Genomic DNA, 72,089 nt, shown 5'->3' on the forward strand with positions numbered 1-72,089 from the left:
TTGTAAGGTTTATGAGGCACAACATCAGACTGGCAAACAATATTTACAATGCCCATGTTGTTAAGAGGAGCAGACCCCAATCAAGGGAACATACATTATTTGAAAAGATATGATTGAGAATGATCTGAAAGCATATGACGCATCTTTAAGACACAATGCCCGAATATAGAAATAGCCTGTCACAATGGGTGCGCATACTTTAATTGTGAATTGATCAACCTACTTAAATGGGCACAGTACGATGAAGACACGTGTAAAATAAACACTGTTTATTTCCAGTGATACGTCAACATATCATGGACTCTGTTGTTTCAAAATACAATAGTCCACAAAAGCTTTGATTTTCGTTTCGTTTAATAAGTAACACTGGGCACCTTCGTTATTTCCCTCCCAATTTAATTTAGAAATAATAAAACAAAAGACGTATTAGCTGCATACCTTCTTCGACCTTTGTATGCTCTGTGTGCAATAGCACAATTAAATTAGCACATGAAAAAAAATCCAAAACTTGCAGTTTCTTGTTACATCCCCTCTCATGTCAAGTAGATTAATGGGATACAGCTTGGAGCGTTCGCGCCGAAGCATTAAGTTGTCCAGATGCAAAATCTGCATACTTTCTTCATTCTGTGAAAGCATATTGTATTTCTCAATTCGACGACTACAAAATAACCTAGTAGACAAAATGACTGCCAATAAGCAGCTGAAGATTTTCTCTATTCGCACGAGTAATTTGCACTCCCACATGTGAATCTTTTGATAACCTTCACACTCAAAAAAACTTTTTATCTTGGGTGCAGTGCCAAAATAATTTAAAGCAGCTAACGATTGCAGAATAAATTGCATGTTATTCCTCAAAGATATGGGTGATGATTATCTATCCAATTTTAGTGAGTAGAATATACTGGCAGGCTCTTTCGAGTGAAGGCCATGTGTTGATTTAAAACGATAGATTTTAGCATGGTGAATGTGGAATTGCGACAAGAGAGTGCAGGTGTTTTGAGAGTATTACTGTTCAGAGATTAACACCGGGGGACTTGAATTCCAGGGCTTCAAAGGATGTACAATGATATTTAACAACGCAACACAATGTGTGCCAAGCATGTTCAACATCATTTCTATTTTTACCTGTTGCAACAGGGATACAAGGCCCCCACAGCAGCACCGGTTCATTGTTAAATCGGTTTCCTCTCTTGGATCTGTGTACTTCCTTGTATTCTATTGACCCTCAAAATGATCAACAACTTGATTTTCTATTTCACGCTAATTGAAGGATTTCTTGGAATTCTTCTGTATTCAAACAGTGTATGGCCCTGTCTGTCATGGATGCTCAAGAATGCTGAAAGTTTTGCTTTTATGTCTTTACCTGTCTTCAATGTATCTACTAATTGTGTATTACATTTTCGGAAAAAATCTAGTCATGCCAAGAAATCGCATTATTTCCCTTCCTGTTTTCGAAACGCCCTAATAAATTTTGTTTTCACATTCCGTGGGACCATTCGACCCTGTCCAATTGTATGGCCAATGTAATTACCTAGTGCTTTTCCAAATTCACTTTTGGCTGGGGTTACCATCAATCCTGCCTCCTGAAGTCGATCGAATAAGTCCATCAGATGCTTCAAACGTTCTTTCTATGTCTGACTAGAAATCACCAGATCGTTGATGTATATCGCATATTTGGATAATCCTCAAACAACTTTGTTAGTTACTCGTTGACACGTGTCGGGGGCATTTTTCATGACAAATGGCATAACGTTGAACTGGTTTATGCCATCTGGAGTCACAAAAGCTGAAATCTCCTTCGCCCTTTCGGATAAAGGGGCCTGCCAGTAAACTTTGAGTAAACCAAGTTTGGAAATACAAGCTGTTTCTCTAATTTTCTCAATGCGATCCTCCATTGGATTGGATGACATTCGGTTATTTTAACTGCATTAACCTTTCCGTAGTCCACACTCAATCGGTGGGAACCGTCCTGTTTCGATACCATGATCATTGGTGAGTTCCATTGGCTGCAACCCACTTCAATTATGCCATTTTTAAGCCTACTTTCTACTTCTTTGTTAACCTCTGCCAAATTTAAAGGGTTAGGTCTATATGGATGTTGTTTTATTGGAACCGCATTTCCCACATCTACGTCGTGTATAGCCATTTGAGTGCATCCCAACTTATCTCCACAAACTTGCCAATGAGATATTAAAAACTCGTTCAGGTCAGTTCGTTTTTGCTCTGGAAGTAAATTCAACAATGTTTCCCGTTTTTTAAAGAACATCCTCGTTATCCAATTGAATTTGGGAATGTCAAATTCAGAGTAATCTGGATTCGGTTCTTCACTTTGAGTTAAAATCACTAAAATCTCCCCGTGTTGCTCTCCTTCCCTTTCAAAGAACCTTTTAAGCATATTCATATGATACACTCGTTGAGATTTCATTCGCTCTGTTATAATTCACCGAACTTAATTTCCTTTCAGTCTGTTAAATTCCACAAAGCAAATGTTTTTAAAAGTTCACTTACCACTTGAAACAATACATTATCTCCACTGGCAAAACTACGAACTTTTGCATTCTTGTCCGCTACCCGTTTCATCTCATGTTGTGCAACTTTTAAATGTAGGAAAGCCAATTCAACTGCGCCATGTAATTGTTCTCTAAAATTCGACAGGTAATCCAATAATGCAATTTCAGACTGCTCACTCACGAATTTCTCCTTAATTAATTTAAGTAGTCCTCTTAACTCATAACAAAAATTAGTTCAATAGGACTGAATTTTGCTGACTCATTAAGTGCTTCACTAATTGCAAACAGTCCAAATGGAATTCCTTTATCCCAATCCTCTGCATAATCTTGACAATAAGCCCTCAACATTGTCTTTACCGCCTGATGCCACATTTCTAACGCTCGCTGCAATTGTGGATGGTTCGAATTTGATTTAAGCTTGTTTACTCCTAAGCTATCCATAAATTCATTGAGTAGCCTTGAGGCAAAATTAATCCTTGATCCCATTGTATTTCTGAGGGTAGTCCATATCGAGTAAAGAATTCAAGTAACTCCTCCACAATCATTTTAGCTGTAATATTGCGTATTGGAATGGCCTCTGGAAACCTGGTAGACACATCCATTGCAGTCAAAAGATATTGAACCCCACTTTTCGTTTAAGGAAGTGGACCTACGCAATCAATTAAGACCCTTGTAAAAGGTTCCTCAAATGCTGTAATGGTTATTAAGGGCGCTGATTTTATTACCACTTGAGGCTTCCCTGTCACTTGACATGCGTGACATGAACGACAAAACGTGACTGCATCTTTGTGAGTCCAGGCCAATAAAAATGTTTTCTATTTTAGCCTGAGTTTTCCTTACTCCCAAATGACCGCCGACTGATACCTCATGTGCGATTCGCAAAACCTCCTTTCTATACCCGACGTGCATTGCCACCTGACGAACCTCTACCCACGTTTCATTTGCCTGTATATGTAATGGTCTAAAATTTCGCATCAAGACATAATTTTTAAGGTAATAACATTCTGGTGTACAATTAGATTCCTCTTCCGTGCATGCTTTCTGGACATCCGTCTTATTTCTATATCTTTGGATGTTGAAACTCCGCCAATTTTCCTGAACAAAAAATATCCGCCTCATCCTCCAGCTGTTCTTGTGCTTTTCCAACCATCTGATCAAAAATCGTTTCTGATAATTGAACTTTAAATTAATTTTCACTCTTTAATTTCTCCTCCTGTGTTAACCTGTGACTTTGCGATCTTGTTTCCATGCAACCGAAAAAATCCCAGGATATCACTTCAGTTGTTAGATTTTCCAGTGGGTTATCAACCACAATAGGCCACACTTCCACCTGCGATCCAACTATATCAATACCCAAGACAAACTGTATTCCTGAACAAGACAGTTTCTCTATTACTTCTACTATCACTTCAGCACTCTTCACTGGACTTTCGAAAACTTACTTTATATAATGGAACACTACACTTCTCACCTTGAATTGCACACATTACAACCTTTTCTGGCAAAATTCCTCCTAAATACATAACTTCTCATCTCTTACCATCAATGGTTGACGAGTTCCTGTATCTCTTAAAATTCTGACTTCTTTACCTAATTCTCCCAGTACACATAACTTTACCCACACAAGTAGAACTTTTAAAGAGATCCGGCACCTTCTTATCAATCACCTTTTTATAACGCTGTACAATCTTTTGCATCTCCTTCCCTTCAATTGGGCTTTCCTTGAACACGTTGACAAACCACACTGGCTTATCGTGTTTTACCACATCGGCCTTTCCAGTGTTTTTCTTCAACTCCAAACACTGTGACTTTAGAAGGCATAGTTTATCACAGTAAAGGCATCAGAAACTTTTCATTTCTCTTCTACCCTCCTGTATTTCATTTTTAGTCTGAGTTGCACGCTCCGCATTATCTCCCATCAGATCCCCTTGACCTTTGCCACTTGAGTATTTCTCTTTTCTCTAGTTTCCATCGTTCAGAGGCAGAAACTGATGTCGGAAACCAGACTTTGATGTATGAAATAATTCATAATCATCAGCCATTTCTGCTACTAACCTCGAAGCTTTAACACTAGGCTTATAGAAGTTATAGAAGTTGATAAATTCTTGATTTCTCGAGGAATTAAGGGCTATGGAGAGAGAGCAGGTAAATGGAGTTGAAATCAGCCATGATTGAATGGTGGAGTGGACTCGATGGGCCGAATGGCCTTACTTCCGCTCCTATGTCTTATGGTCTTATGGTCTTATGGCTCTTCCACATGAGTTCGCACTACACCAGGAATTGAATTTTTATACACCTCCAAAATTATCATTTCTCTAGGAGATTCATAAGTTTGGACTATTTTCAAAGCCTTTATCCACCGATCAGAATTACTCTGTTTGATCCTTTCAAACTCCATGTATGTTTGACCAGGTTCTTTACTTACATTTCTAAATCTTTGTCTGTGGGCTTCAGACACTAATTCATATGCAGCTAAGATGGATATTTTCACCTTCTCATACATAGAACATAGAACATTACAGCCCAGTAGAGGCCGTTCGGCCCTCGATATTGCGCCGACCTGTGAAACCACACGAAAGCCAATCTCCACGATTCCCTTATCGTTCATATGTCTATCCAATGACTATTTGAATGCCCTTAATGTTGGTGAGACCACTACTGTTGCAGGCAGGAAATTCCACGCCCTTACTACTCTCTGAGTAAAGAACCTACCTCTATCTATCTCCGCTCAATTTAAATCTATGTCCCCTCGTGCGAGACATCACCATCCGAGGAAAAAGGCTCTCACTGTTCATCCTATCTAATCCTCTGATCATTTTGTATGCCTCAATTAAGTCACCTCTTAACCATCTTTTCTCTAAGGAAAACAGCCCCAGGTCCCTCAGCCTTCCCTCATAAGATCCTTCCTCCATACTCCGCAACATTCTGGTAAGTCTCCTCTGCACCGGTTCCAATGCTTCCACATTGTTCCTATACTGCGGCGACCAGAATTGCACGCAATACTCCAAATGCGGCTGCACCAGAGTATTGTACAGCTGCAACATTACCTCATGGCTACGAAACTCAATCCCTCTCCCAATAAAAGCTAACACACCGCACGCCTTGTTGACAACCCTCTAAACCTGGGTGGCACTATCACGGATCTATGTACATGGACACCGAGATCTCTCTGTTCATCCACGCTACCAAGAATCTTACCATTAGCCCAGTAATCTGTCTTCCTGTTATTCCTTCCAAAATGAATCACCCCACACTTTTCTGCATTAAACTCTATTTGCCACCTCTCAGCCCTGCTCTGCAGCTTATCTCTGTCCCTCTGTAATTTGCAACTTCATTCCGCACTGTACACAACTCCATTGAATTTAGTGTCATCTGCAAATTTACTCACCCATCCTTCTACGCCCTCCTCTAGGTCATTTATAAAAATGACAAACAGCAGTGGCCCCAAAACAGATCCTTGTGGTACACCACAAGTAACTGGACTCCAGTCTGAAGATTTCCCATCAACCACCACCCTTTCTCTTCTTCCAGCTAGCCAATTTCTGATACGAACTGCTAAATGACCCTGAAGAAGACGCAGCCAGAGTGAGACAGAACCAAGACTGAGTTTGGGAATTTGAATCTAGGTGAGAATTCGAAGCTGGATGTGGAGGAAGTGTTTTTTAATCCTGGTAAATGACTGGTAAGTAGTGTTTATGTTTTCTTTTTCTATTCATTGGTATATATATATATTTTTTTCTTGGTTGCTTATTTATTTATTTATTTTTTGGGGGGGGGGGGGCGAAATTGTAATTCTTGAAGTTAACCGAAAGTTTAAGACATGGTAGGAGATCTCAGACCCGTGTCATGCTCCTCGTGTGCGAAGTGGGAGCTCAGGGACACGTCCACTGAACCTGGCTCCTTCATGTGCAAGAAGTGTTACCAGTTGCATCTCATGTTAGACAGCTTCACGGCTCTGGAGCTGCGGGTGGACTCACGTTGGAGCATCCGCGATGCTCACGACTCGTGGATAGCACGTTTAGCGAGTGGGTCACACCGCGGGTGAAAGGTACCGAGGGAGATAGAAAATGGGTGACTAAAAGACAGAGCAAGAGTCGGAAGGCAGTGCAGGTGTCATCTGCGGTCATCTCCCTGCAAAACAGATATTCCGCTTTGGATACTGTTGAGGGAGATGGCTCACCAGGGAAAGGCAGCAGCAGTCAGGTTCATGGCCCCGTGACTGGCTCTGCTGCGCAGCTGGGCAGGAAGAAGAAAGGCAGGGCTATAGTGATAGGGGACTCAATTGTAAGGGGAATAGACTGGCGGTTCTGCCGACGCAATCGAGACTCCAGGCTGGTATGTTGTCTCCCTGGTGCAAGGGTCAAGGATGTATCGGAGCGGCTGCAGGACATTCTGGGGGAGGAGGATGAACAGTCAGCTGTCGTGGTGCAGATAGGCAGCAACGATATAGGTAAAAACGGGACGAGGTCCTACAAGCTGAATTTAGGGAGCTCGGAGTTAAACTAAAAAGTAGGACCTCAAAGGTAGTAATCTCAGGATTGCTACCTGTGCCACGAGCTAGTCAGAGTAGGAATGTCAGGATAGATAGGATGAATGCGTGGCTTGAGAGATGGTACACGACGGAGGGATTCAACTTCCTGGGGCATTGGAAACGGTTCTGGGGGAGGTGGGACCAGTACAAACCGGTCGGTCTGCACCTGGGCAGGACTGGAACCAATGTCCTAGGGGGCGGGGGGGGGGGGGCTGGGGGGGGGCGGGTTGCTCGAGCTGTTGGGCAGAGTTTAAACTAATGTGGCAGGGGGATGGGAACCGATGCAGGAAGTTGGAAGGTAGTAAAACAGAGACAAAAACAAAAGGCAGTAAGGGGGAAAGTGTAAGGCAGAGAAGCCGTAGCCAAAAATCAAAAAGAGCGACAGTATACTATACAGTGACTGAGTGGAACTCAGTGAATAGGCCTAGCAATACGAAAAGGAATACAACGGGAAGTGAAAGCATTAATGGTAAGCGACGCAGCAGGTTGTTACATGAAGATCTGGCTTCAACGACAAGGACAATTAGGAGAAAGGTGAAGAGGAAATATAACTTAGGAGAGGTTACTGATCGAGGTGTTAAGATTCAGAACAGAGTAAAAAACAACAACATTGGTGTACTTTACCTGAATGTTCGTAGTATTCGGAATAAGGTAAATGAGTTGATGGCGCAAATCAACGTGAATGACTATGATTTAGTGGCCATTACTGAAACATGGTTAAAGGATGGTCACGACTGGGAGTTAAATATCCGAGGGTGTCAAACTATTCGGAAGGACAGAGTGGATGGTGAGGGATGAGGTGTAGCTCTGTTATCTAGGGATAACATCCGGGCAACAGGAAGGGATGACATCGGTGCTGTGGAGGATCAGGTTGAATCCATTTTGGTGGAAATCAGGAATAGGAAGGCGAAAAAGTCACTGATAGGAGTAGTCTAACGGCCACCAAATAGTAACACTATGGTGGGGCAGTCAACAAACAAATACATAACTGATGCATGTAGAAATGGTGCAGCAGTTATCATGGGGGATTTTAATCTACAAGCCGATTGGTTTAACCAGTTGGGTCAAGGTAGCCAGGAGGAGGAGTTTATAGAATGTATAAGCCATAGTTTCCCAGAACAGTATGTAATGGAACATACGAGGGAACAAGAGGTCCTAGATCTGGTCCTGTGTAATGAGACAGGATTGATTCAGGATCTCATAGTTAGGGATCCTCTCGGAAGGAGCGATCACAATATGGTGGAATTTAAAATACAGATAGAGGGTGAGAAGGTAAAATCAAGCACTAGTGTTTTGTGCTTAAACAAAGGAGATTACAATGGGATGGAAGAAGAACTAGCTAAGGTAGACTGGGAGCATCGACTTTTCGTGAAACAGTTGAGGAACACTGGAGAACCTTCAAAGCTATTTTTCACAGTGCTCAGCAAACGTTTATACTTTAAAAAAAGGAAGGACGGTAGAAAGAGGGAAAATCGACCGTGGACATCTTAGGAAATAAGGGCGAGTATCAAATTGAAGTAAAAAGCATACAAAGTAGCAAAGATTAGTGGGAGACTAGAGGACTGGGATTTTTTTAGGGGGCAACAGACAGCTACTAAATAAAGCTATAAAGAAGAGGAGATAGATTATGAGAGGAAACTTGCTCAGAATATAAAAACAAACACTAAATGTTTCTGCAAATATATAATACAAAAAAGAGTGGCTGAGCTAAATATTGGTTCTTTTGAGGATGAGAAGGGAGATTTATTAATGGAAGATGACAGGCTATGACAGCTGAGGACTTTGAGATGATTGTTATCACCAAGGAGGTAGTGATGGTCAAGCTAATAGGGCCAAAGGTAGACAAGTCTCCTGGCCCTGATGGAATGCATCCCAGAGTGCTAAAAGGGATGGCTAGGGAAATTGCAAATGCACTGGTGATAATTTGGTTTACAGGTGCAACAGGGGATTAAGAAGGCAAATGGTATTTTGTCCTTCATTGCGAGAGGGATGGGGTTTAAGACTAAGGAAGTTATGCTGCAATTGTATAAGGCGTTAGTGAGGCCACACCTGAAGTATTGTGTTCAGTTTTGATCTCCTTACTTGAGAAAGTACGTACTGGCACTGGAGGGTGTGCAGAGGAGATTAACAAGGTTAATCCCAGATCTGAAGGGGTTGGATTACGAGGAGAGGTTGAGTAGACTGGGACTGTACTCGTTGGAATTGAGAAGGATCAGGGGGGGATCTTATAGAAAAATATAAAATTATGAAGGGAATAGATAGGATAGATGCGGGCAGGCTGTTTCCACTGGCGGGTGAAAGCAGAACTAGGGGGCATAGCCTCAAATAAGGGAAACTCAATTTAGGACTGAGTTTCGGAGGAACTTCTTCACCCAAAGGGTTGTGAATCTCTGGAATTCCTTGCCCATTGAAGAAGTAGAGGCTCCTTCATTAAATGTTTTTATGATAAAAAAAGATATTCTTTTGAAGAATAAAGGGCTTAAGGGTTATCGTGTTCGGGCCGGAAAGTGGAGCTGAGTCCACAAAAGGTCAGCCATGATCTCATTGAATGGTGGAGCAGGCTCGAGGGGCCAGATGGCCTACTGGTGCTTCTAGTTCTTATGTTCTTCTGTAATCCCATGCCTCCGTATTTTCTGCAATAGCCTACCGTGGGGAACCTTATCAAACGATTTACTGAAATCCATATACACCACATCAACTGCTTTACCCTCATCCACCTGTTTGGTCACCTTCTCAAAGAACGCAATACGGTTTGTGAGGCATGGCCTACCCTTCACAAAACCGTGTTGACTATCTTTAATCAAATTGTTCCTTTCCAGATGATTATGCATCCTATCTCGAATAAACCTTTCCAAGACTTTGCCCACAACAGAAGTAAGGCTTACTGGTCTATAGTTACCGGGGTTGTCTCTACTCCCCTTCTTGAATTAGGGGACAACATTGGCTATCCTCTAGTCTTCTGGCACTATTCCTGTAGACAAAGATGACTTAAGGATCAACGCCAAAGGCTCATGCATCGCAGACACTTCCTCTGATAGTGCTGCATGCGCTTCAATAGCTCTACCTACCAACTTTGTTTGAATCTGTAATACTCACATGTCCTGAGGCCATTACATTTGTTTCGCTAACTTCTCAAATGAAGTAATTCTTTTTTATGTTCAACCCGCTGGATATATAATTGAATTCTTTCCCTTTTCAATCATTCTGACTGTATCTCCGTCAATTTTAAACGCTCCGCTAGCAGTGCAATTATCGCTTCTTTTCGTATTTTCTCAGGTAATGTTAACTGCAATTTTTTTCCAAATCCAAAACTCTTTTTTTAGTCTCTGTTTGTAAGGTACAGTGTGTGACCAACCCCCCAAAACGTTTGAACCTCTGAAAGAGCCATTGTCCACAGCAGACTCCATACATAAACTGAAATTCCACATCTGAAAAGCAAACACAAATATGCTGACACCTCATTGTCCTTAAGTTCACTAACCAATTCAATCACGAAAGATAGAACATCACAGTTTGCTAACCGCATGTGGTAGAACCAAAATTTGCATCCATCGATCAACATCTTTTGATAATTTTCACCATCAAAAAAGTGTTCAATCTTGGACGCAGTGCCGAAATAATCTATAACAGCTATCGGTTCCAGAATACATGTGTATGAAATTATATGTTATTCCTCAAGATATAATAGCAATACTCTTATTGTCACAAATATGAAGTGACTGTGAAAAGCCACTGGTCGCCACATTCCAGCGCCTGTTTTGGTAAGCTGGTACGGCAATTGAACCGGCGCTGCTGGCCTTGTCCTGTATCACAAATCAGCTGTTTAGTCCACTGAGCTGAACCAACTCCTATATGGATGATAAAGCTGGATATTTAACGTGCATTATTCGGGAGCGAAACAAACTGCCATGCTCTTTCGAGAGAAGGCTATGGGGTGGTTTTAAAGGATAGATTTTAGCGTGGAAATTTTGGAATTGCGACAAGAAAGTGCAGATGTTTTGAGAGTATTACTGTTCAGAGATTAACAGCAGGGGAATAACATTCCAGGGCTTCAAAATGTGTACAACCCAAAGATGTATAAACCCAACACAATTTGTGCCAAGCATATTCAACATCATGTCTATAGTTGTCTGTTGCAACAGTGAAATAAGGCCACCACAGCACCAATCTTGCTACCATGCCCGAACTGCCATATCATCATCAGTGATGTAATTTCTAAAAGCTTGAGGCCCAAGCCCTGCAGAATTAAACTTGGTTCAATCAAGCAATTACTCGATTTCTATTTTATCCTCAAATCGTGATGTCAATTCATTACCGAAAATCCAAGGACAATACATATTCAGGTGCCCCTAAATCAACAAGACATTGACATTATTTGATCAATTATAACTTTAAAAAATGTTTATCCTTTCATAAGATATCCAAACTATATTGGATAGTCCAGCCGCCCAGCGCGAATCTCTCTCATTAACGTCGGCAGTAGCACGGTAGCACAGTGGTTAGCACAGTTCCTTCTGAACTTCAATGTTCCAGGTTCGAGTACCGGCTTGGGTCACTCTCTGTGGGTGTCTGGAAGTTCTCCCTGCGTCTGCATGCATTACGTCCGGGTGCTCAGGTTCTCTCCCACAGTCCAACGATGTACAGCTGAGGTGGATTGGACTTGCCAAATTGCCCTTTGTGTCCAAAATGTTGTGTGCGATTACTGGATTCGGGGATAGGGCGGAGGTGTAGGCTTGGGTAGGGTGCTCTTTCCAAGGGTCATTGCAGACAGCATAGGGCGAATGGCCTCCCTCTGCACTGTATATTCTATGGTTCTATGACAAACTCTCCCACTGAATACATTTAGAGGCGCAGTGGAAATTAGTGACATGGAGCGCATGTCTATGCCATGTGTGGAGTAGTTCGTCCAGCTTACCCAGCTCCTAATCTCATTACAGCCTTGGTTCAAACAAGGACAAAGTTAGCTGAATGCCAGATGTGAGGTGCAAATGACTGCCCTCGACATCAAGGCAGCATATGACCAAGCGTGGCATGAAGGAGCATCAGTTAAATTTGAGTCAATGGAAATTAGGAGGAAAACGCCCCGCTGGTTGCAGCCATACCTGCCACGAAGCAAGATGTTTGTAGTGTTTGGAGGACAATCATCTCAGTTCCAGGACACCGCTGAAAGAGTTTCTCGGGGTACTGTTCCAGGCCCAACCTTCGTAATATGGTTCATCAATGATCTACCTTCCATCATAAGGTCTGAAGTGAGGATGTGTGATCTTCTTTTTACAATATTCAGCACGATTCGCGACTCGTGAGATCATGAATCAGTCGACCTCCAAATGCAGCAGGACCAGGAAAATGTCCAGGTTGAGGCTGTGAAGTTGCACAGTTCTTTGCACTGTTGCTTCCCAGTGCAATGATCCCAGGTTCGATTCCCGTGTGGGTCACTGTCTGTGCGGCGTCCGCACGTTTTCCCTGTGTCTGAGTGAGTTTCCTTCGGTCGGTCCGGGTCCTCCCACAAGTCCCGACAGACGTGCTTGATAGGTCAATTGGACATTCACAACTTTCACTTAGTGCACTAGAACAGCGTGCAGTCGTGTGGCGATCAGTGGATTTTCACATGTGATTTCTTTGCAGAGTTAATGTAAGCCTATTTGTGACAAGAATAAAGATTAACATTAAGTGACAAGCTACATTCGCACCATGCAAGTGCCATGCAATGCGGATGTGTTATACAGTAGGCTATAACCACCACCCCTTGTCATTCAATGGCATTACCATCGCTGAATCCCCCATAATCAACATCCTGGGGGTGACCACTGATCAGAAATTGAACTGGACATACGATATTAATACTGCGGCTACCAAGGCAGGTAAAATACTCGGAGTCCGTCGGCGAGTAACTGACCTCCTGACCCCCAAAGCCTGTCCACAATTTGCAAGGCACAAGTCACACCTTTCACAAACATTCAAACCCTCCGCACCTGCTTACTGCGGGAGATGCTATCTTCAGGATGCATTGCAGTAATTCACCGAGGTTCTTTAGGAAGCTCTTTCGAAACCCAGGACCACTACCACCTGGAAGGACGAGAGCAGCAGACACCTGAGAACATCACCACCTGAAGGCTCCCCTCCAAGGCACTCACCTCCCTGACTTGGAAATATCTCGCCGTTCTTTTATTATCGCTGGAAAGCTTCCTGGTGTTCCCTCCCTAACAGCACAGTGGGTGCATATGCACGTCAAGGACTGCAGCCGTTCATGAAGGAATATCACCAAAGTCTTCTGACAGGCAACTGCGAATGCGAGATTAATGCTGTCCGACGCAGCGACGCCTACTTCCCGTAAATTAATTTTAAAAAGCCGAGAAATCCTGCGGTGAGTGAGTATCTCCTGAGTTCCCAAAGCATGTCAACCTCTTTAAAGGCACAATTCCGCAGAAATGCAATACTCTTCACTGGCACTGCATTTCCAACACCAATCAATGCGCTAAGCTCCATTGAAGACAAATCAGCCCGGTTGACTAACATATTTTCAATAAGCATTCACTCCCTGCACCATCGACGCACAGTAGCAGCAGTATTGACTGTCTATAAAATTCACTTCAAACACTCACGTAGGCTCAGGAGTCTGCACCTTCCAAATCCACGACATCTATCTTCCAGAGACACATGGACAGAAGATATGTGGGCAGGCCGCCATCTGGACGTTTTGCTTGAAGTCTCTTACAATTCTGCCTTGGAAATATATCGCCCTTCCTTTAGTCTGATTAGGTTTAAATCCTGTAACTCTCCCCCTCATAGCTGTGTATGTCTACCCACACCACATCGAATGCAGTGGATCAAGAAGGCCGCTTGGCACCACATTTTAGCGGGCGATTAATGCTGCCCAACCAATGCTGGCCGAGGCAGCGAAGCCTATATCCTTGAAAAGGAACGAAACAAAGGACCAAAAGATAGGCTGCTTTTAGCCCAATAATGGCCTCGGTATGTGCAGCAGCTATGCAGCTCTCCCAGATTTCATGCTATTTCACCATAGTCTTCTGTGCTCCCTCTGAAATATGCGTCAGATTAGATGCTCCGCCTTCTTTAAAATGACGATCCCACTATTGTACATCTGCCCTGATCACAATAATTCAAAACATTAAGAACCATGATTTTGAAAAAGCTGGTAGTGCTCGAGAGGAGTAGGTAGAATCGACGAAGCAGTGGGGCTGAAGAAGGATTTACACAGGCTAGGAGAGTGGGTAGTGAATTGGCAGATTAAGTAAAATGTGGAAACGTTTGAAGTCATGCACTTTCGTAGGGGGAATGGAGGCATCGTCTGTTTTCTAAATGGGGAAACACTTAGAAAATCAAAAGCACAAAGGGACTTGGGAGTCTTTTTTCACGATTCTCTTCAGGTTAATATGCAGGTTTAGTCGTCAGTTAGGAAGGCAAATGCAATGTTAGCATTCATGTGGAGAGGGCTTTCACTCATACCCCACCACTCAGTCCCACTGGCCAGCACTGACCGTGTCATCCCCACAACCATCAGACATGCATCGAGGCAGGTTTGAACGGTGTTAACAGGTGCTGATTGTGAACAAATAAATACAGGCTGTGGCCTATGCCCCAAAACTCAACTGTGCCCTGCACCCGGTCCAACTTAACTGGTGTCTAACGTGCTGGCCTTCCGGGCCCGAACACTACGCCGAGGTGGATCCCCAGACGGCACAGCAGGAGTGGAGGCGGCCTGCTGTAACTCCTGCCCTGCCACAAGTGTCCCCGTTGGCGAACGAGTCCTGGGGCCACCTAGCCTGGATGGGCCCGGCTCCTGGTCAGGCGTCCCGGTACGCGTGATGCCGCCCTGTTCTAATCGCTTCCACCAGATTAAGCATCAACAGTAGGGAGGGGGTAGTCCGAGTTGCTGCGCACTTTCGGCACCTAACTTGCGGGAGTCAACGGCAGGGGCCCCAGTGCCTCCTCCTCACTCGGTTTGCCCGATGGTCCCTGGGCTACTCCATGGGACGGGGGAGCAAGCGGGCCACCACCATAGTTCCCGCCGCCAATGGGCGCTGGCCGTCCTGGATGCCCTCTCTGGTCCCGGCCAGAGACAGCTCATTTGCACATGGAGCTCAGGGAGTGGATCATCTCTGGGACTGTTCCACCACAGTGAGGGTCCGTGCCACATGTGCCAGTGACTGCGCCTCGTAACTTGGAGTGTGGGCCACGTCCCTTTGGGACAGCGGCACACCCGGCTGTGAATGGGCCACGTCTATCTGGGTTTGGGCCGCGGCTGTCTGAGTGTGGGACACTTCCTTCTCAGTCAGCGCCATGATGTTCAGCGCCTGAGAAATGCCGCCAACGTTTGCAGCAATGGCCTGCTGTGACCGGGCCAAGCTGACGAGAGCCGCTTCGATTTCCAGGTGTGTCTGGCACGCACATGGCTGCCTGTGACAGGGCAGCCCTGTCCTAGCCCTCGGCCCCCGCCTGCACAGAATACCCCAAATCTTGCACACGCCAAAGCATGCCCGACACAGTCGGCCCGATTGCCTCACGGCGGACGCCACCCGTGTGGTGACGGCCTGTGTGATACGGTTGACCGCGACCTCCCCCTGCTCCTGAACGCAGATGGACTCCTCAGCCTGCGCCTTCAGGTGCTGGAACCGGCCGGCATTCTCTCCTGTAGTGACTGGGTCTCTGACTGCATCTCCAGTGTAGGTGGGACTGGATGTTCCAGGACATGGTACCAGTCTGGGTGGCAGCTGGTTCCTGGGCAGGCCTGCCCTCCAACCGTTGGGGCCTTTGGCGTCTCCTACGTCCACCTGCTGCGCCGGATGTAATATGTCGTGCCCACACGATAGTGTCCCAGGAGACTCTTTGCTGAAGTTGCCAACCGAGGTAATAGTCTCTGAGATGGTGGCGAGTGTAATGACAGCATTGATGGAAAGTCCGTGTCATCCTCTGACCCTAACACCGGGGCTCCTCAGTGTCGCACAGTGGGCTGGTGTTCAGTCTGCTCACCCCGTCAGTGCTTGGCCGCATGGAGTGCATGGGGCTCTGTCTCTGGCTTGGAGCGGGGAGGCTCCGCATGGACCAGCAGGTAATGTAAGATAGAAGAATACATTCATGCTTAGACAGCGGGACGGAGGTGCGTGGGGAGATGCGGTTCGATAAAGAGGGTGAAAGGTGAAAGCTGGGACTGGGTGGGATGTGGAGTTAAGGGGTTATGGGGAGTGAGATAGTGAGGGAGTGATTTGGATGTGGAGGGATGTGAAGAGTGGGGGGGGGAGGTGGTGTGTCATGAGTGGGGTGAGAATTGTGTGGGGTTTTGACGTGTGTGTGATAAGGTCAGTTCGTGGAATGTAAGGGTTTGCGGTGAGTTTGGTGGTATCAGCGGTGTGTGGGAGGTGTGGGGGTTGAGGAGTGTGTGGGGTGGGAGGGATGTGGGGAAGGGTTGGCCTCACATGTGTCATGGGGATTGGAAACCGAGCAATGTTTCACTTGGTCGCCCGTCCATTTCCTCTGGGCCGCCGATCTTGTTCAGCTCCCTCTGCTTGGGTATGGTCACGGCCTGTAGATCTGGTAGCCCTCCTTTGGTAGTCTCCCGCTTCCACCGGTTGCCCAAGGCATTATCCTGGTGTGTGGGTCGGGATGCTGGTGGGGGGGGGCGGGGGGGGGGGCTGTAGGGGGGGGACAAACACAAACAATGACACTTTTAGACAACATTTCGAGGCATGCTGCCCAGGGCTTGGATCGATAATGGCATCAGTTGCCAGGTCACCGGGCCTTTGCGGCTGGCGTGGATGCTTCCATGTGGGGCAGTGTGGGACTTCGGCTGTTCCCCGGGGTTAGAAATGCGTGCGGGGGAGGGGTTTTCTGCCAATGGTAGCGCTGCCTACTCACCCTGATTGCCCTGAAGAGGTCATGAAGTTTCTTCTTGCACTGGACACAAGTCTGGGCGACGTAGCCAACGGCGCTGACCACACCTGCCACCTGCGCCGACACAGCGATCAGCGGCAACTGACGGCCATGCTCCCGGGCCGGACTATCGACTCATCCGTCTCGTCTCCACGGCGTCAAGGACGGTCATCAGCTTAGCGTCACTGAACCGTGGTGCTGCTCTCCTTTCAGTTCTCTTGTTGACTGGGACGGTGTAGGGAGTGCGCGGGGGGATGCATCGTTTAAGTGCGTCTGTGGCGTCCGAGCAATCATGGATCTGCGAATCCGACGCTCTTTTGCTTCGAACCGGTTGCGATCCACATGCCAATCATGCTAGCCCATTTAGAGTTGCTGAGTCGGTTTAGCTGTTGCCTGGTTTTTGCTGTCGTAAAAACACCGCTGTTTTAACGTCCGCATCAGCATTTAGTCTCAGAATCGGAGAATCCAGCCCATTGGTTGCTTTTGAGCTGCAGCTGGTGGCATCGCGGCGTTGTTTTCGAGCTGCAAGCCAACAGACTGGAAAAACTTACCTTGAATTTGAAAGGGTTGAACAAATTAATTCTGATATGTTGGTGCGAGCATTGAAAACTGATGGGAACTCTGAAGCCCTCAGAGATATAATTATGCTGTGGAATTTACAGATTCTTTGCCTGCAATGATTACAATTCCTGTTGGGGAACACTGAGTTAGGAATCATAGAGATGCCACGGAACTTGTTGACGACTTTGATCTGATTCATAGAATCATCGAATTCACAGTGCAGAAGGACACCAATCATCATATCGTGATAAAAAAGATAGTTAGTTATTTAAATGAAATTTGTTGTTGCATCGATTTAACTTTAACGTCTTCCAAGTGACAGGGACAGAAAACGTCATTGCGGCCGCATTGACCAGAATATAAAAGGCACTTTTCGGAACAGATGGACATGTTCTGGGTTATCTTCTCTATTAATGCTATGATAAAGTAAGTGTTCTTATTGTCCAATAATGTTAGGTGCGTTTGTTATTTTCCGGGGTGAAGGTCTGGATTTAAGTAGGGTGCTCTTTGCAATGAGCCGGTGTAAAGTAGCTCGGCCGAATGGCCTCATTATGCACGTAAATTCTAAGAGTCTACAATGTTTACGTTTGAATTTTGGAACAGTCGAGATAAAACTCATGAGAAACGGATTGTGAAATGAAACGTTTTCGAAATTAATTCATTTAATTACAAAAAAAAGCAGGAGATGTATCATGTGCTTGCTTGGTGACAACATTGACACGAGTTAACAAGACATATTAGTACACAATATGCTCAGCAATTGTTCGATAGCTGCCGGGCATCAGGAGCAGCCAGTCATCAAAATGCAGCATGAGGCGCGTCTTTGGTAGTGTCGAGATCAGAATGCAATTCATGGCATTGATCTTCAATTGTGCAATTCTAGTTATGTAGTCAAATACAAGTATTTGTTGCACTGCGCGCAATGATTTAAGATGATGTTAACCCGGATCTGTATCGAAACCATCCAATTACCTTCCAGTTCTCTATGTAATGAGGTTTTAGTGAAGCGGAGAGTGTCCGAAATCTTCGCAATCAATTGTTAATTCGGCCCTCATATATTTTAATTCACCCAGGAATGCGGGTTTAGTCCCAAGAATATTGCGGTTAATGACATTTTAATGAACAAAACTCATGTCTCGTTTTCAGTGAACCAAGGTATACCTTACAGGACTATGTAAACTGCTGCTCGTATGAAATATGCTCTGTTTGCGTCAAGGTATGAAGTCAAGTGCCGCATCAGGGGCAGCACGGTAGCATTGTGGATAGCACAATTGCTTCACAGCTCCAGGGTCCCAGGTTCGATTCCGGCTTGGGTCACTGTCTTTGCGGAGTCTGCACATCCTCCCCGTGTGTGCGTGGGTTTCCTCTGGGTGCTCCGGTTTCCTCCCACAGTCCAAAGATGTGCAGGTTAGGTGGATTGGCCATGATAAATTGCCCTTAGTGTTCAAAATTGCCCTTAGTGTTGGGTGGGGTTACTGGGTTATGGGGATCGGGTGGAGGTGTTGACCTTGGGTAGGGTGCTCTTTCCAAGAGCCGGTGCAGAGTCGATGGGCCGGAAGGCCTCCTTCTGCACTGTAAATTCTATGATAAAAATTCTATGATAGGAAATTATGCTAACTTATTGACATATGTTTCCCAGTGGAGACGTTGACTACCTTTCCATTACGATTTTTCTGAATGCGGCTCTTGGTGCCGGCCTAACTATTCACTTCTATTTCATTGTCTGTACCTTGCTCTGACCAATTTTCCCTCTGATTGCAAATACCGATTTGAAATACCGTTTCATCTATGCCGAGTAAATGCGTCGTCTTTTACATGTCTTTCTCGTTGTCTGCCTTTGCGTGACGGAATGTCTGCAATTCTGAATGTCTACATCGCCATTTTTCCTCTTATTCTCTCACCGTATCTCTCTCTCGCTACCTCACCATCTGTAAATGTTTGCATGCGTTTTCCCTTTGCAACTCCCCTTAATTATTTATCTGCGGATATATGTTTGAGTCTTGAGCATGTCTATGTTTTTTTCTGTGATTGGTGTGTGCAAGTGTGATTTTGCATGAAACGGAATGAACAGAAAGAAACAAATGGCACGAGTGAGAATGTTTGATTGGTAAATGGACAGATCGAAGCAAAGTTAATCAATGAGAATTATTACTTATTCTTCGCAACTTAACAGTGACATAAATATGGCATGCGTGAGAGCTCTACAAAACAATGTGGACATATTAAATTCGTTTGACCTTTCAGGTCGCTTCAGTTCGTACATCAATTTAGAATAAAATGAAGCAATTCCATCCTGTTCGATGTATCCACCTGTTGCTGCATGTGGCTGAAAAACATTTGCGCTTTCCAGATTCTTTTGTCGAAAATATTCTGCTTAAAGGAGATATAACGCCTCAATTATGAATTGGATTGGATTTGTTTATTGTCACGTGTACCGAGTACAGTGAAAAGTAATTTTCTGCGAGCAGCTCAACAGGTCATAAAGTACATGAGAAGAAAAGGGAATAAAATAAAATACATAATAGGGCAACACAAGATATACAATGTACTACATAAGCACTGGCATCGGATGAAGCATCCAGGGGTGTAGTGTTAATGAGGTCAGTCCATAAGAGGGTCATTTAGGAGTCTGGTGACAGTGGGGAACAAGCTGATTTTGGGTCTGTTCGTGCGTGTTCTCGGACTACTGTATCTCCTGCCCGATGGAAGAAGTTGGAAGAGTGAGTAAGCCGGGTGGGAGGGACCTTTGATTATGCTGCCCGCTTTCTCCAGGCAGCGGGAGGTGTAGATGGAGCCAATGGATGGGAGACAGGTTCGTGTGATGGACTGGGCGGTGTTCACGACTCTCTGAAGTTTCTTGCGGTCCTGGGCCGAGCAGTTGCCACACGAGGCTGCGATGCAGCCCGATAGGATGTTTTGTATGGTGCATCTGTAAATGTTGGTCAGGGTCAATGTGGACATGCCGAATTTCCTTACTTTCCTGAGGAAGTATAGGCGCTGTTGTGCTTTCTTGGTGGTAGCGTCGACGTGGGTGGACCAGGACAGAGTTTTGGAGACGTGCACCCCAAGGAATTTGAAACTGCTAACCTTCTCCACCTCGGCCCCGTTGATGCTGACGGGGATGTGTACAGTACTTTGCTTCCTGAAGTCAATTACCAGCTCTTTAGTTTTGCTGGCATTGAGGGATAGATTGTTGTCGCTACACCACTCCACTAGGTTCTCTATCTCCCTCCTGTATTCGGACTCATCGTTATTCGAGATCCGGCCCACTATGGTCGTATCGTCAGGAAACTTGTAGATGGGGTTGGAACCAAGTTTTGCCACGCAGTCGTGTGTGTACAGGGAGTAGTGTAGGGGTCTAGGTACGCAGCCTTGCGATGCGCCGAAGTTGAGGACTATTGTGGAGGAGATGTTGTTGTTCATTCTTACTGATTGTGGTCTGTTGGTCAGAAAATCGAGGATCCAGTTGCAGAGTGGGGAGCCAAGTCCTAGGTTTTGGAGCTTTGATATGAGCGTGGCTGGGATTATGGTGTTGAAGGCGGAGCTGTAGTCAATAAATCGGAGTCCAATGTCGGAGTTCTTGTTTTCGAGATGCTGTAGGGATGAGTGTAGGGCCAGGGAAATGGTGTCTGTTGTGGACCGGTTGCAGCGGTATACGAATTGCTGTGGGTCAAGGCAGATAATTATGGCCAGGCAACTACATAATTATTGGGAACGTAAGGCAGTATTTCTAATGTACTATGCAATTTACCGCAATTGGATAACCACATGGTGAAAAAGCCATATTTCAGCCCCATCCAGCCAGGTTACATGCCCTTTCTGGTCAAATCGATTACGGAAACGCAGCTCCTCCCTTTCCCGCAACACCATGCAATGCTAACAAATGCAGCACCACCTTTTTTATTTTATGCACAGGATTTGATACCTTTGATTTCGGAGGAGAGATATCGGAATATTAATACAAAAATGATTGTCAGTCGGTAGCTCAAAAATCTCTATTCAGTGAAGTAATTATTTGTTCCTCATTTACACGTTTTGATTTATTTCGCTTCATGAAATGCCCATTAATATTGTCTCCACATTGAAATACTTTGAATTAGTTTGCTCGCACAAACATACACGTGCTTCGTGCGATAGGTATTCCTACTAAAGTATTCACCTGTTTCTCAAGCATTTCTGAGGCCAATTCATCTAAACAAACCCCTAAAAGGCTATTTGGACAGAAGGTCATATATCTATTCGAAGCGATCAGTTAAGAATGTAACATGAAGAACATTTAGTCAAAAAGATACAACTATTTTCCGAGTATCATTCAGATATTAACACCTCGTAAAGAAAAAAAACATGAGGAACATACCAACGTACTTAGATGTTAATAACCACCTGAACCACAGCCTAGCTGCTGAAATAGCGTTTTATTGTTTGTGTTCTTTTTCTGCGAGAGGTTAATAAGCCCCGCAAATGCATCGTTCGGTTTATATTAAAGCGGTTTCGTCTTATGATTCTGTATATTTACAAGTGTATTGTTGTATTTAAAATCGATGACCAATTAGCTATTCAATATTCGGATGATTAAATTATCACACGATCACCCTTTGGTCAGCAGTGTGATTACTGTATGGATCAGAAATCATCAAGAATGCTCCAATTCTTGCACTTCCTATTTTTGTTGACAATAAATCTGAGAATTACCTGTCATTTTGCCTCTCGCCCTTCATATTTTGCTCTGGTCAAATATCACACTGCCGCAATTTTCACTATTCTCCAACAAATCGCATTTCCCGATTTCGGCATCAGCCAACGGAGAATCCCGCCCATGGGTTTTTGTTAATTTAAAAGAAAACGTTTGAGAAAAATCTCGGTATGGCCATTCAGTCTCTTCCAATTTCACACACTGATACTGAATCATGCAGTTAGATGCTTCCTTACTGTCTACATTTTTTAAAAAAAATTATGTGGGCCAAAAGGTTTTCATCGTTAAATTTTACACCATTTTCATTCAGGTGTGAACATTAATCTGAGTTCAGCGATAGTCGATAAAAATTCAAAACTGTACTTCTATGTAAAATACGGAAAACACTTGACAGAGTTGCAAGACACGCGTTGAAAATCTGTGATCCATCTCACGTCTTGGAATTGTATCGGTCTTTTAAGAATCCACCAAAAATCATATAATGACCGGAACCCGACCAATGGATGCAACAGCAACGTTTCCAGACTGTTTGGAATTTTCATGAAACCACTATTTTGGATCCTAGTATTTACATGTGTGTGAACTGGTGAATCATGAGAGACGGTAGAAATGTTCAATGTATTTTGTAGAATGATGCATATAAGAACATAAGAACTAGGAACTGGAGTAGGCCATCTGGCCCCTCGAGCCTGCTCCGCCACTTAATGAGATCATGGCTGATCTTTGTTGACTCAGCTCCACTCTCCGGCCCGCACCACATGTCCCCGAATCCCTTTATTCTTTAGAAAGGTATCTATCATTTTCTTAAAAACGTTTAAAGAAGGAGCTTCAACTGCTTCATTGGGCAAGGAATTCCAGAGATTCACAACCCTTTGGGTGAAGAAGTTCCTCATACACTCCGTCCTAAATCTACTTCCCCTTATTTTGAGGCTATGCCCCCTAGTCCTGCTTTCACTGACCAGTGGAAACAACCTGCCCGCATCTATCCTATCTATTCCCTTCATTATTTGATATGTTTCAATAAGATCCCCCCCCCCCAGCATCCTTCTAAACTCCAATGAGTACACTCCCAGTATACTCAACCTCTCGTCATAATCTAATCCCCTCAACTCTGGGATCAACCTAGTGAATCTTCTCTGCACTCCCTCCATTGCCAATAAATCCTTTCTCAGGTAAGGAGACCAAAACTGAACACAATACTCCAGATGCGGCCTCAGCAACACCCTATACAATTGCAGCAGGACCTCTCTAGTTTGAACTCCATCCCTCTAGCAATGAAAGACAAAACTCGATTAGCCTTCTTAATCACCTGTTGCACCTGCACACCAACTTTTTGCGACTCGTGCACCAGCACACCCAGGTCCCTCTGCACAGCAGCATGTTTTAACATCTTACCGTTTAAATAATAATCCATTCTGCTGTTATTCCTCCCAAAATGGATAGCCTCACACTTGGCAACATTGAATTCCATCTGCCAGACCCTAGCCCATTCACCTAACCTATCCAAATCCTTCTGCAGGCTTCCGGCATCCTCTGCACTTTTTGGTTTACCACTCATCTTAGTGTCGTCTACAAACTTTGACACATTGCACTTGGTCCCCAACTCCAAATCGTCTGTGTAAATTGTGAACAACTGCGGGCCCAACACTGATCCTTGAGGGACCCCACTAGTTACAGGTTGCCAACCAGAGAAACACCCATTTATCCCCACTCTCTGCTTTCTGTTAGTTAACCAATCCTCTACCCATGCTACTACTTTACCCTGAATGCCATGCATCTTTAATTTATGCAGCAACCTTTGTGTGGCACCTTGTCAAAATCTTTCTGGAAATCCAGATATACCACATCCATTGGCTCCCCATTATCTACTGCACTGGTAACGTTCTCAAAAAAATCTACCAAATTCGTCAGACACGACCTACCCTTTGTGAACCCATGCTGCGTCTGCCCAATGGGATAATTGCCCTCCAGGTGCCCCGCAAGTTCCTCCTAAATGATAGATTCCAGCATTTTCCCGACAACCGAAGTTAAGCTTAGTGGCCTATAATTACCCGCTTTCTGCCGACCTCCTTTTTTAAACAGTGGTGTCAGGTTTGCTACTTTCCAATCCTCTGGGACCACCCCAGAGTCTAGTGAATGTTGATAAATTATCACTAGTGCGTTTACAATTTCACTAACCATCTCTTTTAACACTCTGGGATGCATCCCATCAGGGCCAGGAGACTTGTCCACCTTTAGCCCCATTAGCTTGCCCAATACTGCCTCCTTAGAGATTACAATCATCTCAAGGTCCTCATCCATCATATCTTTATTTCCATCAGTCACTGGCATGTTATTTGTGTCCTCCACTGTGAAGACTGACCCAAAAAACCTGTTCAGCTCCTCACCCATTTCCCCATCTCCTATTATTAAATCTCCCTTCTCATCTTCCAAAGGATCAATATTTACCTTAGCCACTCTTTTTTGTCTTTTATATTTGGAGAAGCTTTTTACTATCTGCTTTTATGTTCTGAGCCAGTTTACTTTCATAGTCTACCTTACTCTTCTTTGTGGCTTTTTTAGTAGCTTTCTGTTGTCCCTTAAAGACTTCCCAGTCGTCTAGTCTCCCACTAATTTTTGCCACGTTGTATGTTTTTTCCTTCAATTTGATACTCTCCCTCACCTCCTTCGATATCCACGGTCGATTTTTCCCCTTTCTACCGTCTTTCATTTTTGTCGATATGAACCTTTTCTGAACACTGTGAAAGATCGCTCGGAAGGTTCTCCACTGTTCCTCAACTGCTTCACCATGAAGTTTTTGCTCCCACTCTACCTTAGCTAGTTCTTCTCTCATCCCATTGCAATCGCCTTTGTTTAAGCACAAAACACTAGTATTTGATTTCACCATGTCATCCTCCAACTGTAGTTTAAATTCCACCATATTGTGGTCGCTCATTACAAGAGGATCCCGAACTATGAGATCATTAATCAATCCTGCCTCATTACACATGACCAGATCTAGGACCGCTTGTTCCCTTGTAGGTTCCATTACATACTGTTCCAGGATATTATCCCGGGCACATTCTATAAACTCCTCCTCAAGGTTGCCTTTACCAACCTGGTTAAACCAATCGATATGCAGATTAAAATATCCCATGATAACCGCTGTACCATTTCTACATGCAGCCGTTATTTCTTTGCTTATTGCCTACCCTACCACCCTGTTACTATTTGGTGACCTATAGACTACTCCTATCAGTGACCTTTTCGCCTTACTATTCCTGATTTCCACCCAAATTGATTCATCCTTGTCCTCCATAGCACCAATATCATCCCTTACTATTGCCCGGATGCCATCCTTAAACAACAAAGCTACACCACCGCCCTGACCGTCCATTCTATTCTTTCGTATAGTCTGATACCTTTGGATATTTAACTCCCAGCCGTGACCATCTTTTAACCATGTTTCAGTAATGGCCACTAAATCATAATCATTCACGATGATTTGCGCCATCAACACATTTACCTTATTTTGTATACTACGAGCATTCAGGTAAAGTACACTTATGCTGTTTTTTATGTCTTTGTTATGAATCATAACACCTCGATCAGTAACTTTTCGCAATGTATTTATCCTCTTACCCTTTCTCCTAATTTTCCTTGTCTTTGAACCCATGTCTCTCCATAATAACCTGTCACGTAACCTGCTGCCTTGTTCTCCATTTACCGTTATACTGTCCATAGCTTTCCACTTCCCTTCCCCCCAACTTGCTAGTTTAAAGTCCTTGTGACCAACCTATTTATCCTATTCGCTAGAACACTGGTCCCAGAATGGTTCAGGTGAAGACACTATGCACGGTTGCATAGTGGGTAGTACAGCTGCCTCACAGCACCAGGGACTTGGTTCGATTCCGACCACGGGTATGCACGATATCCCCTTGACTGTGTAGTATTTCTCAAGGTACTTATTTCTCCTCCCACAATCCAAAGATTTGCAGGTTCGGTGTATTGGCCGTTCTTATTTTCCGCATCCAATCAAAACGGTTTACAGGGCTCGAGCGTGTATTTTGCCGAGGTAGCGTGCTCTTTCCAAAGGTCGACGCAGACTGGGCGGGCCAAATGGCTTAGTTCTGCACTGTTTGAATTCTGTGATTCTAAGAGACAGGTTGCCGCACGTTTCGTGAAAAGAGCAAAGGTTGGAAAACAGAAATTGAAGTTCAGTGAAGTTTTGGACTGTTGTTGAGATGTTCAGCACTAGCGCGATGGTATGAAAGCCGGCAATGGTCAGTGATGCAACTTCTAAAAGCGTGTGACGCAAACTGCACAATTGAAGACAAATAATTGTAGCACGACGGCTGGGCTGCTAATTCTCACTGGCTACGTCTTTGTGTCTTCACACCATTTCGACAAAAAAATACACACCTCCACGAACGGTTTTTTTTCAAAGTTGGTACACCCTTGCAGATAACATCCGCTTGCCCATGAACAGAACATTGGGGGTGGGTGCAATCCGGGATTTATAAGACATATTATTTGGCTGGTGGTATTTATTTTCACTTCTTAAAAGTAACGAGTGTGACGAACAAGGGGAATGAAAAAGACCGCGTTATAGTAATGAAAGAAGGCTGCGAAAACTGTATTTGATTGAGCTCGATCATTTTCTGGAGGGAGGCAATATATAACCGCAGCAGGTTTCAAAAGTGTGTTCATCTGAAAATTGATGGAACGGGCAGAGAAATTGGAAGCAGTCTCATGTAAATTGTTAGGTAGGCTGAGATTTTTGAAAACCCATTAACTTGGGGGTGCACAGTGGCGCAGTGGTAAGCACTCCCACTTCACGGCGCTAAGGAATTCGGTTCAATCCTGGCCCTGGTCACTGTCAGTGATACATTTGCATATTCTGCACGTGTCTGCGTGCATCTCACCCCATAATCCAAAAACACGTGCACAGTAGATGGATTTGCCACGCTAAATTGGCCTTGAATTGGAACAAGAATTGTCATTCTAAATTTATATTTCAAACAAATACTTTTAAATATGCAAAATGTTTTGGTCTGACACTATAGTTTGAGAATTGTATTTTCAAAGATGACGAATTATAGAAAATCAGACTGTAGACAAGATAAAATAAAAAACAGAGCGAGTGTCAGCTGGAAGGAAAGGAACGAGTCTTTGAAGCAGAACTGTAGATAGACGAAAGAAGAAAAACGATTAAAGTGAATTCAAATTTGACCCACGGGCAGTAGCAACTGAATGACAGTGCAGAAAGCCAAGTAATGTGGTTCTAACTTGAACAAAGTGGGGAGATGTACTGATATGTACAATCTCCCTCAAAATATGTTTGTACTTTTGGAAAAATAGCGAAGCAGCCGACATGTTAATCCCAACTTTACCCAACGTACTCTTAAGGGTAGATAGAAAACGCTATACACCGTTGTCAGACGAAGTCTCCTGGAATATTGGAATATTGAGGTACTGCTTGCGTATGAGCTGCAGTGGGAGGCGTACAGACAACATTTTTGAGCTTCACACAACGAGCTGTGCAAATTTGCCTTTTATTTGGAAGGGCTAAACAAATGAATTTTGATGGTTGTTGTCAGCATGGAAAGATGACTCCTCCGATGCCCTGAGCGATCGAATTTTGTTGGAGGAATTTAAACATTCCTTTCCTCCAATGAAATCAATTCCTGTTGAGGAACATTGAGCTCGAATTGACGGACATGCAAAGATGTCATTCATCCTTCGTGCTATAATTGATTCCATGCTCAAAATTGCGACAACCCCTCCAATTTTATCTCCTTCCCTATCTCGAAGATTCTGAATCCTGGAATATCCTGCTGTCTAAATCTGTGCGTCTCCAAACCATGTCTCAATAACAACACACCCCCATATTTTAATTCCTGCTTTCAATTACTCTGCTGTGTTTGTTAGACTTCTCGCTTAAAGTAAATACAATACAATTCTGCCAAACTCATTGTGTCTTACCTGGTCTTGACACTCTCGCGCCTTCCTGACTCATTTGATCTTTCCTCAAATTTTAGCTGTGCATCTATCCGTACTGCACCATCTCTCAGGATCCCAGCCCCTTGCCAAGTTAACAGTCCCCAACAACACCAGCAAACCTCCCTGAAGGAACACTAATCCCATTTCGGTTCAATTGCAGCCCGTCCGCCTTGTACAGGTCCCACATCCCCAAACCAGATCCATGGTTCAAGAAATGTAAGTCCCTCCCTCCTGTCCGATCTCTCCAGCCATAAATTCATCAGGACTAACGGCCTATTTTTTACTCACGAGCACGTAGCAGTGGAAGTCATCTAAGATTGCTACCTTCTGGGTCCTGTTGTTTAATCTACTTTCTAGGGCCTTGCTTTCAGGACCTCATCCGTTTTACTGCCAGCATCGTTGATATCAATATGTACCACGCTATCTGTCTGTCTTCCTCCCCCCTCCATATGGCTTGCAGCTCTTCACTGGCATCCCTGACGTTGGCACCAGAGAGGCAACATGCAATCCTGCAGTCCCTGTTGCGGACACAGAAGGATAATTGAACACGCTGGTAGTAAAGCCCTGACATTCTTCCTCCTGCCGTATCGTGCAGCATAATTATCCATTGTGCCATGAAGGTGGCTGCCACCCATTTCCCCAACAGAGTCACCTTCTTCAACAGTTTTCAAAACGGTAGATCGGTTAGTAACGTAAATGGCTCCAGAAGAGTCCTGGATTACTTGCCTTCCTCTCATCTGCCTTCCTGCCGATTCTCACTTTGTGCCCTTATAATTCACACTACTTCGCAGAATTTGCTGTGCGGGGTCTGCTGATCATTGCGGATGCTCCACAGCGAATCCACCTTCAGCTCCAGTTCCTAAACACAGTTAACCAGTAACAGGATTTGGACACACGTCCTGCATACATGGTTACCAGAGACAACTGAAGCTTCTCGGAATTGTCACAGAAGAGGCATATTACGGGGGAACGCTGTCCGTCGTCACTATCCTTATGCCCCGTGTTTACTGCCTCACAACAAAACTTAATCTGCATGAGAATACTATGTACTTACCTCCCTCGGGCTAAGTTTCTTCCTCATGCCCTATTTTGTTTGCTGATATTAGTATTGTTTTTATCATGACACCTGGCTTATATTTATTTGTGCTGATTCTCAGTTATTGCCCTCATCCGATCAAAACAAAACAAAACACCTTTTTGTCCCCACGACGGTTTCAATGTGAGACTGTCTGCAAAGTCAATGAGGGCAGGATACCGACAGTGGCGTTTTTTTGTTGAAAATCGGCTGTGCTCCACACGTGCCCGGTCTGAGCTCCGCACTCAAGTCTTTCAGTTTTCCCTTTTCCCAGTATCACCTGACCCTTAACACAACTTATGCACAATTTTCACAGGCCACTCTGATTCGCATATGGTGGTCGCGATAGAAAATGTTGGCCAGGGTTCTCCAAACTCATTCGAAGCCCAATTGCAGCAAGCGAGAATGGAGAATTTGGTTTTAAAGTCCGGGCGGCACGGGAGCACAGTGGTTAGCACTTCTGCTTCACCACACCTGGGAACCCGGGTTCGATTCCCGGCTTGGGTCACTGTGCGGATTCTGCACCTTCTCCCTGTGTCTGCGTGAGTTTACTGTGGGCGCTCCGGTTGCCCCCGACAAGTCTCGAAGACGTGTTTCTTAGGTTTAATCGACACACTTAATTTCCTGTCAGTGCTCCCAAACGGCTGAGGGACTTTCGCAGGAACTTGATTGTGTTACAGAAGAGCATAATAAATAGGAGCATGAGTGGGCCACCTGGCAATTCGAGCCTGCTCTGCCATTCAGTGAGATCATGGCTGATCTTTTGTGAACTCAGTCCCACTTTTCCATCCGAACACCATAATCCTTTATTCATTTATTCTTTAAAATACTATCTTTCTTTACCTGAAAGCATTTAATGAAGGTGCCTCAACTGCTTTACTGGGCAGGGAATTCCATAGATTCACAATCCTTTGGGTGAAGAACTTCCCTCTGAGCTCAGTCCGAAATCTACTTCCTCTTATTTTAAGTCTATGCCTCAGTTCTACGTTCACCTGCCAGTGGAAAGAACCTGCCCGCAACTACCCTATTTATTTCCTTCATAATGTTATATGTTTCTATCAGATCTCCCAGCACACACCCACCCCCCCCCCGCCCCACCCGCCGAAATATACGTCCTCTTCTTTTAAGGCTACGCCTCCAGTTCTGCGTTCACCTGCCAGTGGAAAGAACCTGCCCGCAACTATCCTATTTATTTCCTTCATAATTTTATATGTTTCTATAAGATCTCCCAGCGCCCCCCCCCCCAACCCCCGAAATCTACTTCCTCTTCTTTTAAGGCTATGCCTCCAGTTCTGCGTTCACCTGCCAGTGGAAATAACCTGCCCGCAACTATCCTATTTATGTCCTTCATAATTGTATATGTTTCTAAAGGATCTTCCAGCTCCACCCCCCCCCCCCAAGCCCCCACGCATCCTTCTAAATTCCAACGAGTACCGTCTCAGTCCAGTCAACCTCTCCTTGTAATCGAACCCCTCAACTCTTGGATTAACCTAGTGAATCTCCTCTGCACATACTCCAGTGCCAGGTTAGGAACCTAAAACTGAACACAATATCCGAGGTGTGGCATCACTAAAACCTTATACAGTTGCAGCATAACCTCGCTAGTCTATCATTGCCCACTTTCTGCCTACCTCCTTTTAAAAATAGTGCTGTCGCGTTTGTCTATTTCCAATCCGCTGGGATCATCCCAGATTACAATGAATTTTGGTGAATTATTACTCGTACATTTGCAATTCCCCGAGCCATCACATTTAGAACTGTGAGATGCATTCCATCAGGGCAAGGAGACTTGTCTACCTTTCGCCCTATTCGCTTGCTCATCACTACAGCCTTAGTGATAACAATCGTCTCAAGGCGTTCACTTGTCATAGCCTCATTTCCATCAGTCACTGGCACGTTATTTGTGACTTCCACAGTGAAGGCCATCCCAAAAACCCTGTTCTGTTCCTCAACCATTTCCTCATCTCCCATTAGGAAACAGTCCTTCCCATCCTTTAAGGGGCCAAATGTACCTCAGGCACTCTTTTGTGTTTTACATATTTATAGAAACTTGTACTATCTGTTTTTATATTCTGAGCAAGTTTACTCTCATAATCTATCTTACTCTTCTTTGTAGCTTTTTTAGTTGCTTTCTGTTGCCCCCTAAACATTTCCAGTTCCTCTAGTTTCCAACAAATATATGCCACTCTGTATGCTTTTGCCTTAAACTTGATACTCTCCCTTATTTTATTCGATGTCCACAATCGATTCTCCCTCTTTCCACCGTCTTTCAATTTTGGCGGTACAACCTTTTGCTGAGTACTGTGATAACCGCTTAGAAGGTTCTCCACGGTTCTTCAACCGTTTCACCATTAAGTCTTTGCTCCCAGAGTACGTTATCTAGCTCTTCTCTCATCCCATTGCAATCTCCTTTGTTTAAGTACAAAACACTAGTGTTCGATTGCGTCTTCTCAGCCTCCATCTGTATTTTACATTCCGCCATATTGTGAGCGCACCTTCCGAGAGGATCCCTAACTATGAGACCATTTATCCATCATGTCTCATTACATACGACTATATCCTTGACCGCTTGTTCCCTCGTAGGTTTCATTACATCCAGTCCGAGGAAACCATCGGGATACATTCTATCAACTCCTCCTCAAGGCCGCTTTGACAGAACTGGTTAAACCAATCGACATGTTAATTAAAATCCCCCATGATAACTGCTGTACCATTTCTACATGCATCAGTTATTTCTTTGTTTATTGCCTGCCCCACCGTAATGTTCCTATTTGGATGCCTACAGTCTACATCTATCAGTGACTTTTTTGCCTTACTGTTCCAGCTTTCCACCCAAATGGATTAAACCTTATCCTCCCGAGCACTGATGTCATCCTTCACTACTTCCCGAATGCCATCCTTAATAAATGGCGAGGATTAGTGGGAAAACAAAGGATTGGCATGCCTTTAAAAGCGAGCAGAGGAATACTAAAAGAACAAAAAGAGGGGTGGGGTGGGGGGGGGGGGGGGAGAAGACGAAGTATGAGTGCAAGCGAGCTAGTAATATAATCGATGATGGGAAGAGATTTTTTCAATATATAAAAAGTAAGAGAAAGACAAAAATAGACATTGGACCACGAGAAAATCTGGCTGGAGAAGTAATAATACGAATCATAGGAATGGCAGACGAACTGAATAGTTACTTTGCCTCAATCTTCACGGTCTAATTCACCAGTGGGATGCCAGAGTTCCAGGAGAACCAGGGGATAGAGGTGTGTGCCGTGACCATACTAAGGAGAAGGTTCGATGGAAACTAAAAGGTCTGAAGGAGCATAAGTCACCTGGACTGGATGGACTACACCCCAGGGTCCTACAAGAGACAGCTGAGGAAATTGTAGAGGCATGAGTGGCGATCTTCCAGGAGTCACTGGAAGCAGGAATGGCCCCAGAGGTCTGGAAGTTGGCTCATGTAACACCACTGTTTAAGAAAGGAGGGAAGCAGAAGACGGGAATTAATAGTCCGGTTAGCCTGACTTCGCTTATTAAAGATGAGTTCTCGAAGGACTTTTAAGGGCATGGGAAAATACGACTGAGTCATCACGGCTTTGGCAAAGTGTTGTCGTGTCTGGCAAATCTTTTCGATTTCTTTGAGGAGGTAACAAAAATGTTAGACAAAGGAGGACCAGTGACGTGATTTATTTAGATTTCCAGGAGGCCTTTGACAAGGTGCCGCATAGGAGACTGTTAAATAAATTAAGAGCTCGTGGTGTTCAGGGTAAGATCCTGGCATGGATACAGGATTGGCTGACTGGCAGAAGGCAGAGAGTGGGGAGAAAGCGGTCTTTTTCAGGATGGCAGCCTGTGCCTCAGGGGTCTGTGCTGGGACCACTACCTTTTACAATATACATTAGTGATCTGGAAGAAGGTACTGAAGGCACTGTTGCTAAGATTGCAGATGATACAAAGATCTGTAGAGGGACAGGGAAAATTGAGGAAGCAAGGGTGGTGCAGAAGGACTAGGACAAGCTAGGAGAGTGCGCAATAAATTGGCAAATGAAAGAGAATGTGGAAAAGTGTGAGGTTATGCAATTTGGAAAGAGGAATTTGGGCATAGACTATTTTCTTTTTTTTTTAAATAAATGTTTTATTAAAGATTTTCTAATGAGCGTTTTCACATAACAAAAATGGATATACAGATAGTAATAAAAAATAACAATAAACATATCCCAAAGCTTACAGTGAAACTCTTTACTCAACCGTAATGTTTTTTTTTAAAAACAGAACAAGGTGGATTTTGTCTCCATGCCCAACTCACATTGTATCAACAGTACACCAACCGACCCCCCCCCCCTCCCAAGATTCTGCTGCTCACTCTTACTCCTCCCCTAGAAAGTCAAGGAAAGATTGCCACCGCCGGCTGAACCCCATCAAGGACCCTCTCGAGGCGAACTTTATTCACTCCAGGCTGAGGAACCCCGCCATATCGCTAACCCAGGTCTCCATACCCGGAGGATTCGAGTCCCTCCACATTACCAAGATCCGTCTCCGGGCTACCAGGGAGGCAAATGTCAGTACCCCGGCCTCTTTCATTTCCTGCACTCCGGATCCTCCGACACCCCAAATATTGCTACTGTTGGTCGCGCCTTCACCCGAGTGTCCAAGGTCCTAGACATCACCCTCGCAAACCCCTGCCAGAAGTACTTAAGAGCCGGGCATGCCCAACACATATGGGCATGGTGCGCTGGGCTCCCTGCCCATCTCGGGCACCTGTCCTCCACCACAAAAAACGTACTTGCCGCCGTTATATGCGCCCGATGCACCACCCTAAAATAAATTAAGCTGAAACTGGCACATGATGAGGAGGAGTTCACCCCCCCCCCCCCCCCCGCCATGGCGTCGGCCCATAGGTCCTCATCCAGCTCCTCACCCAGTTCCTCCTCCCATTTGCCCTTCAAATCCTCCGCTGAGGCTTCCTCCACCTCCTGCAGCTACTGATAAATGTCCGACACCTTCCCCTCCCCTACCCAGATGCCAGACACCACACTGCCTGGATCCTACGCAGGGGCAGCAGCGGAAATGTCCCCACGTGTTTTCTAAGAAAGTCCCGAACCTGGAGGTACATGAACGCATTCCCCGGGGGGTAGGCCGAACTACTCCTCCAGCGCCTGCATGCTAGGGAAAGTCCCATCTATAAACAGCTCCCCCATCCTCCTAATACCTACCCTATACCAGCCTTGGTATCCCCCATCCAACCTACCCGGAGCAAATCTGTCGTTGTTCCGTATCGATGTCCACACCGAGGCCCACTCCTCTCCCCTGTGTCTCCTCCACTGCCCCCAGATCCTCAGTGCCGCCGTCACCACCGGACAAGTGGTGTACTGCTCCAACGAGAACGGCAGCGGTGCCGTAACAAGTGCCCCTAGACTGGTGCCTCGACACGACACCGCCTGCAACCTCCATCATCCATTCCCTGATCATGGCCACATTGGCCGCCCAGTAAGAACTGCAGAAGTTCGGCAGAGCCAGTGACGCCACAGCCCACCCCCCCCCCCCCCCAACCCCCGGCTACGCTCCAAGAATACCCTTTTGACTTGCGGGGTTTTATTCGCTCACACAAATCCCGTCACAATACTATTCACCAGCTTAAAGATGGACTTGGGGATGAAAATGGGGAGGCGCTGAAATATGAAGAGGAACCAGGGGACAAAAAAATCGTCACCTTCACAGTCTGCACCCGCCCCGCCAAGGAAAGCGGGAGCATATCCCATCTTTTAAACTCTCCTCCATCTGCTCCACTAGCCGGGTTATGTTGATCCTGTGCAGGGCATCCCAGTTCCTGCCACTTGTATCCCCAAGTACCGAAAGCTCCTCTCCACTATCCTGAGCGGGAGCTCGCTCAGTCTTTCATCCTGGCCCCTGCCGTGGACCACGAACAGCTCACTCTTCCCCACGTTCAACTTATACCCCGGGAACCTCCCGAAGTCCCCCAGGATCCGCATGACCTCCCCCATCCCCTCTAACGGGTCCGAAATATACAACAGCAGCATAGAGGGAGGCCCGGAGCTCCTCCCCTCAGCACACCTGCCCCCTCCAATCCCCCAAAGTCCTGAGCGCAATGGCCAATGTCTCAATTGCCAGGGCAAAGAGCAACGGGGACAGGGAACACCCCTGTCTCGTCCCCCTGAGCAGTCTGAAATATTCCGACCTCAGCCGGTTTGTGGACACGCTCGCTACAGGGGCCTGATACAGCCGCTTGACCCACCCTATAAATCCCTCCCCAAATGCAAACCTGCCTAGCGCCTCCCCAAAATACTCCCACTCCACCCTGTCAAAGGCCTTCTCCGCGTCCATCGCAGCCACCACCTCCACCTCTCCCCCCTCCCCCTTCCGAGGGCATCATGATAATATTCAGGAGCCTACTCACATTCGCGTTCAGCTGCCTGCCCTTAGGAAAACCCGTCTGTTCCTCCCCAATCACTCCCGGGTCACAGTCCTCTATTCTGGTGGCCAGAATGTTTGCCAGCAGCTTGGCATCCACGTTCTGGAGTGATATCGGCCTGTAGGACCCACACTAAAGTGGCTCCTTCTCCTTCTTCAGGAGAAGCGAGATCAATGCCTGCGACATTGTCGGAGGGAGGATCCCTTTCTCTTTTGCCTCATTGAAGGTTCTCATCAGGAGTGGGCTCAACAGCTCCTAGAACGTCTTATAACATTCTACGGGGAAGCCGTCCGGGCCCGGTGCCTTGCCTGTCTGCATGCCTGCCAGCCTCCTGACACCCACCAATCGGGCCCCCCAGTCCCTGCACCCGCTCTGCTTCCACCGTTGGGAACCTCAACCGGTCATCCCTTCCCCCTCTCCGGGGGGTTCTGACGCATATAAACTTCCGTAGAACTACCTGAAGACTTCATTGACCCTCTGTGGGCTCAGCACCATGTTGCCTTCCCTATCCCGCACTCCCCTCAATCTCTCTGGCCGCCTCCCACCTGCGCAGCTGGTGCGCCAGTATCCTATTCGCCTTCTCCCCGTACTCAGAGACTGCCCCCTTCGCTTTCCTCAGCTGCGCCCACGCCTTCCCTGTGGACAGCAATTCAAACTCCGCCTGTAATTTCCGGCGCTCGTTCAACAGCACTCCCGCTCTGGGGCCTCCGCGTACCTCCTATCTACCCTGGGTATCTCTCCCACCAGTCTCTCCCTCCCTGCCCTCTCCTTCTTCTCTCTTTGGGACCCAATAGACATTAACTCTCCCATAATGATCGCCTTCCCAAACCATTGACAGTGTTACCTCCCCTGTGTCATTCGTTCCCACATAATTCTAAATCCTCCTCCTTATCCGCCCGCACACCTCTTTGTCCACCAGCAGCCCCACATCCAGTCGCTAGAGAGGGCGCTGACAATATTCTGCACCAGTCGCAGGTCCACCCAATGCGGGGAATGGTCCGAGACCGTAATGGCCGAGTATTCTACCCCCTCCAGCCTCGGGATTAACGCCCTACTCAACACAAAGAAGTCTATTCGCAAATAGACTTGATGGACATTGGAGAAAAAGGAAAACTCCTTCGACCTTGGTCGCATAAACCTCCATGGGTCCACTCCCCCATCTGGCACATGGACTCCCACAAGGCCCTGGCTGCCGCCGGCCTCTTTCCCGTTCTGGACTTGGAACAATCCAAGCTCGAATCCATGACCATATTAAAGTCCCCTCCCATACTCAAGTGACTTATCTCCAAGTCCGGGATCCTACCCAACCCGCGCCTCATAAAGACCGCATAACCCCAGTTCGGGGCATGTACATTCACTAACATCACCCGGGCCCCCTGCAGCTTGCCACTCACCATTATGTACCTGCCCCCTTTGTCCGCCACGATGCTCCCCGCCTCAAACGGCACTCGTCTACTGACCAAAATAGCCACTCCTCTGGGCTTTGAGTCTAACCGGGAGTGAAACAGCTGTCCCACCCATCCTTTCCTTTGCCTGTTCTGGTCCACGAGCTTTCAGTGCATCTCTTGCAACATGGCCACATCCGCCTTCAACCCCTTCAAATGCGAGAACACGTGGGACCACTTGACCGGCCCATTCAGGCCCCTCACGTTCCACGTGATCAGCCTGGTTGGGTTCGTGAACCCCCCCCCCCATCCCACCGGCTAGCCATCTCCATTTTTCAGCCAACCATATGTCCCCGCCTCCCTCCTTCAGCTCTCCGCCCGGCAGCCCCCCGCCCAACTCTCCATCCATGCCCTTCACCTGGCTCTGCTTCAGTCAGCAAAGCAGCACCCCTCCCCCACCCAACCCCCCCCCCCCCCCCCGCACCACCACCCCCTGCCAAGCATCCGCTTAGCTCTGGTCCCCCCCCCCCCCCCCCATTGTGTTTCCGTGAGACAGCTCACGCATGCTGACCCCGGCCGCTCCCGCCTCGGTACACCAACCCTTAACTTGTTGCCTCCTTCGGGCCACTCTACTCCCCCCCTCCCCCGCAGCGTATAGGGGCAAGCACCATCTGGGAGATCCCCGTGCGCCGGTTAACCAGTACTGTGTGTTTCCCGCCCCTTAGCATCGAACACCTGGAAAACAAATGACCTGGAAAACAAGCAAATCAAACATCAAAACCCCCAACCAAACTGGGGAAGACATGCCCGTAAACCTATGCTTTACCCGCCGTCCTCCCCTCGGTCCCTCACCATCTGCACATTTCACGCCCATACAACAGTCCCTTAGTTCAGGTTCAGCTTCTCCTGCCTGATGAACGACAACGCCTCGTCTGGGGTATCAAATAAGTTGTGCCTGTCCTGGTACGTTACCCACAGTCTCGCTGGGTGCAGGAGCCCAAACTTCACCCCTTCACCGTGGCGAACCGCCTTTGGTTAAAACCTGCATACCTCCTCGCCAGCTCAGCTCCCATGTCCTGGTAAATTCGGATCTCACCATTCTCCCACTTATTTCTCCGCTCTTTCTTTGCCCACCGCAGGACTCGCTCCCGGTCTGTGAAGCGCTGAAACCATATCACCATCGCCCTCGATGGCTCGTTTAACCTCTGCTTTCTGGCGAGAACCCTGCGCGCCACATCCAGCTCCAAGGGCCGCAGGAAGTCCCCGCACCCATCAGCGTCCCCAACATTGTGGCCACGTACGTGCTCGCGTCCGCTCCCCCCTGCTCCTTCAGGAAGGCCCAGGATCTGCAGATTGTGGCTCCGAGATCTGCACCGAGATCATCCAGCCTCTGCTGCCATCACTTATGGAGCGCCTCGTACACCAGCACTTTCACCGCGAGGCCCAGCATCTTGTCCTCGTTCTCCGCCACCTTCCTCCTCACCTCCTTGATCTCCTTCTCCTGTGCCTTCTGGGTCACCACAATTCTCTCCATGGAGGCCAGCACCTCCGTGTTCAGCTCCATGAAGCAGTCTTTAAGGAGATCCTGCTGTTCTCTGGCCCACTGGGCCCACACCTCCCGATCTTCTCCGGCCGCCATTTTGTCCTAACGGAACTTCTCGACCTACTTCCCCGGGTTTGCGCCTCTGCCGGCTCCGCTCTTGGTCCTCTCCATGCACCAGTGGGGCGGTTGGCGGCGCCGCTCCTTTCTGCGGCCCGAAACACCGATCCCGGCGGGAGCTGCCGTTCGCGTCTCCTAGCAGGTCATGGCCGCTACCGGAAATGCACAGACTATTTTCTAAATGCGGAATTTCTTCGGATAGCAGGAGCACAAAAGGACTTGGGACTCCTCGTTCATGATTCTCTTTAAGTTAAAGTGCAGGTTCAGTCAGCAGTTAAAAGGCAAACGGAATGTTAACATGCTTATCAAGGAGGCTAGAATACAAGAACAGGGATGTACTTCTGAAGCTGCATAAGGCTCTGGTCAGACCCCATTTGGAGTATTGTGAGCGGTTTCGGGGCCCGTATCAAGCGAAGGATGTGCTGGCCTAGGAAAGGGTCCAGAGGTGGTTTACAAGAATGCTCCCTGGAATGAAGACCTTGTCACATGAGGAACGTCTGCGTACTCTGGGTCTGTAGTCGTTGGAGTTTAGCAGGATGAGAGGGGATATGATTGAAACTTACAAGATACTGCGAGGCCTGGAGAGAGTGGACGTGGAGAGGATGGTTCCACTTGTTGGAAAAACGAGAACGAGAGGGCACCATCTCAGACTAAAGGGAGTATCCTTTAAAACAGAGATGAGGAGGAATTTCTTCAGCCAGATGATGATGTATCCATGGAACTCTTTGCCGCAGAAGGCTGTGAAGGTTAAGTCACTGAGTGTCTTTACGATCGAGATAGATAGGTTCTTGATTAAAAGGTGATCAGGGGTTATTGGCAAAAGGCAGGAGAATGGGGATGAGAAAATATCAAGCCATGATTGAATGGTGGAGCAGACTCGATGGGCCAAGTGGCCTAATTCTGCTCTTCTGTCTTATGGTCTTATAGTCTTAATGATAGAGCTACACCACCTCCAATGCGGTGCGTCCTTCCGAATAGTTCGATGCACTTGGATATTTAACTCCCAGCCGTGAACATCCTTTAACCATGTTTCAGTAGTGGCCACTAAATCATAGTTATTCACGATGATTGGCGACATCAAATCATTTCCCTTATTCCGAATACTACGGGCATCCAGGTAAAGTACCCTTATGTTGGCTTTTATACCGCCGTTTTGAATCATAACACCTCTATTAGTAACCTCTCCTAAGTTACTTTTCCTTTTAACTTTTCTCCAAATTTTCCTGATCGCAAAATACATATCTTCATGTAATAACCTGCTGCGTCACTTTCCATTTATGCGTATACTTTTCGTTTTATTCCTTTTAGTATCACTGGGCCAATATACCGAGCTCTCCTCAGTCAATGTACCCTGTACTGTGGTCCTTACTTGATTTTTGGCTATGGCTTCTCTGCCTTGCACTTTCCACCTTATGCCTTTCGTTTCTGTCGCCGTTTTACTTCCCTTCGACTTCCTGCATCGGTTGACATACCCCTGCCACGTTAGTTTCAACGCTCCCAATAACCCGAGCCAACATCGACCCCTCCGCCCCCCCCCCCCCCCATCCCCAATCCCCACCCCGGGACATTGGTTCCAGTCATGCCCAGGTGCAGACAATCCGGTTTTTACTGGTGTCACCTCCACCAGCACCGGTTACAATGCTCCAGCAATTTGAATCTCTCCCTCTTGCACACTCACTCTTGCCACGCATTTATCCTATTTATCCTGACATTTCAACTCTGACTAGCTCGTGGCACCGATAGCAATCCTGAGATTACTACCTTTGAGGTCCAACTTTTTAGTTAACTCCTAACTCACTGAATTCAGCTTGTATAACTTCATCCCGTTTTTCACCAATATCGTTGGTGCCTATATGCACCACGACAGCTCGCTGTTCACCACCGCACTCTTTCCCCCTGAATGTCCTGCAACCACTCTGAGATACTCTTGACCCTTGCACCAGGGAGCCAACACAGCATCCTGGCGTCTCGATTAGACGTCCGCAGAACCGCCTGTCTATTCCCCTTACGATTGAATGCACTATCACTTTGGCCCGGCCATTCTTCTTCCTTCCCTCCTGCGCAGGAGAGTCTGTCAAGATGCCATGAACCTGTCGCTGCTGCGTTCCCGTGTTTGCCTCAACAGTTCCCAAATCCTATATCTGTTTTGCAAGGAGTTGACTCCAGGGTTCATCTGCACTGCCTTCCTCCTTTGCTCTGTCTTTTGGTCACCCATTTTCTATCTCCCTCAGTAATTGTCACCTGCTTTGTGACCAACTCAGCGAACATGCTTTACACGACTTCCTCGGCATTGTGGATGCTCCAAAGCGAATCCTCCCGTAGATCCAGAGCCGTCAAGCGGTATAACAGGAGCTGCAGCTAGACACACATCTGGCACGTGAAGGAGACAGGGTCTGTCGGCGTCTCCCTCAACTCCCACATCGCACAAGAGGAGCACGGCACGGTAATGGGATGGCATGCCGCGTCTTAAACATGAGATGAACGTATACAACTACAATGCATAAAAACAAAACAAAAATATAAATAGACTAATAAAAAGAAAATACACTTACCAGTCACTTGCCAGGCACAGAAAGCGCCTCCTTCCACCCAGGGTCGAATTCCCAACTAAATTCAAATTCCCGAACTCACTCTTCGATGCGCCTCACTCTGGCTGTGCCTTCTCGGGCTCACTGGGAGAACTCACTGGGAGGGAGTTCCAAGTTGCTCTTTTTATTGGCCTGAGATGAGTGTCAGCCCCCCCCCCCCTCCACACATTCTAAGGTTACTTCAAAGTAACTCCAATCAGTGCCTCAGTTTACCGATAGATAACTGCCAATCAGTTATATGAGTGGGTGGAGCAGCACCTACTTAACCTTCACGGCACAATTTCTGGATTAAATTAAATTAAAATCCTGAAATTTAAAAAGCAACCGTCTTAGAAGTTCAATTCCCACCAAGGTCCAAATTCCCAAAGTCACTCTGGCTGTGCATTCTATTGCTTACTGGGAGGACTCACTGGGAGTGAGTTACAAGTTGCTCTTTTAAGTTGGCCTGATAACGAAGCAACGAAGCAGGGGGAAGAGGAGGCGTCAACTTGTGGCAAAGAATTTCCAAAAAGCATATCGACAAAAAGAAAATCCCGCAAATACAAATTAGTGGTAAAACCAACTCCCAGGTACGAGCGAAAGGGAACTCTCAGAAACAAAGCCGTTGTTTTTTTCAACCGTATTTGCGGGAATAAAGTAGATAAAACGCGGATCGTGATATCGGCGTGGGGGGTCATCGCTCCAATCAATAAAATAAATGTTAAATCTTGTTATGTAATTGCGGACACAGGAGTACATTGAGTACCTGCTCCAGAATCACTATATTGAATCCAGATTTTAAAAATACATTTAGTGTACCAAATTCATTTTTTATTCAATTAAAGGGCAATTTACCTTGGCCAATCCACTTATCGTGCACATTTTTCGGTTGTGGGGGCAAAACGCATGCAAACACGAGAGAATGGGCAAACTCCACACGGAGAGTGACCCGGGGCCGGGATCGAGCCTGTGACCATGACACCGTGAGGCAGCAGAGCTAACCACTGCCCCACTGTGCTGCCCTTATTGAATTGAGTTGCAGTGATTAGAAATCCCTATTGTTATGGCGCCAAAGCACACGGAGCCAAGGCACTGCATACACACTGTACGCGTGTAAATGTATCAGCCAAGATATGTTCGTTTCCCACTCTACCTTTGGAATCCTACATCATAAGCGTTGGTCGATCGAAATTCATCGCCAAAATAGGTTCGCCGAAGTGCGTTGGCAACCTCATTTTCGAAAACATTGCCACACAGCCGCGTTATTGATAGAAAGCATCCTTGACCTTGAAAACCCGGTGGGATATCTCGCAAGAAAGTTTAATCGGCACCAGAAGAACGATTTGACCAGGAAGAAATAGACATTAAACTTGGTACTGAAATGACAACATTTCCAGCTTCATTGTTCCAGCAACGTAGCAGAGACAATCATATTTATGGAAAATCAGACTTTTAATTCATTGGACGAATTTCGTGATCAAACCACTCGTTTCTTGTGAGGAAATTTGCTATTGCACAATTTAACTTTAAAATATCCCACATGGGCGGGAGAGAAAACGTCATTACGGACGGTGTATCAATATTATAAAATTCACGAGTCGGAACATTGGGAAATGTTGTGGGGCATGTTCAATGATAATGCAGGTGCCTGAATTTTGTAAACGTTTTTAAAAAATAATAAATTTAGAATAACGAATTCATCTTTTTCCAATTAAGGGGCAATTTAGTGTGGCCAATCCACCTAGCCTGCACATCTTTGCGTTTTGGGAACGAAACCCAAGTAAACACGGGGAGAATGTGCAAACTCCACACAGAACCTGGGACCTCGGCGCCGGGAAGCAGCATGGCTAACCCTCTGCGCCACCGTGCTGCCCGAATTTTGGAAAAGTTGATAACATGTTACTAATTACAGTAGTTGCATTTTTTCTTAAGATTCCGGGATTATGTGGATCATGCTGGAACAAGGTGTACGTTGTACATAAAGTGCGTTTGCGTCTTTACTGGTTGTATACTTAATTGCCTTCGCTGGGTTTAGTCCTGTTTGCGCGCATTTGACGTTTCTTTAATTGTATATATTGACGTTGATATTTTTAACACGACAACAAGGCGGGATATCTTCACTGGGCTTTCACTTTACCCTTCACAGCATTATAAAAAGAAAATCGCACTCTGCCACGAACCGGTGTTCTATGTTGGGATACCCGCGAGAATAATTTCCCTATTGTTCCTGAAATTGTGGGATACCTATCTCAAAAAATCTGAATCGATTGCGAGGCTTTGAGGACGTCAGAGACTTGAACAGCCTGTCTCGAACTCTCTGAACGTTGCAGGAAAAACGGGCGAGGGTGGTCAACAAAACACATGGGTTGTGTATTTATTTATTTGTTATTGACTACAAATGCATCAATTCAATGATGGAACTATTAATTCAGTCAAGCTTGCAATTTTGTACGCACATCTGGTCACCACCTTCGACGATGGACATAATCATTCTGAACAGAATGCAGAGGTGAGTTCCAGTATTTTCCCTGGTCTTCAGAATTGGAACATTAAGGGGAGATTCAAAAAGTTAGAATTGATTTCATTGGAACTGGAAAATAATCGATTTGGCACAGTTTCAGAGGTAAAAACTCCCATTCTATTTCCTTCGCCATTTCCTGCAGTTAGGCAGCTCCATCACGCGCTGCCAACAAATGATTCTTGCCGGGCTGTGTTTTTGACACATTTCTGCCTGTTGTTTTTTGAAATAACTGACTTTGTCACTCACGTAAAGGACACGCCTGGGGACCTCCTAAGACTAATAATGCCCGACCTGGAGATAAACTCACGTGTTCGGTCGTTACAGGGTGGCCCCTTAATCACCACGCTAATTTTACCACATGCCATTAGATGTCCTTCTTTTCCCCATACATATCTTGGTTTCCAGCCCTAACAACAGCTCATCTTTCCTCCTTCCGGAACAAAAAACAATTACTTACAGAACCGTGTCTGTAATAACGAGCGCGAATGATAAATTACGTTGTTTTTTCATAGTTCCTGTTCATTGCAGTGAATAACGGACAAAGAAAATATGCACATTAGTAGTTCATCCGATCCATCGATTCTGCTGCACTATTCATAAATCGTGGCCCACATGCTTGTTTCTTATTTCACATTTGAGTCTATTCCCGATAACATTACATTTCCATGGCTAGCAAGAATCTTCTACACCAACCTTAAATATGTGCAACGAGCCGGCTTGCACTCTCGTCGACTGCAGAGTTCTGAAAACCTCAATTACAAAGGACAAAGATCAAAGAACAGTAAAGCACAGAAACAAGCCCTTCGTCCCTCCACGTTAGCGCCTACCATGGTACCTGCCTAAACTAAAATCATATCCGCTTACAGACTCCTTATCCTTCCATTGCCACTCCATTCATATATTTGGCCAGATGCCTCTTAAATGCCGCTGTCGAAGCTGCTCCCAAACTCTTGCTGGACAACACGTTCCATAAACTTACCATCCTTTGTGTAAAAAACGTGCCTCAACTTTTCCCTGCGTACTTTGAACCTATGTCTCCTCTTACTTGACTCCCTTACCCTGTGAAATATATTTGACTGTCTAATTACTTGAACAATTTAAATTCTTACTCTTCTGCTCGCCACTTCAATGAGATCCAGCTGACCGACAAACACATTCAGCTGACTCCAGAATGACGGACATGAATCTGTGAAAATCAGTTCAGTGAGCCGTATCCACGACGTACTGTTACTTCAACGATACCACCATTTGCGAATTTTGTAAACTTAACAACAAAGTAAATAGTACGAACTTGAAACTTGAGACGGGGTTATTCATAACAGAAAACAAAGAAATGGCTCAGGGACTAAATTTGTGCTTTGTTTTTATGTTCACAAAGGAAGAAATGAATTATACACTGGGGAGTCTGAGAAGTACAACGTTCAGTGAGGAGTTGAAGGAAATTGATATTCGTAAATAAGTGATTTCCGAGAAATTAATGGGATTAATGAGCGAGTGGGCACATATAAGGCAGATGTATTATAATGTGGATGCATGTGTGGTAATCCGCTTCAGAAGCACACATTCGAAAGCATATTATTATTTAATTGGGTGTAAATTGTGAGAGGTGTATCCAGCGAGACCTTGGCATCCTCGTGCATTAGTCGCTGAAAGTAAGGGTGTAGTTGGCCTTAACAGCGATATAATTTGTGTCTCGGAATAGCGATGCTTAATTGCAATTGTGTAGGGCTTTTGGAAGGCCACACCTGGAGCATTGTGTCCAGTATTGATATCATTATCTGAGGGAGGATGTTTTTACTCTGAACGGATTGCAGCGAAGTGTTACCAGGCTGTTTCCTGGTTTTACGGGTCTGCCATAAAAGGAGAGACAAAATCTTTTCAGATTATATTAATTTCAGTTGAGAAAATTGAGGGTGATTTCAGAGAAATTTACAAAATTCTAACCAGATTAGACAGAGTGGATGCCGAAAGAACGTTCCTAATGGTGGGGGTGTCCAGAAATTGGAGTCATAGTTTTAGGATAAGAGGGATACCTTATAGGACTGAGGTGAGGAAAAATCTCTTCAGACAGAGAATGTGAATCTTGGGATTTCGCTCCAATAGTATGTAATTGAGACAAAACTGTGCAATATCAAAAATGAATAAGATTTTGCTCTTGGGCTAAAGGGATCAACGGATATGGTGGAAGGTGAATTCAGATAATTGAACTTAATTAATTGCCCGTATTATAATGAATGGTGGAGCAGACTCAGGGGGCCGAATGGACTATTCCTGCTTATATTTTTGATGATTATATGATTTCATGTCACCTCTGCTGAGCCACTTGAATTAAATCAAATTATACTTCTCAGAGTGCAGCCCACAGACGTCTCAGTGCCTCTTCACTTGTAATTATTATTCTTCCCATTTCGTCTTTCTGCTCCTTGTCCTGATTCTAATATTTTTTTAGATTATTTTATGTAAAATCTACAGTGAAGTTTGATGCCATCTATTGGTGAATTTATTACATGGTTTTCTTTTTATCTGCGACTACAACGACTGTCATATATACTGATGAACATGCCAAATTTGAAATTCTCCAACTATTGACAGCCTCCTTCCTAGCCTGTTGTAGGGCAGTGTGACAGCCGGTGAAGCATTGGTCGAAGCACTTGTCGATTATATACAGCATGGTTTGCACTTTTCCACAATTACACTCCGGCGAGTTACCATATCCCATACGAGAGAGTATATTGCCGCATTCTGACTCCAGTGCAAAACATTATTATTTCTCCAATTCACGATTAGGGATACGAAACCTACGATTTCCCTCTGGGAATTAATAAGCTAGCGCTTATTCTGGCCAGCACTGTTGGTGCTGTGCCATTGGTCCTTCCACAGGTCTGCAGCAGAATTGGCTCACTCGGCAAGCTCGTCCAGATTCGCAGACTTCAGATGCCATACTTACTGGGTGGATGGGGAAATCTTCAGGCAGTAAAGCTCCGGATTTGTTTGCGTCCTTCTAGAAATATGTTGTCCAGGTACACAACGGATTTCTGAAGCCTTAATGTTGCAGAACGCATGTAGGCAATTTGAGGTTGTGGTGTTCACGGCGGAATATTCCTCGTGTTACCTCATCGGATCGCAGGGAAACCTACAGAACCCAAGTGACCCGACCTTAACAATAGCCAACGTTTGTACGCCGTCATGCCATAACATTTCTGCAATAACTGCAGTGGAGCCGGCAGAGCACAGACCCGGGCTTAGCTACATAGTTGGCGGAGATCCGAATTATTTCGCTTCCACTATCATCCATCCTTGTAGACAATGTGGGACTTCGTTGCATGGCTTCCAGGAAGTTATGATGTGGAGATGCCGGTGGAAGTTCCAGGAAGTTGGCATTATTAATTACATGAACCACTGGCTCTACAGCAATGTGCAAATCGAAGTAGACGGCCCTCATCTGACCACTCGACTGAAATTTTCTGACTTGAGGGGAAAGGTGTAAAAAGACACACATGGCCCACAGGAATAGCATAATCGACGTTGGACTAGAGTCATTCGAGATTCCCTACTATTTGGTGGAGGACCAAAAGCTGGGTCTCATAATTAGCTTGTACAAAATGCCGGGCGGAATGTGGACCGGCATCCCCTTCCTTCCGATTGGGACTTATAATGTACGAGTATGTCGCTGTTGCTTCCGTTTCCTTCGACATTGAATATAGCTTTATTTACTCAATTATTGGGATGATTTTGATATCACAGATGTCATGAGAATGTCACTTTAAAAAATGTTTGTCTGCTCATGTTACTGCAGTGATACAAAGAGTGTGGGTGGAGCTGAGCTCTGGGTCTGCTTTTTCGTTTCACTTTGAGAAAACCGTGTGTGTGTCTGTGTATTTTTGGTATCGTTTTAGTGTTGGAGCTGCAGCCAGCCAAAGACTGTGCAATGTTGTTCTCACTGTCATGTGAAGACTATTTCTTGATCATTTGATGAATTTAGAGTGATTACTTTTGTCAGTCGTGATGTTAAACCTGATGTGTTTCTGTTGAAAGGTTTTTAAAATAGCTTATGAATGTTAAAAGGAAAGCATAAGGATTACTTAACGTTATATTCTTTGGGGGTTTTATGTGAATTGATGGTTTCTAATCAATTAGATGGTTCATTGTATGTTTTATAAAGCTCATTTTGAGTTAATAGAATAAACATTGTTTTGCTTACAAAAATACTTTTCGATTTCTGCTGTACCACACCTGTAGAGTGAGCCGTGTGCCCCCCATACCACAATCTAGTAAAAGTTGTGTGTCATGTGAACTGTATGATACATTTTGGGGTTCTCTAAACCCTGGCCCATAACACAGGCGATTAGTCGTCTTTGGGATCAACTCCAGGATGTGGTTGTCACGGCATCTCACATAGTCTTTAACTGTAACTGCAAAATATGGAAGAGCACACTTACAGAAAAATAAGCCTGTCGATGCATTCACCAATGCAAATGGGTTTTAAATGTAAACAGCACGCCAGGCGAATAATGTCCTGAACCACAAATCTCGACTTAATCTCATGAACGCTCGGGCCCTGAGTCGCCCTGGGGTGAAATAGATCACCATGAGAAGATATATAAATTGCCGTATTCCGTGTTGAAAGTCAGATAGTTACCCATTGTGTACCTGCCTTTGCGTTCACCTCCTTATCAGTATAATATGAATTCTTGTTTGTATATGTGCTGAAATGTGGTCCAGCATCAAAGTAAGAGCACCAAAGAAAACAACGAGTGAGAATCCACATTAAGGATAAATGTCAGAGAAATCCTGAACAAGGATATCTGGAAAAATCCAACCCGGCAGATGTTATTCCACACTCAATGATGAGTTAAAGTGATGGGAACAGTCATAAACAGTGCCACCAAGCAGCACTTACTTAGCAATAAGCTACTCACTGATGCTCAGGTTGACGTCAACCAGAATTATTCAGCTCTTGACTTTATTCCAGCCATGGTTTGAACATGCACAAGAGAGCTAAACTCCAGATTTGAAGTAAAAATGACTGCCCTTGACATCAATACAACATTTGATCGTGTAAGGAATCAAGGAGCCCATCAAAGCTGAAGTCAATGGGAATCACGGCACAAATTTCCACTGGGCGGAACCATACCTAGCACAAAGGGAGATGGGAGTTCTGGTTGGATATCAGTCGTCCAAGAGCCGGGAGGTAACTGGATAAATGCAAGAGTGCCTCGAGATGCAGTTCTAGGCCCATCCATCTTTTGCTGCTTCATAAATGACATTTCTCTCAACATAAGGTCAGATATGGGGATGTCTGCACAATGCTCCACATCATTGGCAATACCTCAGACATTGAATTGACCACGATATCCTCTGGCAAATGGTAAGTAACATACGCGCCACATCTGTGCCAGGCAATTACCATCTCCACCAAGAGATTATCGAACAACAGCACCTTGATATTTAAGGCTTTCCCATCACTGAATCCACGGCTATCTACATCCGGGGATTTAACATTGACCGGAAACTGAATTGTACTTGCCTTATTAATACAGTGTATACTGGGAGGATCGATGGCACAGTGGTTGGCACTGTATCCTCGCAGCGACGGGGCGCAGGTTCAATTCCGGCCTTGGTCACTGATTGTTTGGAGTTTGTTCGTTAGCTATGTGTTTGCATGGGATTCAACCCGGTGCTCCGATTTAGTCCCATGGTGCAAAGATGTGTGTGAGTTACGTGGATTGGCCATGATAAATTGCCCGTTGATGTCGAGGGATGAGCTCGTTATGTTATGGGGTTACGGGGATAAGGGGGAGTTGGGCCGCGGAGAGTGCTCATTCAAAGGATCGGCGCAGAATCGATGAGCAAAATGGCTTCCTTCTGCACTGTCGGGCTTCAATGAAGACCCAACAATAGTCCTGAAGACTTGTGCTCCAAAACATGCTGCACCCATATCCAAGCATTTCCAGTCCAGCCATCAATTTATGTGGACACACGTATGTTCTTTATACAGGAAATAAGCAAAACAATTCAACTGAGTGAATTACCACCCGATCTGTCTAATATTGATCATCAGCAAGCTGACGGAAGGAGTCAAACGCAGTGTTATTAAGTGGTACTTACACAGAAATGACCGGAACACGGACGCTCAGCATACTCAGCAATAACGTGATCACGAACGCTCAATTTGGGTTCCGCCAGGGTCACTCGGCTCCATATCGCATCACAGCCTTGGCTCAAACAAGGACAAAAGAGTTGAATGTTAGATGCGAGGTCTGAGTGACCGCCCTTGACATCAAGGCAGCATTTGCTCGAGTATGGCATGATGGAACATTAGCTGAATTTGAGTCAAAGGAAATTAAGGAGAAGCACTCCGCTGGTTGCAGTCATACCTGCCACAAAGAAGGATGGTGACATTTGTTGTTGGTCAATCATCTGAACTCCATGACTTCACTGCAGAAGTTCTTCAGTGTAGTGTCTTCGACCCAACATTCGTAAACTGCTTCATCAATGATCTCCTTCCATCGTTAGATCAGAATTAAGGATGTTTGAAGACGCCATTACAATGTTCAGCATAATTCGTGACTCCTCAGAACATGATTTAGTCCATGTCCAAATGAAGCAAGACCTGGACTATATCCAGGCTGGGGTTGACAAGTGGTAAGCTACATTCGCACCACAGAAGTGCAAGGGAATGGGCATCTCCTACAATAATAATAAAAAGAAGAAGAAGAATCTATATTTTGGCACAGGTAGGGGTACATTAGCATTGCAATGAAGTTACTGCAAAAGTCCCTAGTCGCCACATTCTGGTGCCTGTTCCGGTACACAGTGGGATAATTCAGAATGTCCAAGTTACCTAACTAGCACATCCTTCGGGACATATGGGAGGAGGCCGGAGCGCCCGGAGGGACCCAGGCAGAAACAGGGAGAACGTGCAGACACCGCACAGACAGCGTCACAAGCCGGGAATCGACCCTCGGACCCTGGCGCTGTGAAGCAACAATGCTAACCACTGTAGGACACGAAGACCTCCCTTTGCCTTCCAATGGCATTACCATCACTGAATCACCAAAAATCAACATCTTGGGGTTAGCCATTGAACAGAAATTGAACTGGACTAGCCATGTTAATGCATTAGCTGCCATATCAGGTCAAACACAAAGAATCCTCTTGACCTCTAAAGCTTGCCCACAATACTCAAGGCCTTAAGTCAAGAGGGTAATGGAGTAATCTCCACTTTCCTGCATGAGTGCAGCTCCAGCAACACTCAAGAAAAACTAGATCATCCAGGATAACGTAGCCCATTTGATTGTTCCACCTTCCACATATATACAAAACCGGCAAACTGTGTGAGATGACTGTCCTATCTATAACATGCAATTCACTAGGTGACCAAGATTCTTTAGAAAGCACCCTCGGGAGTCAGGACCACTGCCATCGAGAAGGACAAGAGGAGCAGGTACATTGCAGCCCCATCAGCAGGAGTTTTCTCTCCAAGTCATTCACCACCCTGTCTTGTAAATAGATCGCCGTTCCTGCAGTCTCGCCTGGGCAACATCCTGGAACTCCCTACCTAACAGCACAGTGGGAGCACCTGCACCTCAAGTGCTGCAGCAGTTCAAGAAGGAATCTCACCACCTCCTTTTGTGGGGCAACTGAGAATAGGAAATTGATGCTGGCCTGAGCAGCGAAGCGCACATCCCGTAAGTTGACTGAACAAAATACGAAAAAGGCTGGGGAATGTAACTCACCTCGCGAATTCCAATAGCATTATCTCCTCTTTTCTGACAAAATTCAGGAGTCTGATGGAATACTCACCACTGGCCTGGGCGAGTGCAGTTCCAACAACACTAAAGGCATTCGGCACCATTCAAGACAAAACTGCCCGCTCGACTAGCATCCCTTCCATAAGCATTCACTCCCGTCAACCTCGACGCACAGTAGCAACAGTATGCACTATCTACAAGATGTACTTCAGAAACTCACGGAGACTCATGAAGCTGCAGATTCCAAATCCACGATGTCTACATTCCATAAACATAAGGGCAGCAGGTAAATGCGAACAGAGCCACATGCATGTACTTCTTCAAATCCCTCACCATTCTGAATTGGAATTATATTGCCCTTACGTCAGTGTCATTGGGTCAAAATCCAGGAACTCCCTTACATAATTTGTGTCAGTATGCCCATCTCACATCGACTGTAGCTTATCAGAAGACCGCTAACCACCACTTTTTCACGGCAATTAGTGATAGTAAATAAATGCTGGCCCATCCAGCGAAGTCCACATGCCGTAAAAATGAACAATACCCATAATAATAAATGTGTAAATAACAAAGACTGGCAGTCCGATGCAAAGTTTATGAATATTTTTCAGAAGCGGAAGATTCTACCGCCCTATCAATTCATAGCATGTTATAAATGACAGAAAAACACGAGTTATTTAAAACCGATTAAAATCCATGGCGTTAGATTGATGCAACTGTAGCAGCATGTTGCTTGAAAACATATGAGTAAATTGTGGATCTTTCGTCAAAGTGTCTGTGTGTTTAGACAATATCGTGCCTCAACTATGATGACTACACCAGAAAGTGTATGTGGACGTTTCCACACTTTAAGACAGTACCGAAAAATCAATGCACATTTTATCACAGTTTGCTAAAAGTATGCGCCTATTTATCAACGTTATATGCACTTTAAAGCCAAGTGGATTATGCGGGACGGAATTTTGCATCTTCAGGCCACATGATTGAGTGGTACCAACACTCTAACGCCATTACTTATCGAAGAAAATCTAGAAGGCTATTTGGACAGAGGGCATACATTTTGTTCAATGCGACATTTTCGAGCCTGGGAAATCAAGACATTTGGTTCATAAGGTGCAGTTGCTTGGGACTACGCTGAAAGATTAGCATGTAACGAAATACGAATTCTGTCTTCAATATCACTGTCATGACATATAACTGTTAAAATACTTCTCCGTCTAACTGTTAAAATACCGTTGTATTGCCAGTTTGTTTGTTTCGTTAAGAATCCCACAAAATTCAAAATAGTCACTTTTTAAAGTGGTTTAATCTCATGTTGCTTTATATTTCCTCGCAATTTGATATATCCCAAATCGATCAACAATGTGTATTCAAGCTGAAGATATTCAAATATGCATGCTATTATCCTGTGTTCAGAAATTCGACTAGCCTGTGCTCATGGACGCCCCCGAGTGTTCGATCTCTTTTCCGTCAGGCTGTAACTATATTCACTGTGTCCATAAGTTGCATAACAATTGAGGACTGTCCCTTCATCTTTACACGTTTCAGCATCAGTGAAACAAATATGGCGCTGTGTCCATTTCATGAGATACATATGGGCATCCAAAGCTGTGCACCTGCCCCCGTGAGTGAGATGCTAAATAATTCATGATCCTGACTCCTGTATTCGAATTATTTGCCAGTCTGGCCAATTCTCCATGCAGACTTCCTGTTGAGGCGTTCCAGTACATTTTGTGTCTTTTTCTCACAGCCAAATATAGATTTGTCGCTACATCCTTGTCTTTCCACTTGTTCTGCACAAGTAGATTTTGCAGGATTTCTACACCGAGCATACGCAGTGAGTATTAGCGCCCCCTCCCCACTCCCCATAGACTTTGATCGTGTCTGCTACGTAATCTATATATATCGGAGTCACAGGTTCAATTATGGCCCAGGGTGAGTATCTGTGTGGAAAAAGGTTGCACTTTCTCCCGCAATCTGCCTGGGTTTCCTACCACGGTCCAAAGATGTGCAGGTTATGTAAACGAGCAGTGCCAATCCTCCATTAGTTTCCAAAGGTGTACGTGTTACGTTAAGTAACAGGGAAAGGGTGGGGGAGTGAGCCTGTTGCGGAGCTTACGCACAGATTATCTGGGTCAAGTGGCCTCCTGCTGTACTTTTGGAACTCTATGATCCTATTCTATGATTCTATGTTACGGCACACCAAACATCTTTTCGACCATAAGACACAGGAGCCGAATTGGACCATTCTACCCATCACGTCTGCTGCAGCATTCAATCATGACCGATATGTTTCTCATCCCCATTCTCCTTCCTTCACTCCATAACGCCTGATACCCTTATTGTTTTATAACTTTTCTCTCCGACTGAAAGCAAGCTACCTGTTCAAACACACGCCTTATGTGAACTACGCCTATCGGGAAAAGTCATTTCTATCCAGTGAGCATTGAGATAATTTTAAATGTGGCTATTTTTAACGACTGCTGACGACAGAGCCATGTTTTTGCTGCAGTTAACAAATAACCCTTGCTGCAAACGGTCAGTCTCTCGTAATGTCACGCAGAGCGACATAAATCTGATATTGTTTCCTTACCGTCGTTGCACTTTTTAAGACCTATGAGGCACAAGAGCAGACTGGTAAACAAAATTTACAATGTCCATGTTCTTCAGAGGAGCAGACCCCAATAAGGTGACTTTTATTATTTGAAAGGTAATAATTGAGAATGACCAGAAAGCACATGACGGATCTTTAAGCCACATAGCGCTAATATACAAAAAGCCTGTCATAACGGGATTGCACAATTTAATTGTGAATTGATCAAGCAACTTAAATGGGCGCAGAAAGATGTCGATACGTGCAGCACGGTAGCATTGTGGATAGCACAATTGCTCCACAGCTCCACGGTCCCAGGTTCGATTCCGGCTTGGGTCACTGTCTGTGCGGAGTCTGCACATCCTCCCCGTGTGTGCGTGGGTTTCCTCCGGGTGCTCCACCCACAGTCCAAAGATGTGCAGGTTAGTTGGATTGGCCACGATAAATTGCCCTTTGTGTCCAAAATTGCCCTTAGTGTTGTGTGGGGTTACTGGGTTATGGGGATAGAGTGCAGGTGTTGACCTTGGACAGGGTGCTCTTTCCAAGAGCCGGTGCAGACTCGATGGGCCGATTGGCCTCCTTCTGCACTGTAAATTCTATGAACATAAACACCGTTATACTTTGGCATATTCATCACATTAGAAATACTTTCTTTTTCTTTAGAGTGCCCAATTCATTTTTTTCCAATTAAGGGGCCATTTAGCGTGGCCAATCGACCTACCCTGCACATTTTTGGGTTGTGGGGGCGAAACCCACGCAAACACGGGGAGAATATGTAAACTTCAGACATACAGCGAACCAGAGGCAGGATCGAACCTGGGACCGTGGCGCAGCGAGGCAGCATCACTAACCACTGCGCCACCGTGCTGCCGCATTAGAAATACTTATTCCAATATTATATATTTCAAAATCTGATTCTGTGATTGCATCATAAACAAGACCTGTGAAGATCATATCATTGATTGCCGTACGCGAAATTGGTGCTAAAGGATGCTGAACAACTTGCTTTTACGCCTTTTCCAGTCATCCGTGTATCAAAAATTATATATTGCGACCATCTGCACCTCCATATCCCTGTGATTTGCCATTTCTGCGAAAACAGGGTGTTGTTTCGAAATCACGGGACTCGTTTGGGCGGGAAACTCCATGCATGTTTTCTCATTCAGCTATGTTGAAGAACGCATGACAGTGACACTGAATTTCGAACTCAGCACCTTTCCTCTTTGGGCTTGCGACTTTCTGTCTCGCTGTTCTCATCTTTCGGTTTGATCAGATTATACATATACATATTTATATTCATGTCTTTCAGGTGTTTGATCGGTCTCCGCTTGAATGTGATAATAGCCAATGAACATAATAATAATCCAGCGACGGACTTGAAAAATAACCGGGTTATACATCAACATGTCATGGATTCTGTTGCTTCAAAATATAATAGTCCACAAAAGCTTTGTTTTTTCGTTTCCGTTTAATAAGTAACACTGGGCACCTTCGTTCTTTCCCTCCCAGTCAATTTAGAAATAATAAAACAAAAGACGTATTAGTTGCATACCATCGTTGACCTTTGTATATTATGTGTGCAATAAAACAATTAGGTAAACACATGAAAAATAATCAAAAATTTCAGTTTCATGTGACATCCCCTCTCATGTCAAATGGGTTCTGTGGGATACAGCGTGGTACCTTCACGCCGAAGCATTAAGTTGTCCCGATGCAAAATCTCCATACATGCTTCATTCTGCGAGCGCATTTCGTCCTTCTGAATTCGACGACTACTAAATAAACTAGTGGACAAAATGACTGCCAATACGCATCTGAAGATTTTCTCGATTCACACCAGTAATGTGCACTCCGCTATGTGAATCTTTTGATAACCTTTACAGTCAATACATCGTTTTAGCTTGGGTGCAGTGCCGAAATAATTTACAACAGCTAACGATTGAAGCATGAATGTGTATCAAATTGCATGTTATTGCTCAAAGAAATGGATGATAATTCTCTGTGCATTGTAAGGGAGTAAATCAAACTGGGAGCCTCTTTCGAGAGAAGGTCAGGTGTTGATTGAAAACGATAGATTTTAGCAAAGTGAATGTGTAATTGCGACAAGAGTGCAGATGCTTTGAGAGTATTACTGTTCAGAGATTATCCCCGGGGAACAACGTGCCAGGGTTGCAAAAGATGTAAAATGATATATAAAATCCTAACACACTCTGCCAAGCATATTCAACATTATTTCTATTGTTGCCTATGGAAACAAGGGGGGGGGGGGGGCGGCACCACAGCAGCATCGGTTCATTGTGAAATCGGTTTCGTCTATTGGTTCTGTGTATTTCCGAATATTCTGTTGACCCTCAAATTGATCAGCAACTTGGTTTGCAATTTCCCGCTAATTGAATAATTTTATAGAATGATACTGTATTGAAACAGTGTCATGGATGCTTACAAATGCTGAACGTTTTTCTTTTAGACATTTATCGGTTTTGAATGCATCTATGAATTGCGTACGCGTTACGTTTGTTCCTCTGTGTACGTGAACTTAGGCATCTCTTGTCAGGCATGGTGCTATATTCGAAATCTCGGGATTCATGTTGTCTCTTTGTACATGTTTCCCCATGTATCTAATTTGAAGAACGCATACCCGTGACTCTGATGTTCGAACTCATTACTCATTTTTTCCCAGGAGTGTCATTCTGTCTCCCAATCCTTGTCTTACGGTTAGTGCAAATTAACTGCCTTAATTTTTTTTAACACACACACTTATTGCCCCTGTGCGTACTGTCTTTCCCCTCGTGTCTGTGTCTGCGAGGCCATCTTTCAGTGCGGTTGTGTATATCTAATGAAACAACCTGTATATTGCGTCCATACCAGCTTTGACCATTGCAAATTGTGTGTGAAACTAATACAGGGCACTGAAAGTTTTGAACGCTTTCCATTTTGCTATGAATATCAACCAGAGACCAACGAAAGGCAATTTAACTTCAAGACGGAACGTCCAAAAGCATTCGACATATCTTCTTGTCAGGTGATGCAACTTGTTTTGGAACTGAAGACGAATGCTTTTTTTTTCAATGAACACAGAACCAACAATCGCTACAATTGTTAAGTCTCTTTCAATTACCAGCAACTAAAACATAAATCGTGTACTGCTTTCCTACCATTGTTTGCCTTTGTAAGATCTGTTGATCATAAGAGGAGAGGTGTGAACAACATTGCGCATTTGCATTTTGCTAAGATCAATCAATTCTCCCTGTTTGCAGTCATTTATTCCGAAAGGATGTGTGTGTGTGTGGGGGTGGGGGGTGGGGGGAGGGGGGGGGGGGGCGTTGGGCCTTTGAAAGACAGCAGTGGGAAACAGTCCAGATTATTTGGCATTTTCTTTTCGCTGGATAACACATTGGATATTGTCCCCAATTCTCTTGTCGGCAAGATGTACACCCCAGTCCGTGTGTTTTCCTGCAACGCTTGGCAATGGCAAATCCCATTGACAATCGACAGAAAGGCAGGGGGCGTGATTCTCTGTGCGGGATTCTCCACCCCCACGCCGACGTGGCCGCGCCGTCGTAAACGCCGTCGAGGTTCACGACGTCGCGGAACGGCCCCGGTCGCGACCGATTCAGGCACTGACAATGGGCCAGTATCGTGGCAGCGTCACCCTCCCGCGCAAGGCCTTGTCGCCAGCGTAAAAGCGGCGCTGATTAGATGACGCGGCCGGCGCCGCATAACGGACGTCATCGGCGAATGCGCGGGTTGGTCGGCGCATGCGTGGTTGCCGTCCTGTCCAAATCCGCCCCGCAAATAGCTGGGGGACCCATCTTGCGGGGCGGTGGAAGGAAGGAGGTCCTCCTTCAGATAGGACGGCCCGACGATCGGTGGCACCGATCGCAGGCCACCCCACATTTAAGGCACACCCCGGTGCAGGATCCCCCCTCGCCCCCCCCCACAGGCCACCCCCCCCCCCCCCCCAGCGTTCACGCACTGCCCACGACTGTAGCGACCAGGTGTGGACGGCGCCGGGGGGAACCCGCCGTTTATGCCTGGCCGCTCGGCCCATCCGGGCCTCAGAATCGCGGGGGTGCCGGAGAATCGCCATTTTCGGTGTCTCCGGCGATTCTCCGGCCTGCGGCCCGCGAAACTCGACCGGTCCGTTACCGCCGCTTGGGAGAATCGAAGAGAGGGCGTCGGACCGGCGTCCCCGGAAATTCCGGCGGCCCAGGCGATTCTGCCAACCGGCGTGGGAGTGGAGAATCGCTCCCCCTGTTTCTGAGACTAATTGCTGACGCCATTGCTGAATTTGTGTACTTCGAGACAGAAATAATGTTGCCACACCTAGACCAATTCCGCTACGATACAGAGGCCATCTCCGGTGCCACATGGGACGCTGTCGATTCCAAGAAACATGATGAGGGATTCGCCGAAAGAAAAATCCTGGACTCGGCTATTTCGAACAATTTCTGCCCGCCGAACTTCAGTTTTTCAGATTATTTCTGTATTTTAGCTGTTTGATCGCGCTCCACTTGAATGTGACAATAGTCAATAAACATAACAATACTCCAGCGGCGGACGTGAAAAATAACCGCGTCTTTCCAGTTATACATGAACGTACCATGGACTCTGTTGTTTCTAAATATAATGGTCCACAAAAGCTTTGTTTTTCCTTTCCATTTAAGAAGTAACACTGGGCACCTTCCTTCTTTCCTTTCCAATTTAATTTAGAAATAATAAAACAAAAGACGTATTATCTGCATATCATCTATGGCCTTTGTATGTTATGTGCAATAAAACAATTAGACAAACACATGAATAAAATCAAATACATTCAATTTCCTGTCACATCCACTCTCATTTAAAGTGGATTATGTGAAATACATCTGAGCACATTCACGCCGAAGCATTAACTTGTCGCGATGCAAAATCTCCATACTTTCTTCATTCTGTGAACGCATTTTGTACTTCTGAATTCGATGACTACCAAATGACCCAGTGGACAAAATAACTGCCAGTAAGCATCTGAAGTGTTTCTTTGTTCACACCAGTAATTTGAACTCCCATATGTGAATCTTTTGATAACGCTCACACTCGAAAAAAGCATTTTATCTTGGGTGCAGTGCCGTATTAATTTATAGTGTAGCCACCTGCGTTGGTCAACTCCAGACTTAAAAAGGAGAACAGCAAAGGCTGAAGGGAAATTCAGCCCACACTGGCAGAAACCAGCAGGTGCTGGTTCGCTGTGTATTGAAACTCTGCAAAAGTCCAGACATCATCGATACCAGTGGACCATCAGCATAATAATGTAGCAGCCATCTACATACTCATGCGCAATCCTCCGGTGCAATTGAAACATTTGGGATGAACATAGCAAAGCCAGACTCCCCGGCGCCAGCAGGAGCCAACACAAAAGAGGTTAACGGACACCTCAAGACAGCCCATCCATCAGGGAACCGCTCCAGTATTGGAGAAATCGAACCAAACGATTGGAATGAAGTCCAATCACCTAGAACGAGGCGCAGGGTCCGCGCCGAGAGGCGCGTAGGCCCTGGGGACTATAAAGTTAAGACCCCCCCCTCCGCCCCGCCCCAGTTCAACTCGCTCACTTCTTCCTGCCCGGGTCACCCAGCATCGCGAACCAACCTTGACCGTGACCGGTGCAGTGACCGCCAAAAGACCGTAAGTCTTAATTCAATGCTTGCTACGAAATAGGCGCTCCTAGCTACCAATCCGTCCCAACTTCGAATCGCAAAGACTCAGAACCCGAACGAAAGGCAATTTGTTCCCCTGACCTGGTGGGCCAGTCCGAAGTTAAGTATAGGCCTGTTAGTTGTACAAGTAGTTTAGACGTAGAATTTTGCATGAGTAGCGATTACTGTGTATAATAAGTGTGCTTTGATTTGAATCTTACTAATCGGTGTATTGAGGTATTGCTCATTACGTGGACTTGAACCTCGTGGCGGTATCATAAACATGCCTGGCGACTCGAACGCAAAGGTAATACAACAGAGCAATTGAACCAACCGAAAAGTTAGGAACATTATTCGGCGACTCCGCCGGGACCCGATCGAGAAGTGGCATAACCACTCCGGCAGAACCCAGAATTTGAATTAGAGATCCAATTGGCAACGGGACACCACATACATTCAAGCAGTTCTGATCAATCCTCATAATTCGGAAGTGTGTGTATGCATGCGTAACTAACAGGGCGATTAGGTAAAACTGATAGATCTTTTGATGCGTCAAAACTGTCGGGAGTTTGTATTTCGGAAAGTAGCGAAAGCCGGACCCGTAATTACAGCACCGCTTTTATATCCCTGTCCCAAATTTGAAGAACAGCATTCGGATAAGAAAGATGGCAATGCAGGCGAACCCCGAGGAATTTGCGGTCGCAGCGACCAGCAGCAGTAGAGTAGGATAATGCCCGTATGGGAGGAAGAAGTCAGGAAGTACCTCAAAGGGAAAGGATGGTCCCTTTGGAGCGAATTCTGTATAGGACATACTTGATGGGAGAACCTGAGCGAGATTCACAAGAAGAGCTTCGGAAAAGCTCGGAAGCCGATGGCAATCATGTCCTGTTTGGCACAGTTGCGAGGCACAGAGGAGATCGTTAGGGCGCTCCAGAAAGAGATAGAAGGCATACATCGAATGAGTAAGGTCGATGTAAGCGAGGTAGATAGAGAGAACTTGGAGTTAAGGAGGAAGTTGGCAGTAAAAGACGGAGAGGTGGAGGATGCCAAGGGAGCACACCAGTTTTGTCTGGCGCACTTAAGCAGCTTCCAGTCCCATTATGAAAAGGCCTATCAGGACACGCAACGTGCAGTCCTGGTACGAGAAGAAACCGCAAAGCAGATCGAAGCATTGCAGAGGCAGTGCAGTGACCTGGCGGCAGGATTAAGAGCACTCCATGCTGCCACTACAGCGCAAAGACAAAGCTCACTAGACCACGCAAAGTGCCAGAAGCAGATTGCCGAGCTGCAATCGCTGCTTTCAGTCCAAAAAGGATTCCAGGAAAGATTTGGAGCAAAATTAGATAAGGAAGATGGCCCTGATTGGGAAGAATTAAATGAAACAGCGCAGACATATATGTTCAGGGAACATGTGCGCAGGGAAAGCCACAGAAGAGGAAAGCGCCCCAACACCGAACAGAGCAGATAGTTCAGGCTCCAATGAATCCAGTAACCACCCACCGCACAGCCATATCGGACAACGGAGAATTTCTATACATCACCCCCTCAACAGTGACCCAATTACGGGACGCGTGCGATAAGATCACACCGTTCCTTCCCACCTCAGACCCCCCCCCCCCACCATTTCATTGCCAGAGTAAAGCAGCAGGCAACATGTACGGCCTGGATGAGCGAGAGCATGTAAAGCTAACAGTTTTAAGTTTAGACACTTCAGTCGGAGCAGCCCTTCCCGACCCACAGAATATAGGGGAGGCACCCTTGCAGAAATGCATACCGTGGTCCTAGGCGCGATCGGGTATAACCGGGGTGACCCCGTAGATGGCCTCAATAAGTGCAGGCAAAAGAAAACCGAGCACCCCACAGCGTTCGCTGGACGCCTGTGGGTCCACTTTGCAGCAGTCTTTGGAGATGTAGACCGCGCCCATTTGTCCCCAGATAACATGGACAAATGGACCCGCACACTTATCTCCCACGCCACAGAACCAGGACAAATAGCTTGCGCGAATTATGATCCCTCAGAGGAGGCCGATAATGAAAAATGGGTAGTAAAAAGTTTGTCCCGCGACTGGGAGCAATCTGGACAAAACAAATCCGCAGTTAAAAAGCCCGAAGAAAAGCAAGCCGATGCAGATATACAGGCAGTTATAACACACCAGAATCCCGGATGGGTAAATAAAGGAAAGAATAGCCCCCCACAAAAGTCACAGAAGTGTTTCAACTGTGGCCATTTAGGACACCTTGCAAGAGAGTGCAGTGTCCCACGAAAGCCACAGAGATCCCAGCAGACGGGCACTCTGAGGAAGAAGAAGACAGAGCCCATTCATATTTTTAGCGCCCGTTCAGATCAGTTGGGTCTGTGACACCCTTTGGGATAGGTCCGGACGACCGGTAGTTGCAGCCAAAATTCGGGGACAGCCCATCGAACTTCTATGGGACACAGGAGGTACCCGCACCACAATAAATTCCTCCACCCTGTTTCAAAAAGAAACGTGGCCCACTACAGCCACCATGAGCCTCAGCGGCTTTAGAGGCCACACACAGTAGGGACAGATCACAGCCCCTGTACCCATTCAAATCGGCAACATCACCACCAAGCACCCCATGGTTTTAGTTGACCTGCCCCACACAGCAGAACACATTCTAGGATTGGACTTCATGAATTCCCACAATCTTTCATTTGATCCAGTCAACTGTGTGTCAGGAAATGGCAAAGTCTGCCAGAGCCCCCGCAACGCTCAACATAGAAGAATACGGCAACAAAATTAGCGCAGTGGGCAAAGTTTTGTTCAACCCGACCACGCTTAGCATGGACAAGCAGGTTAGGACAGCTCTGCAAAAGAACAGGGCAGCATTCGTGGCCCACAAACACGACTGTGGCCGGATGACTGGCTTAGTACAAATCACAGGACCTGACCCTAGACCCCCAAAACAAGATGGATTTCCCCAAGAGGCAGAGGGAGAAATCGCAAAGGTAATTGAAAGCTTATTAGAGCAGGGCGTACTTAGATTAGTAGCCTCCACTAATAATACCATGATTTGACCAGTGAGAAAGCCCGATGGACCATGGCGACTGACCATCGATTATCGGGAACTTAACAAAATCACCCCCGCCGCAGTCCCCATGGTAGCAACAAGTCCCGAGACCATGCTCAAGCAGGGACTCAATTCCCGATACTTCACGGTTTTGGATATCAGTAATGGATTATGGTCCATTCCATTGGCAAAGGCGTGCCAGTACAAATTTGCCTCCACCTTTAAAAACCAACAGTACACGTAGACATGCCTTCCACAAGGATTCCACAACTCCCCCTCCATTTTCCTCCGACAGCTGGCAAATGGTTTAGCCAAATTCTCTCGCCCCAAATGTCTCGTCCAGTACGTAGACAACCTGCTACTGCAGACAGACACCAAGGAATAGCACATCGAGCTTCTGTCCGAACTCCTGAAACTCTTACACTCAATTGGTTGTAAAGATCACCCCAGAAAGGCCCAGATTTTGGAAGACAAGGTGATATATTTGGGAACAATTATCACGCACGGTAAACGCGAGATCGAACATAAAAGGATTGACTCGATTGCTAAATTGCCCCTTCCCCAGAACGTTTCAGCCCTCCGGTCGTTTTTAGGACTGATTGGCTACTGACGAAACCACATTGACGGTTTCGCCAGCAAGGCAGCACCCCTCCCAGACCTCCTAAAGAAAGGAGCTCCCTGGGAATGGCTTCCGGAGCATATGGATGCTGTGGACTCTTTAACACAAGCACTCATATCATCTCCCGCACTATAAGTTCCAGACCCACTTTCCCCTTACGCTATAGAGGTAGCAACCACAGACTGCACCCTTTCGGCCATGCTCCTCCAGGAACGGCACGAACAGGTAAGGCCCATAGCTTCCGCCTCCAGAATTTTAGATGCTGTGGAGCAGGGATTTTCAGCCTGTGAGAGGCACCTGGTCGCAGTATTTTGGGCAGTTCAGTATTTTTCGTACATTACCGGACTGAACCCCATCACAATCCCCACAGAACACCCCCGACCCAACCTTTACTGGACGGAGGACTCAAGGATGGTACAGTTAGTCAAATAAGAGCAGCCAGATGGACCCTTCTCTTGCAGGGACGGGACATCACTGTGAAACGGACACATACCCACACTTATTTAGCCAACAACCTACAGTACCGTGGAACCCACCATGAATGTGAAATTATCGCTACCCACTACAACACAGGCCCCTTTACTGCTAACCCCCGCACCCCCCCCCCCCCCCCCCGGAAATATAGGTAGGTCAGCCCAGAGCCCCAAGCACATAGACACGTGCGAGCCCATAAAGATATATGTGGATGGATCTTCCACAGTATTGGAAGGGAAGCGCATAACAGGATGCGGTATTTATGTCGAGGACGTACAGGGACGCGCCCTAGAGGAAATATTATTAAAACTTCCAGGCCACTTAGGCCCGCAGGCAGCAGAGCTTGCGGCCATAACATATATAGTGGAACACGCAGATTCCTTATCCAGCCCAGCAGACATATACTCGGACAGCCTCTATGTCTGCAACAGCCTTACGGAATTCCTCCCCCTGTGGAAAGCAAGAGGATTTGTTTCCGCACACGTAAAACCCCTCCCTTCAGCCCCATTGCTCCATCACATCTTAGAGAGAGCACAGAACAGGACTTTTGGTGTAGTCAAAGTTCGAAGTCGCCATCGTTCCTCCCCCCCCTCCCCTGGAAATGTAAAAGCCGACGCACTGGCTAAAGCAGGTTCCAGGCATGGATATTTTTGGACACCCCCCAAAGGCGCACCAGTGAATGCAGTTCAGGTCCCGCAGACTAATTTCGAGGATTTAGTGCAGGCTCAGAAGCAGGACAGCAATCTCAGGGAGATTTTAAAGGGAAACTATCCAGCACCCTGCGAGAAAGTGTGGTGTTAAAAGATACCCTTTATGTGGTTCCTGAACAGGACAGGAATCAACTGATTTGTTTGTTCCATGACGCTCATTGACATCAGGGAATCGATCCCACTACAGCCCACCTCAGGCAGCTTTGTTGGGGATCGAATTTAAAGGACGATGTAAATCACTACATCGAGTATTGTGTTATCTGTGCCCAGAATAATCCGGACAGATATGCCAAAAAGGCTGTCACACCCGACCCGTTAATGGCCCCTGGACTAACCTCCAGATTGATTTTATAGGACCATTGGCCCCTTGGAGGCATGGTTATAAATATGCACTCGTGGTGATAGACACGTTTACAAAACGGGTGGAAACATTCCCATTCAGAACTAACACGGCAAAGACCACAGCTAAGATTTTAACACACCACATCTTTACGAAAAGGGGACTCCCCCGCAGCATTGAATCCGACCTCGGTTCCCATTTTACGGGAATATATTTGGCATTACCACAAAATTCCACATTGCATACCACCCCAGTCGAGTGGAACCGTGGAGCGCATGAATCGAACGCTAAAATCCACCCTCAGAAAAATGGTCCAGCAAAACAACACCAGTTGGGACTCAGTCCTCCCTTTTGCGCATATGTTTTTGCGAATCACAGTTTCCACATCCACAGGTAACACCCCACACACCCTCAAGACCGGACACCCCATGAAAGGCACAGAGATTTTATTATGCTTAGACTTGACCAGCCCAGAAGTGACGACCCTCACACACGAGAACGCAGTCAAAAAATTAGTGGAAAATGTTAAAACGGCTCAACTAGCAGCCGCAGTGAAATTGGGCAGAAGAAAGAAACAGAGCAAGGCCTGTTTCGACAACACAGTGCATGCGACTGAGTTCAGTGTAGGACAGCAAGTCATGCTCTCCTTATGCCACCCCAGCACATTCCTGTCAACAAAGTAGTCCGGTACGTACTCCATTGTGGATAAAGTAAGCCCTTCCGTGTGCAAAGTAAAGTACCCCAAGGGAAAGATTGCGTGGTTCCATATCAACCAGCTGAAGGCATATTGAACACAGTCTAACCACGCACACCACGTCATGCTCGACGCAGCAGACCACACCCCGCCCACGGTCAACGTAACCCTACCATCCCCAATACGTCCAGCCCAGCCACGGACTCAACCCCGACTTCACCCCCGACCTATAGACTCCGCCCCGGAACGCCCACAGACTGCAGCAGCAGAGACAGCGACTTTGGCTCGGACGATAACCACAGCACGCTTCCCTACTATCCCCATGCAACAGGACCCACACCCAGCGAATATGACGACGATTCGAGTGATCACTTCACGATCACTTTCCCAAACAAACCCCAACACCGACCACCGACCTACATTGCCCACCCCGATGCCGTCCCCAACACAACTAGACAGCACCTATTGTCACAGAGATAATTCGGACAGACACGTCCGGAATGACGAGAGCGATCCCAGATCACAGCAAGCAGCCCTATCGGCCCTGATACATTCGAGAGTTTGGCATCCGGGAGAAGATGACGTCCTTTAGTCTGACTCACAAAACGAGAACCCCTTTGCGACCCTGTTCGCAATATAGCTGAGGTGTCCAGATGATGTTTCAAAAGGAACCGCTTGGGAGAAAACGGTATCCTTTCTAATGGAACCTGCAGCATGTTTTATGTTGTTTGTAGATTTTTGTTACATGTTGTATGTTAGACTCGAAAAGAAATGTCCACAGCCCCACGCCCTTTCAGCAGAAACAGCTGAGAACTTACCCGCAGAGACATGTTAAGGTCCCAGACGCCAGTTCAGAGGAACTCGTCTGTCGACGGAAACACAGATCCCGTGCATAACTGCCCTTCTGGTTCCAGGGAAGAACCACTATGACAACCACCCATGATGGCTACATTTCTTGCCCGTTTATGTCGGTTGCTCAGGCAGTGGAGCAACGGCTTGGAACCCGCCCTGCCTGGGAACCCCGCTCTGGTCAGCTGCACTCGGGTAGGGGACACACGGCATTGGTCGCCGTCCTACCCGGGGGCTCCATCCAACTCTTACCCGTCGCTGCCCATACACACCTAATTTTGGAAAGTTTTAGTTCAAAAAGTTTTGTATTGTTTCAGGTAACCCTTAGGCTGCCAACCATATGCTATTTACATCCTCAAACATTTGGTTGGTAAATCGCACAGTCTGCGAGACGGCTCACATTGGTTCATTATTTGTAAGTGTGTCTTGTCCCGAAATTCGGTTTTTGAAAAGAAAAAGAGGGAGTCACCTAGAGTGACCCATTATAAAGGGAGTAATTGGCACTAACGGACAGACAGGCTATCATACGACATGTTAAACCAAGATAGTAACAGACACTATGCTTGATCACACAGAACTCCAGAAGCTCCAGGACAAGAGAAGAGAAGAGAAATGAAAGAAGAAGAGCCATGAGGACATCCTCCGCGTGGCTCATCATTATAATGGACAATTGGTTGCGCGTGAACGCGCCCCCCCCCCCCCGACCTCAACTCCCTCAGCCGTTAATGATTCACTCCCCAGACCCCCGACCCCCGCGACCGATAATAAAGAACAGTCGTTTGCGGTTTGTTGTGAATAAAGAAATGTTCAAGATCAATTGTACAATCCTGAGCTTGACTGCCAAGCCAGGAAAAATGTGTAAAAGACTGCTATGATTTTATTTGTACGGTTTAGGAAGTTCGAGTGATGAAATGTTTAAGTAAATGTAGTTTATTAAGGATAGTTAGAGTTTTCACTGTTCTTGTTTTGTAATGCATGTCCCTGTATGACATAGCGCCCCTCAGAATTGTCAGTTAAAATTTATTTGCATAGTTATGGTCAGTGTCGAGGCCATAGAAGAGTGCTCGCCGGGTCAGGGAATCAAAACAACGCAGTTATGTGATCCTTCACGCTTCGCTTTCCGATCACAAGTAGGGAGTGTAGCCACCTGAGTTGGCGAACTCCCGAACTAAAATGGAGAACAGCAAAGGCTGAAGGGAAATTCAGCCAACACAGGCAGAAACCAGCAGGTGCAGGTTTGATGTGTAGAAAAACTCTGCAAAAGCCCAGACAGCATCGATACCAGCGACCATCAGCATAATAATGTGGCAGCCATCTACATACTAATCCGCAATCCCAGGGTGCAATTGAAATGTTTGGGACAAACAAAGCAAAGCCTGACTCCCGGGCGCCAGCAGGAGCCAACACAAAAGAGGTTACCGGACACCTCAAGACCACCCATCGATCAGGGAACCGCTTCAGTATTGGAGAAATCGTAACAACCGATTGGAACGAAATCCAATCACCTAGAACCAGGTACAGGGTTCTGCCCCGAAAGGCGGGAAGCCCCTGAGGACTATAAAGTTAAGCACCCAGGTTCAACATGGTCGCTTCTTCCTGCCCGGGTCACCCAGCATCGCGAACCTACCTTGACCGTGACCGGTGCAGTGACTGCCTAAAGACCGTAAGTCTTAATACAATGCTCGCTATGAGATAGGCACTCCTAGCTACCAATCCGTACCAACTTCGAATCGCGAATACTCAGAACCCGAACAAAAGACCATTTGTTCCCCTGACCTGGTGGGCCAGTCCGAAGTTAAGTATAGGCCTGTTAGTTGTAGACGTAGCTTAGACGTAGAATTTGTGCATGAGTAGCGTTTACTGTGTATAATAAAAGTGCTTTGATTTGAATTTTACTAATCGGTGTATTGAGTTATTGATCATTACTTGGACTTGAACCTCGTGGCGGTATCATAAATACACGTGGCGACTCGAGAGCAAAGGTAATAAAACAAAGCAATTGAACCAACCGTAAAGTTAGCAACATTAGCAGCGAACGATTGCAGAATATATGTGTATCAAATTGCATGTTATTCCTCAAAGATATGGATGATAATTCTCTATGCATTTTTAGGTACTAAAACAAACTGGCAGGCTCTTCCGAGAGAAGGTCATTTGTTGATTTAAAACGATAGATTTTAGCATGCTGAATGTGGAATTCCGACAAAAGACTGCCGATGTTTTAAGAGTATGAATGTTCAGATAATAACACCGGGGGAATAACATTACAGGGTTGCAACAAACGTAAATGATATATAATCACCCAGCACAATTTGCGATAATGCATATTCAACATTATTCCAATTGTTGCCTGTTGCAACAGCGAGAAAAGCCACCACAGCAGCATCGGTTCAATGTTAAATCGGTTTGCTATATTGGTGTGTGTCATGGATGCTCAAAAGTGCTGAAAGTTTTGCTTTTATATTTTTATCTGTCTTCAATGCATCTATGAATTGCTTACGTGTTCCGTTTGTTCCTCCGGGAACCTGCACTCAGGCATCTCCTGTCACGCATTTCGAAATTTCGGGTTTCATGTGGTCTCTAAGCTTTATGAATGTTTCCCCTTGTATCTATAACGAAGAACGCATGCCCGTGACTTTGATGGTCGAACACATTGCTCATTTTTCTCCTTTGGCCCAGGAGGGCTATTCTGTCTCCCAATCCTTGTATTTCGGTTATTGCAAATTAAATGTTTAAATTTATAAACGCACACATTCATTGCCTCTGTGCCTCCGGTCAGTCCCCTCGTGTCTTTGTCTGCTAGGCCATATATCAGTACTGTTGCATATATATAATGAACAACCTGTATGTTGCGTTCATACCAGCTTTGACCTTTGTAAATTGTGTGTGAAATTAAATCAGGCCATTGAAAGTTTTGCCCCATTTCCGTTTTGCTATGAATATCAACCATGCACCAACGAAAGACAATTTAACTTCAAGACGGAACATCCGAAAACATTCGACAAATCTTCAAGCCAGGTGATGCAATTTGTTTCAATGAACAGTGAACCAACACTCGCTATAATTGTTACGTCTCTCTGAATTACTAGCAGCTATATTAAAAAATCGTTTTTTATTTTCCTCCCACTGTTGGCCTTTGTAATATCTGTTGACAATAAGATGAGAGGTGTGATCAACATTCCCAATTTGCATTTTGCTAAGATCAATCAACAGACCCAAACAAAGCAGCAAATCTATATTCCAAATTCAACTACAACAACGGCTCGTTTAGAACCTGGCACATTTATCGACAACATGGGGCAGAAGTAAGATCAATCGAACTCTTTGTATTTCATTCATTTATTCTGCAATATGAGGGGTCTGGGCTTTAAAAGACGACATAGGAAAAACATCTATGCTCGACGCTGGATATACACCTTGGAATAGTGTCCCCAATTTTCTTGTCGGCCAGACGTACACCCGATCCGTGTGTTTTACTGCACCGTTGGGTGCATCAAATGCAAATCCCATTAACAAGCGACGGAAAGGCAGGGGGAAGGATTCTCTGTTTCTGAGACTAATTGCTGACGCTATTGCAGAATTCGTGGACTTTCGCTACAGAAAAGATTGCGCCATACCGAGCCAAATTCCACTACGATTCAGCGGCTAGAAACGATGAGGACTTCGCCGCGAGAAAAATCGTGGACTCGGCTGTTTAGAAAAATTACTGCCCCCGAAACGTCTGTTTTTCATTTTCCTTAGTAAAGAATATTCATCAACATCCTTCACTCTCTCTGAATTTCACGCACAGACAAGTGTTGATATTGTAATCTCGAGGTTGTCCGTAGTCTTGTGCAGCGTTGTTTTATTTCCGAGGGAAAGTTGATGGGCGCCTTGTCAAAGAAAAACTTCTCACTTCTTTACATTCTTTTGTTCCTGCTATAATGCAGCACCTTCACTTGTCGGTGAGCAAAATGTCATGCTAAGGCGTGTTGTGACAAGTTTTATAGATTTTATTTTCATCTGTGCGCTTCTGCGTCGGGTAACAGACAAGAGGAAAGTTTTAAGGTTATCTTACCCCAAACGGGAAATCAACCGACAAAGATTACATTCAGCACAGGAGATGGTGCACACCGAGTGTTCCAGGTTAATTTCTGCACATGCATTCGCATATCTTTCCAGAATATTGTGTATCGCTTATACAGACACAACTGAGCCTGATGTCCTAACATCCGCCCACATAAAATCTATTTGCTAGCCTATACCGGGTAATCAAAGATCAAAGGAAAATATTCCCCCCCCCCCCCCCCCCCCCCCCCCCGCCCCCTGCCGACATAACAGCTTCTTCGCTGAGAAATATGAATATTTGAAAATAGTAAATAGGATCATCATTTGTTCCTCTGATCCATCCAGCAAGTTGCACCACTCCGACAATATTTACAATGTTTTTGAGTTGCTGTTTGGAGATTGGCGGCGCCTTCCGATCAAGGACGATTTACATGACTAAGAACAAAGAACAAAAAAATGTACAGCACAGGAACAGGCCCTTCGGCCCTCCAAGCCCGTGCCGACCATACTGCCCGACTCAACTACAATCTTCTACACTTCCTGGGTCCGTATCCTTCTATTCCCATCCTATTCATATATTTGTCAAGATGCCCCTTAAATGTCCCTATCGTCCCTGCTTCCACTACCTCTTCCGGTAGCGAGTTCCAGGCACCCACTACCCTCTGCGTAAAAAACTTGCCTCGTACATCTACTCTAAACTTTGCCCCTCTCACCTTAAACCTATGCCCCCTAGTAATTGACCCCTCTACCCTGGGGAAAAGCCTCTGACTATCCACTCTGTCTATGCCCCTCATAATTTTGTATACCTCTATGAGGTCGCCCCTCAACCTCCTTCGTTCCAGTAAGAACAAACCGAGTTTATTGAATCGCTCCTCATAGCTTATGCCCTCCATACCAGGCAACATTCTGGTAAATCTCTTCTGCACCCTCTCTAAAGCCTCCACATCCTTCTGGTAGTGTGGCGACCAGAATTGAACACTATACTCCAAGTGTGGCCGAACTAAGGTTCTATACAGCTGCAACATGACTTGCCAATTCTTATACTCAATGCCCCGGCCAATGAAGGCAAGCATGCCGTATGCCTTCTTGACTACCTTCTCCACTTGTGTTGCCCCTTTCAATGACCTGTGGATCTGTACTCCTAGATCTCTTTGACTTTCAATGCTCTTGAGGGTTCTACCATTCACTGTATATTCCCTACCTGCATTAGCCCTTCCAAAATGCATTACCTCACATTTGTCCGGATTAAACTCCATCTGCCATCTCTCCGCCCAAGTCTCCTGACAATCTAAATCCTGCTGTATCCTCAGACAGTCCTCATCGCTATCCGCAATTCCACCAACCTTTGTGTCGTCTGCAAACTTACTAATCAGACCAGTTACATTTTCCTCCAAATCATTCATATATACTACAAATAGCAAAGGTCCCAGCACTGATCCCTGTGAACACCACTGGTCACAGCCCTCCAATTAGAAAAACATCCCTCCATTGCTACCCTCTGCCTTCTATG

The sequence above is a fragment of the Scyliorhinus torazame genome, chromosome 12, assembly GCF_047496885.1.
Source record: "Scyliorhinus torazame isolate Kashiwa2021f chromosome 12, sScyTor2.1, whole genome shotgun sequence".
NCBI lineage: Eukaryota > Metazoa > Chordata > Chondrichthyes > Carcharhiniformes > Scyliorhinidae > Scyliorhinus > Scyliorhinus torazame.